General features: G+C 41.4%; 1 protein-coding gene across 2 annotated transcripts; it reads right to left on the bottom strand.

The window, feature by feature from the left end:
- Nucleotides 1-8,932: 8,932 nt before the first annotated feature.
- On the bottom strand, nt 8,933-52,385 carry N4BP1 (NEDD4 binding protein 1). Of its 2 annotated transcripts, XM_075008575.1 has the most exons (7): nt 52,046-52,385; nt 38,033-39,825; nt 19,186-19,316; nt 17,383-17,479; nt 14,507-14,614; nt 12,533-12,640; nt 8,933-9,554 (listed from the first exon to the last, which is right to left on the bottom strand). In XM_075008575.1, exons 1-7 carry the CDS (start codon nt 52,289-52,291, stop codon nt 9,209-9,211), a joined length of 2,829 nt encoding a protein of 942 aa, XP_074864676.1. In that variant the 5' UTR covers nt 52,292-52,385; the 3' UTR covers nt 8,933-9,208. The 2 variants fall into 2 exon arrangements, with proteins under 2 accessions (XP_074864676.1, XP_074864677.1); XM_075008576.1 differs by lacking the exons at nt 17,383-17,479; nt 19,186-19,316.
- Between the last annotated feature and the right edge of the window lie 16,695 nt (nt 52,386-69,080).

Here is a 69,080-nt window from a genome sequence, read left to right as displayed (position 1 = left end):
CACCAAAATGCATGTTATCCGCACACAGCTCAGCTTTAAAATGCTAAACAAATCTGAGTCAATTAGAAATACTCCAAACAATCATGGGATGGAGTGTGGAAGGCTCAGGGCAGTGGGCTGGGGAGAAGGTGGTGCAGGAGTCAGGGCTGGGGTATATGAGGTGCTCAGGGTATAGGACTGGAGTGTGTAGGGGGTGCAGAAGTTAGGATAGGGTGGGGGATGTGGAATCTGAATGGGGTGCATGAGGGGCTTAGGGGAGGGGGTTGGAATGCATAGGGGTGCAGAAGTTACGGTAGGGTGTTTGGGATGTTAGGGGTTGAAGAGTAAGGGTTGGAGGTATAAGGGGCCCAGAGCAAGGCACCAGGACTCATGAGCGGCTCAGGGCAGGGCATTTGGGGGTTAGTGTACAGTGTGTGGAGGGAGAGGTGGACAACCCTGGGGCTGGGTTATCTTACATGGCTGCTATTTTTAGATGAGGGAGGTCTTTTGAAGAATTGAATTTATTTAAAAAACAACAACAAAACAAAAAAAAACCTGTCTGAAGAGCCAAGCATTTAAGGCTGAAGCTGAATACTCCGATCGTGCATCTAAATATCTATGAAAAGAATTTTTAGATGTGATTTTTAGAAGCTTCAGCCACAAACTAATGAAATATTTAAAGCAAATATTAAACAAAGGCCTGTTGACATAATACACAACTGTTTGTCAGTAAATTCACAGTTGGCATATGCCTTTTAAATGCTTTTAGTTACCCCTTAATATCCCTTTCACAGGTTCTATGTTGTGCTAATAGGTCTGGAAGGGATTTCAATTTTCAGTTAACAGAGCCACTTTCAGGGGAAGAGTCTGTCACTGGACCTAACCAGGTTACTCACAGAATCACAGGCACTTTCTCATGCTCCTCTACTAATAGCATATATGCCATCATGTGCCAACAATGCCCAGATGCTTTGTATATTGGACAGACTTCTAACTCTCTTAGACAAAGAATTAATGGGCACAAAACAGACATCAAAACACTCCAGATCCACAAACCAGTTAGTCAACATTTTAATGGAATGGGCCATTCTATTAATGACCTAAAGATATGCGTCAAAACAAAAAGCAGTCAAGTAGCACTTTAAAAACTAGCAAAAAAGTTTATTATGTGAGCTTTCGTGGGACAGACCCACTTCTTCAGACCACAGCCAGACCAGAACAGACTCAATATTTAAGGTGTGTGTGTTACTGAAAAAGAACTTTTGCACCGTTCTTCAAAGAGAAACAGCCGAGCTGGCTTTTATATTCAAATTCAGCACATCAACACGTGGTTTAAACAGGGACGGGAACTTTCTGAGTCACTATAGGGGCTCGTCTGCATACGTGGCTTAATCTAATTCTTGACCTCCCCCGCACCCCTCCACTCTCTGATTTGCTCACCTTGATTATCTTTTTCTGATTTGTTCTCCTTGCTTACTGTTTTTGGTTTTCTGTGCCTTAAATATTGAGTCTAGTCTGATCTGGCTATGGTCTGCAGAAGTGGGTCTGTCCCATGAAAGCTCACCTAATGAACTATTTTGCTAGTCTTTAAAGTGCTACTTGACTGCTTTTTATTAAGCTACGGTTGTGTAAGCCTTCAGGAATGGTCAGAGTAAGGATAGGAAGAGGGATGCACTGGGTCCCATTGCCTCTTATACCTGCTCCCTGTGCCTGTGGAGTGCGTTCATACCCTTCACACTCCCTCGCTGCTGCATATGGGCCTGTTACACAACGTTGTGCTTCGGTAAATATACTGCTTGCTTAGGTGCCATTTAGCAGACTCTGATTAGTTATTTCACACTTACTTGCAAATGTCGTTTGGTCTTTAACTGCAGTACAACACAAACACAAACTTACATATATGTAATGACAGTGCTTACTTCCCCTCTGCTGTTGTTTACTATGCTCATTATCATACATATTACATTGGATACAATAAACAGGACAGCCCCCACTCTGCTGCTAGGCTTCTGCTTGCATTCTCTGTGGATAATTAGATTACATATGGGGTTATTATTTAAAATGCAGTAGTTTGGGATATAGTTTAGTATAAAAGTTCTAAGGAATGTCAGAAGTAACTAGCTCCCTCTCAACTCCCCCTCTAAACTTCCTCCTGTTAGCAATCACGCTGTTCACAAGCTCCCTGGTCACTTACTAGCAGGCTCTGGCCTTCCCGATTAGTAGCCTCGCCCCTGGCTATGGCTTGACCAATAAGCAGAGTTCTAGATTTTAAATCCTAACTGCCTGCCTCAGTACATGGTCTTTCAAACAAAAAACAGCTCTGAACATGGACCTCTAAACACACAAATGACACACATTTCACTGGTGAGGAGCGGCCACCACTTCCCGAGAGCCCTTTGGGGTGGGAGGGAGTCTACAAGGAACTCCTGAGCGCTTGAGGAGCCAGAATCTCCACAGAAAAGGCACACGCTGATCTCCATGCAGTCCCTCTGTCAGAGGGAGAGATTCAGGAGCTGTGGCATCTAACTTTCTCTCTCTTAGCATTCTCTGCCACTCTGGACTTTTTTTGCAGGGAGGAATAGAGTATCTATGACTATCAGGAGAACAGTAATCCTCTCTGACACTATAGGCAGAGATCCTCAAGGCCTAGAAATTTTAAGCCTTTTCTTCTTCACTTTGCTCTGCAGCTGGAGGCAGCTTTTTTCACCCCAGTACTTGTCAGTACTGAATGCCAGCACGTAAGCAGCTTCAGATATGGGATTGTCTAGGGAGGGGACAAAGAGCCAGCTAAGTACCGACTTCTCTTTTTTCACAAAAAAGTCACTGGGTCCATCAATGCTTATTAGCCAGGTTGGGTAGGAATGTTGTCCCTAGCCTCTTTTTGTCACAGGCTGGAAATGGGTGACAGGTGACAGATCACTTGATAATTATTTGTTCTGCTCACACCCTCTGAGGCATCTTGCAGTGGCCACTGTTGGAAGACAAGTTACCAGGCTAGATGGACCTTTCATCTTACCCAGCATGGACGTTCTTATGACCGACAGTTGTGGTCGGCCTCCTAGGTTAGGTAGAAGAGAGCTTCAATATCAAACATTTGTGGGCCTCATTACCAAAAGGGAATGAAATGTGAACTCAACACTGATCTGTTAGGGCTGAGGTTTTACAAGCAACACAGACAAGAATTTCACTATGGTTGCCATAGGAACCACAACATGGCCAAATTGTATGCCCATTAAGTATTAGTTACCACACAAAGCACGAATGCTACATACATTCAAGCAGGAGTTACAGCTCACATGGCAGCCACAATAAGATTTGAGAATTTGAATATAAAAATGTTATTTAATAATGTTGCTTGTTATGCTTCTGAATTTACTCAGTTATAGAAATATTTTTTTTCTGTACTCGCTCAGTAGAGTTTACCTGGAGTTGCTTAGGACTGCGATTTTTATCTATGTATTAATTTTTAAATCTGTATTCTTGGGGTATCTTAGCACCTCAGCTAACTCTGTAGCTGATCTGTTCACATAAGCAAGTGTTCCTTGCATCTTGAATTTATCAAGGTCAGCAAGAAAACCCTGGCTAGGGTCAGGAGGAATGCTTTCTGAATTTTTCTGTTTCACTAAAAATACCACTAACGGTCTGGAAAAGGTGTAAAGGGTTGTACAGTCTCCCAAACCATCCACCACTTTGCTCACACTCTCACAGCACTGCCAGCGTCAAGAGATCAAAAACTGTGAGAATTAGGAGAGAAAGAAAGAGCGGGTGTGCGTGTGCACATGTGGGTAGGTAGAGAGAGAGAGAGAGAGAGAGAGAGAGAGAGAGAGAGAAAAAACAAATCTTTTAAATTTTGAACACTCATGCTCATCCCCCGGTCTGAGACACTTGATGTTACCCTCTCTCCAAAATGTATTGGGTTAGGTCAGGGGTCCACAACCTACAGCTCATTAAGGACTTCTTTGTGGCTCCCAATGCTATTATTGCAAAGTAAAAATAAATAAATAAATAAATATCCTCCTGATTATATTTGATCAGCATTTCCCAAATTTAAAATATTCACATACCTCTTTTGGGACTTGGGCCTTATTGGTGCAACCGCTCTCCCAGTGCTGATCTCCTGATTTTTAGTAATTTATTTTCTGCTGCATACCCCTTGAAATCCTTTCAAGTACCACTGGTTATACATGTACCCTGTTTTGGGAAATACTGTTTCTGATAAACAGTGAATGTCTAAAACCCCAATAATGAAAAACTTGTATTTAAATAAACAATGTGATCTCAACACATTAGATAACTCCCCATTTAACATGTGCAGTGCATTGTGGGATACGATGCTGTATCTGTGTTTTGATCATGTTGCTAATCTTGATTTTGAAAAGGAAAAAGAAAAGGAAGCTTGCAGCATTCCTGCTGTGAAGGGGAACACACATTTTAAAAAAGCAAACAAATTAAACATGAAGTAAAATTGCATAATTAAAGTAGGTTCAGAAGTGAAAGTCAGTATTACATACACACACACACACACACACACGTGTAAAGTGTGAGGAAATAGAATATGTAAAAAGTTTGTGAATGTCCTGCGGTAAACGTGTCACATTACAAATCATTGTGTGAGCACTGTTCTTAAAATAGGGGTTACAAAAAGTATGGTTTGATGTTATTTATTAAGGACTGTCTTGTATTCATATGCATTGAGGCTCTTGAATTAGTGAGGGTTTTTTTTTTTTTTTTAAATGGAATTTGAAAAAAATTGCTCTTCTTGCTCTTTTTGTTGCCAGTTCCTAAGTTAGGTCATTTTCGCCCCTGGTGAATCATCTCTCATCACATCTGTCCATTCCTATGGCAAGGAGTTAATTCTGTTCAGCTTTCCTCAATGTCCGCACTTCTTGGCAAGGCAGATGAAAGTGGCAGGTGACTGAGGTGGAGGTACACCTCCTTTGCCTCTGATTGACAGTGGTTCTGGCACGCCCGCTTCACTTCTGCTCTTCCTGAGATCTTTCATTTTCCTACCACTCCCCGTTCCAGGATGGGGGTGCAGCTCCAGCAGTTCTTCACCCCTTTCTCTGTCTTTTCCAGGTCAGGTGCAGTAGTGAGGGAGAGGATGAGTCATCTTGTCTTACTGCTCCCAGATGGGAGCCAACTCATCTGTAACTCCCCACCACTCTAGCCCTTTCTCCCTCAAGAATGGGGTGAGTTGCTATGGGAAGGCAGAAGAGAGCTCTGCCTGCAGAAAGTATCATTAGATATTTGGGGTCCAGGACACGGGCAAGTATGGAAGGCAACCAGAGGGTGGAGTTTCTCCACATCAATTAAAAAAAAAAAAAAGAAAGACTCATCTACTACACAGGATTTGGTATACTACTCCCACAGGTCCATAGAACATGCCTGGCCCCTTCTAGAGTAGACTACCAAAATGTATAATTTTGCATCTCGACTTGAAAGCCATCCTTCCTTTCAGCATGATCACTTGCTAACTTTAATACATCGGACCATTTTTCCTTGATTTAGTCGATTCCTGCAAATTTTTAAAAGCCGAGGAAAAAAAAGTTATGTAACCAAACTTACTCCTTTTCTTAATCCAAGCTGCTGCTATGGTGAGTGATTTTCGAGCTACTCATTCCAACAGTTCTGTGAGGCTCAGTGTCCCTGCTCTGACACTACCTGGAGCTCCTCCATTTTAATACACTCTACCGCTCCTCAGAGCTGCACATCAATCCATATCAGCCCTCAGGTCCTTGAGGGCCAAGATGTTATGAACAGATGATCTTAGCTGTGAGACATTCTACTCACCACCAACCTGGCAATTAATACAGTTTACAAGAAAAGTCCAAAATGAGTTAAGATGACTGGTGATTCAGTACAGGGCAGAAGACTAGAGCTTCATTTTAAGTGACTAAAGGCTTGGTCTACACTAGGCGATTAGGTCAAATTTAGGTGACAGGTTAAATTTCAGAGGACTCAGCCCACACTACAGGTGTCATTCTGTCAACTTTCAGGGCTCCAAAGGTTGACTTTTGTACTCCTGCTTTCCAAGAGTAACACCAAATTTGAATAGTAACAGAGAGAAAGCTGTGCTAGTCTATAGACCATCAAAACAAAAAAGCAGTCCAGTAGCACTTTAAAGACTAACAAAATAATTTATTAGGTGATGAGCTTTGACTTTGCATGGTCAAACTTAGGCTAGTGCAGATGGAGTGTTGTGAAATTCAACATTTTTGGCCTCTTGCCAGCGTCCCACAGTGCCCCCTCTGACCACCACTTTCAGCTCCACTGCTCTACAGGTGTGCAGGAAGCAGCCTAGGAAAATTTGAATTTCATTTCCTGTTTGGCCAGCATGGCAAGTGGAGCAGGCAGCATACCCAGGCACACATGGTCTTTGTGTTGCACTGGTGGGGAGGGGGGCTCTTTGCAGGCTTTACAGGCAAGCACACATCATTCAGGGGGATCTTGAGAGAAAGACATGACTGTCATGTCACTGTATGGTCATTCATAAAGCTGTTTTTCAATTTCAAAGCCTCACTGATTAGCAGGGCCACTTGCTGTGCTTTACTTACTGCCCTGATGTTCGGCTGTTCATAATTACTGGCCAGGTTATCTGCCTCTGTCCTCCATCCTGGCATGAAATTTTCCTTCTCTCTCTCAAAATTATGAAGCACAGCGCAGGCTGCTACCATGAGGGGAATGCTGTTGCCTTCGCTGAGGTGTAACCGAGTCAGGAGTCTCTGAACCTGGCTTTTAAACAGCCAAATGCACATTTTACTGCCATTCTGGACTTGCTTAGCCTATGATTGAACTGCTCCTTACTGTGGCTCAGGCTGCTTGTTTATGGATTCATGAGCCAAGGGAACGAGGGGTAAGCTGGGTCACCCAAAACCACTTCTGGCATCTCTACATCTCCAACGGTGTTTTTCTGGTCTGGGAAGAAAGTCCTATTCTGCAGCTTTCTGAACAGATGAGAGTGCTGAAAGATGTGATTGTCATGCAACTTCCCTGACCATCCCATATTGATGTCAGTGGAAAGACCGTTGTGATCCACGAATGCCTGCAACACCATAAGATGTACCCCTTGTAGTTTACGTACTCTGTGGCAAGGTGGTCCGGTGGTGCCAAGATAGGGATGCGAGTTCCATCAAACACGCTGCTGCAGTTAGAGAACCCCATCGTGGCAAAACAGTCCACTATGTCTTGCACTTTTCCCCAGAGTCACTCTTTCATAGCAGTAGGGTATTGATTTCCTGGGCTACCTGAAGGACAGCAGCAGCCCACTCCGAATTGATTGCCCACTGACCAGTAGCTAGTTGGCACTGCAAGCTTCCACAGAGTAATTGCCACACGCTTCTGAACAGTCAGAGCAGGTCTTATTTTGGTATCACAGAGCTTCAGGACAGGGGAAAGCAATTTGCAAAGTTCCATGAAAGTGGCCCTAGGCATGCAGAAGTTTTGTAGCCACTGCTGATCATCCCATACTTGGAGAACAATGCAGTTCCACCAGTCTGAGCTTGTTTCTTGGCACCAGAACTGACACTCCACTGTGTGCCAAGCATGGAGTGCAGCCAGGATCTCCATGTTCCTCCTCTCCAGTGTCCAATCTCTCACATTTGTGTATGTCCACATCCTCCTCAAAGTCTTCATCATTCTCAAAGTTTATTAGCCTTTGCACATACCACAGCAGAATGCAAGAGGTGCTCATAATACTTGCCACAACAGTTTTAAGCTGCACACATTCCATTTTATCCTTGCAACGGTGTCTGCACAGATACATAAAAGGGTGCAAACACTTTTTGCCCTTGCTTTCCAAAGGGAGGGGAAGAAGAAAAGTGCACTGTGGGATGCTGACGACACACCTACAACCACTGGTGGCACACTTCTGTCCAATCACACACTGGGACAGAAACCTACAATGAAAGGGGGCAGCAGGAACTGTGGGACAGATACTCTCAGTGCATTGCTGACAAAGTCAAATCTGGCAACGTTAATAGGGACACATTCCATCAACTTTATATATCAATGTGGACATGCACCTTCAACTTTATAAAATTGGGTACTAGAAAATTGACCTTACAAATTTAACCTAAGTTCATAGTGTAGACCTAAGTTGATCACTGTACTAGCAACTAAAACCAAACAGAACTTATGAAGAGCAAGTTTTATATGAAAAGCATTAGATAAAACAGCCATTTTGTTACTTCTGTCAAACTTCTTTTAAAAAAAAATTGGAGTTACTTGGCTTCTTCAAACTGTTGTAGTTCTTTTAAAAGATTTAGGAATATTTTTGTTATAATGGCTTGTGGATGTACATTTATGCTTTAAAAGTCCTTTGTTGAAATACTATAAAGTAGTAACCAATAATCTGAATTAGCAGGGTTAGTCATTTCAGTTGAAAAATCCCACCCATGTATACAGACTAATGTTTACTTCCTGGCCTCATACAACAGCAAAATACTTTCTGTAAGGTTTTTACACGAATCACGTAACATGATTATATTGTTTAAATTTTATTCAAAACATCCCTCTCACTATTTATTCCCTAAATGATGCCGCAATAGCACTGCCTTGGTCATCAGTTTAATTTTTTGCTTGAATGTTCTTTTGCTTAAATTCAGAAATGCCTGTTTATAGACGTTAGAAACCCTTTCCCTGGTCATTACACATTAATGGACACAAGCTGCCACCTGATGGCATTACTTCCACAATACAGGAAAAAGCGTAATATTCCATAACAGTACAAGCAATTCCAACTTACTTGCCAAAAAAAAAATTTACCTAAAGGTATGCATTTAATGCTAAGGAAAGGATGTGCATGTCTCTTGCAATTTCCCAATGGTATAAGGTTTTATAAAAGATGCCATTTTCAGTTTATATTTTAAAATAAGTATTCTATGCTGACTTGCGTCAAGCATCACATTCTTCCCCTCTCAAGTACAATTAAGAAACCAGTGCAAATACACTATTCTAAAGTAAACTGCTACTAGTTTAATAAACAGTTCCAAGGAAGCAGAAGTAAATTTTGTTTCCTTTTGCAGAAATTGTTAATACAAACTTGTATTAGCAGCATAACTTAATTACCAAACAAAAGGCTGTTTGAAAGCCATAGGAATATGCACAAAAATAGTTCACTTCTTTATACAAATAAAAGTATTACATTTTGAATATCCATAAAGTGACGTGACACTGAGCAACATTACTTCACATTGACAAAGTTTAGATCGATCAGTTGCAACATGAAATCTCAGTCAAGCACCATGGCAGACAGCGCATTAAGGTCTCGCATGAATGGATGTTGAGCTAGTATTTGATCAATCTTCTGTCTTTGCTCAAAATCAGGAAATATTTTTATCAATGCTTCCTTTAGCTGTATTGTTTCTGTAGTAGATCTCTGTGGTGGAACTGTAAGTCCAGTTTGTCTGTTTGACAAGTTTGGGTCAAATGGAAGCCAGGAAGATGGAGGACCACCATGTACTTGGTTCATAGGCTGTCTGTTATTACTGCATAACTTGCGTGTTGGCATGAAGTGTGAGGTCTCAGAAGCATGCAGTCCCCCTGTTGGTAGAGTTATTTGCGATGGTGGAAAATCTCTAAAGGACAAAAGTGAAATCTCTGGTAAAATTAAGGAACAAATAGTAATATGGATATAAAAAGTGTAGGCAAAATAAATCTGTACTCCCTCTGAACCTCTATGTTCCAGTATTCTTCAGAGTGTTTTGGATTAAAGATGACGTTCACTTGTTATTTTGTATCACTTGGATGAAATTATGTATGAGTCTACCTTAGGGACTTCAAATCTGTAATCTAAGCCTATGACTACACTAGAGTTCTGTCTACAAAACTGGCATTGTTGACAAAACACATGGAGAATCCACATTCCCAAGGTGTTCTGTTGACAGTATATCAACAGAATGCTGCACTTTTATTGACAGAATGCCAGTCTGGACATTGTCGGGGAGGGGGGCGGGGGTGTTGCTTCTGAGACATTGGGCAGCCCTGTCTGCTGTGGTTCCAGTTGGCTATTTTGTCAAGAGAGTGGCTGGGCAGTCCAGCCACTCTGTCGACAGAGCAGACAGCTCTTTCAATGTGCTTTGCAGTCTGGCCACAATCTGTCGACAGAAGTCTTGTCGGAAGATATAGCCTAAGAGTAACAGGGATCATGATTATATATGAGTGGCTATAAGGCACATTTTTGACAGAGTTCTCAGCATGCAGAAAAACATTCAAGCAATCAGTATAACATTTTTACAAAATGCAGTTTACTAACTTTAGTATTATTTATAGTAGAGACAGAAAAATTGTCACATGTTGGATGAGAATCAGCCAACAACTACTTTTATCTGGATCTGTCTAATGAAAGTTACATTTTTAAAGTGTTACATGTTTTATTAATTATTAATAATAATATAAATACTGTAGTATTTTCATATCAAGATTTAAGGTTAAGTGTCAAGAACCCCCAAGATCAGGGCTCTTTCTACACCAAATGCTGGTAGGACATAATAAGTGGGGTTCCACAGGGGTCTGTTCATCAATGATTTAGATATCAACATACAGAGTATCATCATCATCATCATCGACCGTGGGCTCTGCGCCTCTTGGTGTCTGACGCCTCTCTCACTATTTCCTTCCAGTATGCTTATTAAGTTTGCAAATGATACCAAGCTAGGAGGGGTTGCAACTGCTCTGGAGGATATGGTCATAATTCAAAATGATCTGGACAAACTGGAGAAATGGTCTGAGGTAAACAGGATGAAGTTTAATATGGATAAATGCAAAGTACTCCACTTAGGAAGGAACAATCAGCTTCATACATACAGAATGGAAAGCAACTGTCTGGGAAGAGTACTGCGGAAAGTGACTTCGGAGTCATAGTGGACCACAAGTTAAATATGAGCCAACAGTATGATGCTGTTGCAAAAAAATCAAACATGATTATGGGATGCATTAACACGGGTGTTGAGAGCAAGGCATGAGAAGTCATTCTTCCACTCTACTAAGCACTGATTAAGCCTCATTTGGAGTAATGTGTCCAGTTCTGGGCACTGCATTTCAAGAAAGATGTAGAGAAATTGGAGAAGGTCCAAAGAAGAGCAACAAGAATAATTAAAGGTCTAGAGAACATGAGCTATGAGGGAAGGCTGAAAGAACTGGGCTTGTTGGGAAAAGAGAAGACTTAGAGGGGACATGAAAAGCAGTTTTCAAGTACCTAAGAGGATTACAGGGAGGAGGGAGGAAAAAAAAATGTTCTCCTTAGCCTCTCAGGATAGGACAAGGAGCAATGGGCTTAAACTGCAGCAAGGGAAGTTTAGGTTGGACATTAGGAAAAACTTAACTAACTGTCAGAGTGGTTAAACATTGGAATAAATTGCCTAGGGAGATTGTGGAATCTCCCTCACAGGAGATATTTAGGAGCAAGTTAGAAAGACATTTACTGGATATGGTCTAGATAGAAAGTGCTTGGCCCTGCCATGAGGACAGGAGACTGGACTTGACCTCTTGAGGTTCCTTCCAGATCTAGTGTTCTATGATTCTGTGATAATGCCGCTACTTATCTGTTCAAGCAGCTGCATTCATTTCACTGATTTAGAAAGAATAGGAAGTCATTACCTGATGCACTGGAAAAACCAAAATTCTGAACTCATGTCTCCAAAGGAACATAAAGGAAGATCTGATTTTTAAGTATCTTTCTAAACTATTTCAGTAAATTTAAATCTAGATATTTTAAAAGAATTTAAGATAAAAAAGGAAATAGATTAGAAAAGTCATTTAGTTCCAGAAGTCTTGGCAGATGCTGTTTATGGTATGATGTTACAACCAGAGGGTAGCTTGGAAAATGAAAATAGAAACAGGAAAAAAATGCTGCATATCTCCCATGTGTAAAATATATTATTAATGTGTCTATTTATCTTAGGTTTTTCCATAGTTCTCCTAGTGTCCAAGAACTGATCATTGCCAAGAGATCAAAGATATATCTAAATCAGCGATGGGCAATCTACAGTCCACAGGTGGCACACAGTTCACCAGGGTAAGACGCTGGCAAGCTGCCAGACAGATTGTTTACCTTGCATCCACAGGTATGGCCACCCACAGATCCCACTGGCCATGGTTTGCCATTCCCAGACAATGGGAGCTGTGGGAAGCAGTGGCCAGGAAGCCCCTGTGGCCCACCACAGGCTGCCCACTGATTTAGATGAATTCACTGTATTTTTATGAAATAGAGTCACTAGGTATGCATCAGTAGGTTTGCATAATAGCAACATGCTATGTGGACCACCACATTTATGTGAATACCACTACAATCAAAATGCAGAGAACATTACTTGCCGTGCTTATTATGAGATCTTGGCTAGATGCACGTAATGTCACCACCACTTTTTGAACAGACTAAGGTAACAAAATACCTTATCTTTATTTATAATATCAAAATTTATCTTTGGAGCCCATGCTCTTAATATATTTTTCACTGTGACTGTTTAATCTAAGTCAATTGCTACAGGTTCAGTTAAAACATTTATTGCCCCTCATGAGCCTTGGCATTCAAGGCAGAATGAAGAGACTGCTATACCTATAACAGCCTTCACTCCGAAGGAAGTCCTCTAATCTAGGTCCATTTCTTCCCAAAGGATCATCAGGAACCATGAATATGTCCCCAACAAAAGTGTATTGGAGCAACCTGCAATAGTAAATAGTGATGAAACAACTCTACCAATAAATATTTTTTTCCCAGCCACCCACTCCAACCCAATATGTAAAATTAAACTACCTCACAATACCCACCTAATTCCATAGTCAAAATCATGGAAGTCTGATCAATGAATTTCTATTCTGCTACAGCTAAAAACGATATCCCCTTCTAAAACCATGAATTAATGGGTGATTATATGGAAATGGAAAGCCCCCAACTATTCCTGGGTTCTTAAACTGCAAGGTCTTGGCCACTGCAAAACAAGTTTCTGATACAAGGTAGTTGGTGAGAAAGAAAGGGCTAAAGTAGAGTTTATTATATTATACTTGTTCAAACTCTCTTTCCTTGCTAATATAGTCAAACAATTAGTTCAAGACTCCTACATCATTGCAAGGCACACAACTGATTGGGACCAGTGACCTGAACACAATAAGAAGTCCCGTGGTACCTCACAGACTAACAGGTATTTTGGAGCATAAACTGATGAAGTGGGTCTTTGGCCACGAAAGCTTATGCTCCAAAATATCTGTCAGTCAATAAGGTGCTACAGGACTTCTTGTTGTTTTTGAAGATGTAGACTAACTCAGCCACCTCTCTGATATTGAACACAACAGAGAGTCTCCCAAAGATAAACAATAGACGCTGACTAGTCTTGTGTGAAGATTTCTTTTTTTAATTTAAGTTAGTTTGTTGCAAATCCACAGACATAGCTATGTTTATATATACACAATAAAAACAAACTTGAAATATCATAGTGAATTATGTTATTCCTGCACTATTTTAAGCACCTTCTTCCTATTTACATCCTTTAACAACAAAAAAAGTACTTATTAGTACTTGGTCTTCTGCAGAATATAGGGCCTGCTTCAAAGTTACTGATTTGGGATTACAGCCCGAATAAAATTGGAATGATTTATTTAAATTTAATGAGACAACCATCACTAAAATTTAACTTTAAATTTTAGATATTTTTACATAACTTTAAAAACCTAACAGTAAATTATTGAAGGAGATTGTTTACATGTAAACATACAGATATATTGTAACTACAGTATGGCTTTTTTCCTTCTGTACACATCATTAATTGGGGTATTTTATCAAAACTCAACAATCCAGAAAACCAATGCAGAAAGCTTATGGGAAAAATGATCAATTAAGAGTTGTAATTAACAAATATCCATATGGCATCAGCATTATGGAATTAACAAGTACCCATAGGGCATTTTTTCATTACAATGAGAAAGGTACAATACAGAAGCACCAAAATGGATATCTACAATATGCCTTTGTCATTGCAAGATTAGATTACTACAATGGACCCTAAAAAGGGCTATTCCTTAAAACCACCCATAAACTCAAAATTCTAAAGTATGCAATGACCCAGTTGATAAATGGAGCATCTCACTGCAAAAATTTGCCAGTGCTTTGTCAAAGTCCACATTAAAAAAATCAAGTGATTAGTTTATGACCAGCAAAGCCAAATCTGCCTTGCTCCATATGCCACAATTTTAGAGCTGAGATTAGCAAAGGTTCTCAAGTTTACGTAACCATGCATCTTCAATGAGAGGGACTTTGGCAGGATACTGGGGGATGGTAGGAGAGGTGTGCAACTTTAGATTTTGTTACGATCTCTGTCTAAAACAGCCCAAATAAGGATTACTTTCAGAAGAAATGTTTGCCTTTCAGACATTTCAAAATGGGGATGAGTTGTTGCAGAAGGATGTCAGGAGAGGGATTATGCTGTATGGTACTGCTAAAGTTTACATCACAACACTAGTTTAAAAACTGTATTTAGGGTATATGAAGCACAAGGATAGGAGCACCATTATGGTTTGAATAAGCTCTCATAATTACCTTTTTTGAATAATCTCTCTCCAAGAATGAGATTCCGTCACAAATTCTCTGAAATTATCATTGGTAACAATAATGCCTCCAGTTTTATCAGCAAGATGCAGCAAAAACCTACAACATTGGTTGAGAAAGTCAAAATATTTTTGCAGTTTAGTTCTGGACAAAATCATTTATATCAAATAGAAAAAGCACTACAGTCATGTAAGAGAGCCTTCCTTAGACAGTGTGGTTTTACTAATTAAAACATCTGTTTCAAAGTTTTTATAAAGAGGGACTGGTTGACCTCAACCAATAAAAAAAAAAAAATTAAACCCCAAGTCTCACCTAATTGCAACCAGCACTGCTAACTGAGGCAGGTTTATAAGTTAAATAATAGCTTCTAGTGGTTATCACACAAATGCTAACTAAAACATTGAATTACAGGTTTACAAAACTGTACGTAGAGGTAAATAAAGCCACACATGTAAACTAAACCAGTAAAGTTGAAACTATTACACAATTTAACCCAAGTCCAGTACCATACATGCTCTTTTGGATAATCTGCTGTGTCTCCTTGTGCATCAAGATAATACTTCAGCTCCAATGCACTACTATGACGATACCTGCCTGTTTCATCAGCTATTTTATCAATGAGCAATAGATCCTCTTCATAATTATGAAAATTAATGCAAGAAATACAGGGACAACTTTGAAAGTACACAAATTGTTTATTCCTCTGGACATAAAGGCTTCTACTTTTTGCTACTTAAAACATTGATTATGAACTATTTTGGATGTACATAATTTAAAAAAATTCTGTTTTTTCTTACCTATACCTTGAACATAGATTCAATGTAAATACAAAGAGACACCTGATTGCCACAACAATCAGAATTCTTTCCATTGAAAGTATACATTTTGTTTTATAATAAATGCTGTTCTGTTTTAAGACAAATTTAAAAGCACGTGAGGTAAATATAACACCACAAAAGAACTACAGTGGGAACTACTATGGACTGCTTAGTTTTTGTACCTTTTCATTTTCTGACATAACACTGAATTAATGGAGGGGATTTTGGTTATTTATTTTTAAGAATAACTAAAATGTGCTGTACATATAATTTAATTTGAATGTTTAAAAGTTTAAAAATGAGCAGATGGTGATTAGATGGTATATTCAACAACACCAGACATGCTCAATGTGCAAGAACATACCAACCCCTTAGTCAGTAGAAAATAAAAATGGTTAATTTGCTTACCAGCTGGGAGGGAGGGAGATGCAGCAAAAAAGCTAGCTTCCAGGTGGCTAGCTGAGAGCTGCAGCTGCTTGTGTTTTCCAAATTTTAAAGGATTAGTGGACAAACAAACTTTTCTAGCATGTCAGCTCTTCTAACTAATGGCCAGGGCTTGAGACACTTTAGTAGAAATCCTGCAATGATTAAGAAAGCTAAGTGTGGAAAGAAACTCCCCACTTGTGATGAGTAAGATACATCTGTCTGAAAGAGTCTCCCAGAACTTCAAAGCTGGAAATCGTGTTGAAAATGGTATTTTGTTGGTGGGTTTCTAAATAAAACCAGGACGCAAGTTTGACATTAACTGCCTTTGTGTATTTTTTACCACCATTTCCCTCTCTAAGGCTGTGTTGCCCCTTTCGGAAGGGGCATGTTAATGAGGCATTTCAGAACAGGTTAATGAGGTGCTGACATGCATATTCAGTGCCTCATTAGCATAACGTCAGCCAATCGCGCTTTGAAAGTGCTGCTTTCGAAACGCAGACTGGCTGTATAGACATGGGCACTTCAAAATACACACCACACTCCAAAAGTCCCTTATTCCCAATTCATTTTGGGAATAAGGGAATTTCGAAAAGTGATGCTTATTTGAAGTGCCCACATCTATACAGCCTGTCCGCATTTCGAAAGCAGCACTTTCAAAGCACGATTGGCAGCAATGTGTAAACAGGGCCTAACGCTACAATCACCTTGAATGCCACGAGTTTTACACAATTAACATTTAAACACATGCAACCTGTGTAATTCAAGTACACAGTAGCAATCTGTTGTGCCTTCCACATTATTTTACAGGCTGGAAGGTAGAGAAGAGGTAAAAAAATTCCTGAGTTGTTTCAATGAGCACAGACCCAGACATGTGTATTCAAGTCTCCACAACTCAACTGGCTATAGAAGTTAGTACACCTCAGCGAGTGATTTACACAAAATTTGTCTGACACCTGTCCTCAGCAAGGTCTGAAAGCCATGACAAGTTTTAATGAGAAAAGTTACCAAATTACAGCAAACTTTCCTATCTGGTACTCTATTACCCGGAATGCTCAAATAACTGGCATTTTAACTGTAAGTAAATTTTAGTTACATTTTCCATAAGTACAGTATAGTGAAAGTAAATACAAATAAATACAGCAAATACAGTATAAGTTTACAGTGTACACTACGACTAAAGTACTCAGCATACACTTTTGTTTCTTATATCTAATCTTATTTTTCTTTAGTCTTATGCATTGCTAGGTATGCCTCTCTGTTATCCAGAATATTTGAATATGTGGCAACATCGCGGTGCCGGGGCTGCTGGATATGAAAAAGAGTTTATTGTATTCAGAATACCCAGGTCAAGCAAGGATGAATGATGACAGTTTTAAAATCGCTAAGATTTTGGCTTCACAGAATGCTATTAAAAATGCTGGACTTAATGACATTCTGAAAACAGCATGTCTACAAGGGAGTGAAGCTCATTTAACTATCTGCACACAAAGCTACAGCGCATCTCGTACACATGACATTGGTGTTTGGATCTCCAGGTTAATGGCTACCTTACAATATGAGTCATGAGGAACGACACAGTCATTGTGTATTTATTAAAAAGGGTGTAACTTCTATCTTCCATACCTGTCATCATGAGCAGCAATTCTTGCTCCCAGTACCATTCTTGCGGGAGTTAAAGACAATATTCCAACATCCTGGAGCTGCGTTAAGAAATGCTGCTCTGTTAAAAGGGTAAAAAACAACTTTTAAAAGCAAGGCTTTCCTCTGAAAGGGTTTATTTACAACATTTATATCTAGTCTATGTAACATACAAAACAGCACATCTTCTGAGACCAATACCTACTGGTCTGCATGGATGACATGCTGCATCTCAGAAATGGACTACAAGTTGAACCTCTTTTGTCCAGCATCACTGGGACCTGAACAGTGCTGGGTGAGAGAATTTGCTGGACAATGGGAGGTCAATATTTTCTAGCACATTATCAACATTTCCACTGCTTACTGAGCATTTAGAAGACATTTAGGGGTAAATTACAGCTAAGTAAACACACAGAACACTGACAGCCAGGACTGGTGGCTGTAAACAAACTTTATGGGACCAGGGGAAACTTGGCCACACCCATGATAAGTGGTTATCCAGCCAACTAAAATCATGCTGCATTATGGAGTTTACTGGACAATAGAGCTTCAGAGATTAGAGAGGTTCAACCTGTTAAGTCTGAGGCGGATGGAACAAATGGCCAATAAGTTTCTAAATTCCAACTCACCTCTCAGCATCCAAAATTCCCATTAACCGAATGTTTTAATTTTCCTAATAAAGTGAAGCCATTGCTTCTTTATTTCACAGTTTATAAATAACTTAAAAAAATCTGAAGTTATTGGAAAGGTGAAAATGATTTTAAAAGTTTGAAAATAGTGGAGTAAAAGTGAAGCAGTGAGTCTGAGCCTTGCCTTTACTAGAAAGAAAAATGTGTTCACTCAAGCTAGCTACCATGAGTTAAAATCCTACTGAAGACAAGGAAGTTGGTGGTTTTCACATGAGTTAGGTCAAGCTAGATCCTATGGGAGCATCTAGGGTTTAACCTTAGGTTAGCTAACTCTAGGTAAGAACACATTTTTTTTCTAACCAAGATGCAGCCTCACTGTCTTCATGATACTGAAACAAATCAGATCTTTCAAAAATAATTTGCAACACTATTGAGCAAACCTGGAAATGTTTCTCTAAATACCCAAATTTTAAAATGCTGAACAGTAATAACTTGGGTCTTATGAAATTCATGTCCCATTCTGGTCAACGCAAATCCATAAGTTTTAAAAATGGTAAATTTCCAGGTTTCAAACAACAAAATCTGAAATTTCGTGGTACTGTAAATTAGAGAGATCCTAAGCCAAAAAGGAGTTGAGGGCGGGATTTTGCAAGGCTGTTGTATGGGGGTTATGGTATTGCTTGCTTATTTCAGCACAGCTGCTAGCAGCAACGTTGCTTTCAGAGTTGCAAAGCTGGAGAGTGGTGGAGGCTGGACAGGAATTTAACTCTGTAGGGAAAGCAGCCACCAGCAGCCAGGATAATTAAGGGTAGCATAGTACGGTGTTGCCATCCTTATGTCGGCACTGTTGCCTGCAGTCAGCAGCTGTCACGCTCTGGGCACCCAGCTCTGAAAGCAGCAGTACAGAAATAAGTGACTATAGTATTACTACTCTGGCTCCAGTGGGGTGCTGCTTTCAGAGCTGGGCACATGGCCAGCATTACAATCACCACTCTCCAGTTGCCCAGACCTGAAGGCAGCACAAAAGTAAGGGTGGCAATACCGTGACCCTCCTAATATAACTTATCAATTACATTTCTGTGACTGGTTCCAAATAACTTGGAAAGAGTTAACTAGATTGAATCCAGAAGAAAAGAATGCAGGACATTATTCGCCTGACCTTTGATGTTAGGATCACGCTTTGTTCTCCACTGTGGAACAAATACAGTAATGTTTCTGTGGCCACGTTTCCAGAAGTAATCAACAGCTATTGCAATTCCTCGACAGGAGAAAAACTTCTGTATACCATGACTATAAAAAAAAAAAACCCCAAAACAAAAGAAAAAGTGAGATTGATTACGTAGAGTTGTGAAATAATGAATGTTGAAGAAATTTAAAGTGTTGATGTGACCTCACATCTTGGATTATAACTACAATAGTACTATAAAGATACTACATGTATATACATGACAGAATCTATCAAAAATAGAGGGATGCTTATGATTGTAGTCACATACAAGGTGCTCCATACAAGAAAATGTTTAAGTGCAAAAAAAAAAAAAAAAAAAATAAGGGAGCAGTCTCTCTTCTGCCACATTACCACACTATTCATAACCAATTAATTATAATAAAAGTAAGTATTTTACTCTGAAGCACCAGACGCACATTCTCTCTAGTTGGCACCAAAACATATTTCACAAGGAGGGCCAGATGTGAGGACATGCCGTGTCTGATTCTTTTGAACAGCAGATACTGAGATTGGGAAACAGAAGTCCCTTCACTCCTTTCCCTCCTATCATTTTGGGCCAGTAACGTTTCGACAGATCAATGAATGAGGAAATACCTCTGAGACAAAAGGTATCTGTACTTCAGATAAACAGAAATAAAGTGGTAACACCCTCCCATTTTTGTGACTCAGCCAAGTGGCTCTAATAAAGGAAAACAAACTAAGAAACCATGGCACTAACCTAACACTGAAGATATCAGAGGATAAGAGGTGTTATGCAGCATGAGTTGATATAACTTAAGTAATGACAACAGGAGGATAAGATTCTGACTTCCAAGTCAGTGTGTAAATCCTTCAATTAAAAATGTTCAAAACATTTAATAACTATGATTATCATTCTGAGAAATATTACTTATTACAGACTCTAACAAGTAGTAATGATAATATGCAGCAATTAGCATGAACTACAAAAGTGACTACAATTAAAATACTGAGCCCTGAGAGCGTAATAGCCCAATACTTCATTTTTCAAAGTAATTTTAGTAGGAGATAACGGCTGATTAGACCAAGCTGTTTTTTTTTAAAAAAAAAAAAAAAAAATATCCACGTAGGGATATGACATATGTAGATAGGAAAAATAATACCTTTATGGGCAAAAGAAACTGATGTAGTTCAGCAAAAAGTAGTAATAGTATGCAGTACAAGTAAAATTGGCAAATATGGACCAGAGTTTAGTTTTATTATAGAAACCCTGATTTCAGCATCCAACATCCCAAATGAAAAAGCTACACATGCTAATTAGCACTCCACCCTATGTCAAGAATGGAACTAGGTAAAAGAAGTGGGCAAACAGGAGACGTGAATAGCAAGTGAAGCGAGATCTCTTTATATAACAATTGCATGGAAAGTCTGTGAAACAGATTAAACAACACTAACACCAGTTTAAATTTAAAAAATCACTTTATTTCATATTCTTCTGTAAGTCAGAAGCCAGATTTATAGGAAGAGAGTAATACAGTCTAACCTGCTGCTTCTACTCTCTGTAACAGGTTCAAGAGAATTTAAATTGACAGGCAACTTCATGAAACATCGCTCTGAAGAGAGAGAAAAAAAAGAGCAGGAGGTTTCAGCACCAGTTTCACTTTTTCAAATCAGATAGATACCAAGAAAATGTAAAGTGATCTTCTTTAAGAACGAAACACATTGAAGATTGCACGAATTTCAAATCATGAAGCACACATTAAATAATCAGTACTTTATGACATGCCTACAATGCAATTGGCTTAGATTTAGTTAGTGCACTAAAAGTACAAGCAGAGCCAGGGCAATATATGGGCAACAACATGGACTAGCTGCCAAAGTATACACTGAAAGTCTCAGAGGATCTTCACTCGAGTCACTGTTTTCATTGCTATTGTTAGCAAGCTAGCTAGATCAGAACTGCCTTGGGTATGCCTTAAAATTGTATTCATGCTTCCTTGGTGTATTATGGACATACCCTAAACCAGGGGTACGAAACCTTTTTTGGGTCAGGGACCACTGACCCACAGAAAAAAAAAATCAGTCAGGGGCCACACAAAAGTAAGAGAAAAAAAACCCCAATTCTCACGGATGTGGCCACCGACTGAGATACCTCACACCCCTCACCAGGGGGCAGGAAGGACCGAGGTTCAGGGCCTCCTCCAGGCCTGATTAACTCTTTTGTAGAGCCAGGGCTACAAGGTTTTGTGGGCTATACAGGCTCAGGGGTAGGCCAAAATGAGGGACTGCTGGGGAACAGGATGGGGATGCAGGGTTGGGGTGGGCAGTAGGGTGCAGGAAGAAGCTGGGAGTTAGGAAGTTGAGTTCTGGGAGCGAGATGGGGTGCAGGAATGGATTGGGCGTGCAGGACTTGTTTTACCTAAGTGATCTTTACCAAATATACATAACCCTGAATTACCCACCAGGAGAAATTATAAAAAAAAAAAAAAAAAAGCACAACAATTGACAGGGCCAGAAGATTACCTAGAGACCAGTTACTCCAAGATAGGCCCAAAAAACTCAAGAACAGAACACCACTGGTCATTACTTACAGCCCCCAACTCAAACCATTGCAACGCATTATTAAAGACCTACAACCTATCCTTAATCAGGATGCCACACTCCAGAGGGCCCTAGGTGATAGGTTTGTTCTCTCCTACAGACAACCTCCAAACCTTATGAGGATTCTCACCAACAGCCACAGTCTATACCACAGGAACACCAGTCCTGCGACTTTTCCTTGCAACAAGGCCCATTGCCAACTTTGTCCACATATCTATTCTGGAGATACCATCACTGGACCTAACCAGGTTATTCACAGAATCACAGGCACATTCTCATGTTCCTCAACTAACATCATATACGTCATCATGTGCCAACAATGCCCACATGGTTTGTGTATTGGGCAGACTTCAAACTCTCTTAGACCAAGAATTAATGGGCATAAAACAGACATAAAAGCACTCCTGATTCACAAACCTGTCAGTCAACACTTTAATGGAGTGGGACATTCTGTTAATGATCTGAAAGTCTGCGTTTTACTGAAGAGGAATTTTCACAGCAGTTTGGAAAGAGAGGCTTGTGAACTCTCTTTTATATTCAAATTCAACACATTAACACATGGTTTGAACCGGGATGGGAATTTTTTCGGTCATTATAGGGGCTCTTATGCACACTTGGCTTTATCTAATTCTTGACTCCCTTGCCCCCGCCCCCGCTCTCTGATTTGCTCACCTTGATAATATTTTTCTGATTTGTCAACCTTGATTACTATTTTTGGATCTCTGTGCCTTAAATATCGAGTGTGTTCTGGTATGGCTATGATTTGGGGAAGTGGGTCTGTCCCACGAAAGCTCATCACCTAATAAATTATTTTATTAGTCTTTAAAGTGCTACTGGACTATTTTTTTAAAAGAAATTCCTATCTTCCTGTTATAAAGAAATTAAACATATTCCTGCAGAATTTCAGACTTGGTATAGCAGACAAAATGACAACCTCCTTCTGGGTTTCACGCAAATCAAGAACTAACTCTGGTACATCAGGAAGATTTTTCACACAACTTAATTTTGGGTAACCTGCTAGCATCCACAGTCAAAAGATCAGATTCTTCCTTTGTGCAGCTCTTCTTATTGACAACATGCAGGTTATCACCTTAATACACACAAGTTCAGGGATCATTTCCACACTGTTAGTGGGCAACAGAAAAGTCATCTTGTGCTCTGGTAAGGACATCAAGCTGGTCAGACAAGGTTGTCATATATTTATGCAAACACTCTAGCAACAGGTAAAACAGAAGCACCAAAGTCCTTTGGTTCCTGGGAGCTAGTTGTGAAATTAACTGGATGCAACCTAGCTAAAATGTCATTAAACCTGGCAGACCCAAACTTTATGAACACTAAGAAGTCCCGTGGCACCTTATAGACTAACAGATATGAACACTTCCATCCTGGACCTCAGCCATGTCCAGAAATCTGCTCAAGACATAGACTGACTGGCCTCTTCTCTATGCTTTTCAGATAGAAGTGCAGGAGAACATTGACCCACTTGTCTGTGGAAAATATTGTCTGCTAAAGATCAATGAGCTCTCCCTGAACTTCACCTAATTCATTTCCAAACAGCTCTCTTCCTCAGCTATCACCATACTCTGTAGACACCACGTCAGGATTAATTCTTTCCTGTGATGGGTTTCAGACACTACCTTGACAGAAAAAAATGCTTTAATATAATTCCCAATGGAAATACTTGAAGGAATTGTGTTTTTCACTCCCACAACAGTGGAAGGGATTGGAATCACTTAACCTATGTGTACACTGGGAAATAAAGTCAAATTTGGAGTTATAGTGGATAGTTCTCTGAAGACATCCACGCAGTGTGCAGCAGCAGTTAGTAAGGCAAATAGGATGTTAGGAATTATTAAAAAAGGGATCGATAATAAGACAAAAGATATCATACTTCCTCTATATAAAACTATGGTACGCCCACATCTTGAGTACTGCGTGCAGATGTGGTCTCCTCACCTCAAAAAAAGATATATTGGCATTAGAAAAGGTTCAGAAAAGGGCGACTAAGATGATTAGGGGCTTGGAACGGGTCCCATATGGGGAGAGGCTAGAGAGACTGGGACTTTTCAGTTTGGAAAAGAGGCGATTGAGGGGCGATATGATAGAGGTATATAAAATCATGAATGGTGTGGAGAAAGTGAATATAGAAAAGTTATTTACCTTTTCCCATAATACAAGAACTAGGGGACACCAAATCAAATTGATGGGTAGTAGGTTCAAAACTAATAAAAGGAAATTTTTCTTCACACAGCGCACAGTCAACCTGTGGAACTCCTTGCCCGAGGAGGCTGTGAAGGCCAGGACTCTATTAGGGTTTAAAAAAGAGCTTGATACATTTTTGCAGGTTAGGTCCATAAATGGCTATTAGCCAGGGATAAAGTATGGTGCCCTAGCCTTCAGAACAAGGGCAGGAGATGGATGGCAGGAGATAAATCACTTGATCATTGTCTTCTGTTCTCCTTCTCTGGGGCACCTGGCATTGGCCACCGTCGGCAGATGGGATGCTGGGCTGGATGGACCTTTGGTCTGACCCAGTATGGCCATTCTTATGTTCTTATGTTCTTAAATTGATTGAAGTCAACTTTATACCATCAGATTTTATGAAGTCGATGGTGAGCGTCCACACATTTAGAAAGTCAATGCAATGTCCCCATTACCTTTGCTAAGTCTGACTGTGTCAGCAGTGCATTATGGGTACCTATCCCATAGTTCCTGCATCCCCATTGCATTCTGGGTTTCTGTGCCAGTGTGCTCAGGGAAAAAATGTGCTGCAAGTGGTTGTAGGTATCTGATATCATCCCAGGGTGCCTTGCCCTCACACCCCACTCCCATTGAAAACAAACCGCCAAATACATGTTTGCACCACTTTTCTACAGCCTGCCTCAGCACACACTGTTACAAGGCTAGTGGGCCAGTCCTGAGAAATGCAGAAAAAAAAATTCTGAAAAGTTTCAATTTGGAGCTATTGAAAAGGTGGGGGAGTTTTTTGGTATTGTTGAACTGCTTCATTTTGATAGTATTATTTTGATTCATTTCATTCTGACCTGGCAGCCGTGAGTGTGTGGGGGCAGCCACGTGGCAGTGGTTGTGGGGGTTGACCTGGAGAGCCCAGGCCGATCCCTGCTCACCTGGGCTACGTCTACACGTGAAGCCTACATCGAAGTAGCCTATTTCGATGTGGTGACATTGAAATAGTCTATTTCGATGAATAACGTCTACACATCCTCCAGGGCTGGCAACGTCGATGTTCAACATCAACGTTGAGCAGCACCACATCGAAATAGGCGCAGTGAGGGAACATCTACACGCCACAGTAGCACACATCGAAATAAGGGTGCCAGGCACAGCTGCAGACAGGGTCACAGGGTGGACTCAACAGCCAGCCGCACCCTTAAAGGGCCCCTCCCAGACACACTTGCACTAACCAGCACAAGATACACAGAGCCGACAACGAGTTGCAGACCCTGTGCATGCAGCATGAATCCCCCGCTGCAGCAGCAGCAGCAGCAGCAGCAGCCAGAAGCCCTGGGCTAAGGGCTGATGCACACGGTGACCACAGAGCCCCGCACGGGCTGGAGAGACAGCGTCTCTCAACCCCCCAGCTGATGGCTGCCATGGAGGACCTCACAATTTCGACGTTGCGGGACGCAGATCGTCTACATGGTCCCTACTTCGACGCTGAACGTCGAAGTAGGGCGCTATTCCGATCCCCTCATGAGGTTAGCGACTTCGATGTCTCGCCGCCTAACGTCGAAGTTAACTTCGAAATAGCGCCCGACGCGTGTAGCCGCGACGGGCGCTATTTCGAAGTTAGTGCCGCTACTTCAAAGTAGCGTGCACGTGTAGACACAGCTCTGGAGAGCAGAGGAGGTGAAAGTGATGGTCAGAATGGACACATTGGGGGCATTGTGGGATACTTCTAGAGGACAATAAAATCAAATTAAATAACGCTGTGCCTACACTAGCATTAAGTCAACCTTGTAAATATGAATTTGGTGTTACTCATGGAAAAGCTGGAGTAGAAAATTCAACCTTAGGCCCCCTTAAAATTGACCTCATGATACCTGTAGTGAAGACAGGTACATTATGAAATCAACCTAGCTCCCTTAAAATCGACTTTATGCTCTATTGTAGACATAACCTTAAGGTGGATTTTAGCCAAGGTCACTTCTACAAAATATTCAGATATGGCTAAAAAACTTTAACCTGGCAAATAGTTTCCCTGACAAGACCTGCTTTCACCTATCTTATGCATTATAAGGGCAATTTACCCACCTTTAGTATTCACAGGAATGGGACACAATTTGCTTAATTTGAGTCAACTAGTCCTACTAATAACAGATAAAACCCAACCCTTTCTCTCCCCACTCTTCCACACACTATATAAACCCTGCATTCTATTTTTCCCTACTCCAGTCATCTGAAGATGTAGGACTTATCACCAAAGACTTGTTAGTCTAAATTGAAACAACATTTATTTGAGAAGCTACAGACTAACACAGCTATCCCCCTGAGACTATTTAATCAAAAGTAATATCTGTGCCGATGTCCCTCCATACCATACACCTTCCTCCAATAAGTTCTGCACCACTCTCTGCAGCAGAGCTCAGGCTTTAGCTTTAGCTCCGGGGGCTGTGTAGTGATTTTCCCTGTCAGTAGTGCAATTAAGTTTGAGAATCTCTGTTCTAGAAAAACCCATAAGGTTTTAGTTTTCTATAACTAAGCTAAGAGAAGTCAGCTTGGCTGAGCTTTTCTAAAGAATCCAGATGAAAAAGTTTTTTTTAATACTGCTCCGATTTTTCTTTTATAATAGATCTTGTTTTAAGGGAGCTACTGTTGCATAGATGTTTCACACAGTCCACCCAAAAGACTTACTCTTCAGTAAGGCTGTGCCCACACTATGAGATAATTCGAATTTAAGGCAGTTACCTGGAAATTACCACATGACTGCCTTCACTTTAAATACCATTAACTTGATTTAGGGAGCATTAATACCGAGATAACAATATCATTGCTACCTGATGCATGTAATGTCAAGCTTGAATTCAAAAATTCGATTAAGACTAGTATGGAAGCACCACATCTTAAATTCAAATCTATTAGCCTCCAATATGTAACTCACAATCCCCCCCTCAGTGCTCTGCTCTCCAGGTGCTCCAGAATTAGGAAACAGGAAGACTGGGAATTTCAAAGTGGGAGCAGCAAGCCTGTGACTGTGGGCTGGTTTGTTTGAGAGCCTGAGAAATGTCTGTCCTTCCTTGGTATTAGCACTGTGAGCGCATCTACCCATTACAAATAGCCCTTGCAGGGAGTTTGTGGTTTTGTCTCTAAATTTATTGTTTTTTTCTGCGCTGCCCGGCACCACGTGCTGCCCTGCTGCACCATGGAGCACCAAGGCTGCTGTGGGGGTTATGCTTGCATAAGAGGCCAAGAAACTTCTTCTCAGCAGTTTACATTTGTGCACACCCTCTCCTCTTTCCCCCCCAGGCAGCACACAGTTGGAGTCTTTTCTGTGCTCAGCCACATCATGTGGGTAGGCCCCGACCCAATAAAAGGATGTGCCTTCTGTTCGGTGCTGACCATGCTACCAGGCAGCACCATGTCCTGGCTTGCACATGTTTAGGGTTCCAAGGGCTGGAAAGAATTTGCAACCACCAGGGGACAGTCTCCCCAAGTGACTAAGATATTTGGGGGCTTGCTGCCTCTGGGATGAAGTCTCCCCCGGTGACTAAGATAGTGGGTGGGGACCACTGCAACTGAAACCCCCTGCGCCCCTAGCAAGGGACCCATGGTGCTTGCAGCTGCCAGGGCAAGTTTCCCCCAGTGGCTAAGATAGTCAAGGGGACTACTTCAGCTAATTCAACATTGCAACCTGCTCTGCACCCACACATCATAGCAACACACCCTGCCAAAAATATTTTCAGGGGCTTGATGTCCATTGCAGACACCTGCTGGATTGATGTTTCTGTTATGAAGTCTTTCTGCTAACACTTCCTAGGTGTCTTCATGCTTTGACCCCCTCAGAATCATGGCCGGGGTGGCTAGTTGAGATTCCTGTTTTCATTGTAAGTTCAGCATATGATATTTCACTGCCATCACCTGTGTTCACAATGTCTGCGTTGCAAAGAGGGAAGTCAAAAAATCTTTTTTCCTAGACTTTTCTACCTTCTTTCTAACCTTGAGAATACAGCCTGGATCCCTGTATTATTTTCAGGCATCTCACGGGAGGGGGGACACTCAGTGGATGGCCAGTTGAGAACACAGCCTGTGCACAGAACCCTTATAGTGCACCAGAAGGCCAAAGACTTTCCCCTCAGCAATTTTCCTTTTTGAAACACTTTCCTATCTTCTCTTTCTTCAAGCATTTCAGGGTCCCTGTATTATTTTCAAGGATCAGATGCAATCACGGGAGGGGGGACACTCAGTGGATGGCCAGTTGAGAATTCAGCTACAGAAGAAAGACATTTCTGCAAACTTTTTTGCCATCTCTGTGGATGCCCAATTTTAACTTCCTTCCAACAGGAAAAATGGATGTTTGCTTACCACAGGAGGGGAATAAGGAAAATGCAATGTGGGAAGATGATCTCAAAGAGTAGCAAGCATACACAGAATGCTACAGGAATGAGAGAACTGCGGGATAGTTTCCCACAACGCACAGCTGCAACAGTCGATGTTTGCCAATTGAGTGTGGCAACAATAAGTCGACTTTGGGAAGAGCATGTGAGGAGTTGAGGATGGTCAAATTCAAACTTATAAGTTGCAGAATTATAAAAGCTGTATTAAATGAATTCAAATTTATCTTATAGTACAGATGCAGCCTAAGATAAGAAAAAAACAGGAGTGTTTTAAAAAACACATTAGATAGTTCAGGTAAACTCTACCCAAGTGGTTCCCAACCTTTCCTTTTATGGGGACCACTAAATCATCATTGAAAGTTCTTGTGGACCACCATGCAAGCAAGCTGTTTTACAAATTTAACACAGCCTATGGCTAAAGAGAGTCAAACATGTATATCAAAAGATACTTAAAATGTATCTATTTCAAAAAATTTATTATGCTCATTCAAACGTACTGCACTTGTCATGGTACATTTACCTGAAGCAGGCTTACCAGTGGGGAAAAAAGATACTGCTTTTCTAACGAGAAGGCTGATGTTATTTCGCTGACATCAAATGCTTGATGTATGGTTCAAGCAATGACAATTTCAATCGGAGATCTGCTTCAAATTGAAGTTTATTCTGGTATTTGGTGGTCAGTGTGACAAGCACCGAAAATCCAGTTTTACAAAAGGTACGTTGTGGGGAAAAAGCAATGGAAACACTACTGTCTTGTTGGGCAGTGCTGCATATTCCGAAGCAACTTTAAGCCAAAGGTCAGTCAGGTATTGCAGAGAAAAATGCTGATTTCAAGTACTATCACAAGACAGTTCCACAAGGCTGTCTTGCTCTGTTGAGGTCAGGCTTGCAAGGATGACATCATCAAGGCTCATACAGGTATTTTGTATCCAGCTGAATTTTGTGTCAGGCACAGGGAAGTACTCACATAGGCTTGTTTTCAGACTTTGGAGGTGATTTTTGATGACGTGTTTCACACTGTTTGTAAGCCGCGAATTTGCTGTGACACAAAAAAAGAAAAAAAAAACACGCACAACTGACAGATTTGCAAACAAGTTATAACTAGACGGCTCAAGTCATTTGGCCCACATATCTTATTTTCTTGATCATTGCCTCTATTTTGTTCAGCATGTGAAATAAATGTCACTGATTTTCCCTGAAGTTGCAGATTGAGATCTTTCACGTGATAGAAAATATCTGCCACACATGCTAACTTGGAAAGACACTGAAAGTCACCCAAGCAATGTGAAAATTCAAATTTTAAGTAAAAATTTCTCACCTCATCATGCAACTCAAAAAGACAAGTGAGTGCCATCCTTCGGGGACAGCCAATGGACCTCAGCGTGCACAAGTAGTTGATGGTGATCACTACCCATCTCATCACAGAAAACTGCAAAATTCACAAATTCAGTGAACAGGCCTTGATGTAATTAACCATTTTAACTGCTTCCTCCAAAATGGTCTTGAGGTCAGCAGGCATTTTCTTTGTAGCTAATGCCTCCCTATGAAGCTCCAGTGAACGGACGTTGCTTGCAGAGCCATTGAACTTACATGTGTAACAACCCCACTCTATTGGCCTAACAGCGCACAGGCCCATCTGTGCTAAGTTCAACATATTTTGATCGACCAATCCCATTTTCAATGATGAAGCTGTTCAACATGTCAAAAATAGCTTCTGCAGTTGAGCATGTCGGCAAACGATTTGCAAAAGAGAAAGTCCTCCTGTATTTCTCCATTATGTTCATACCTTGCACAGATCAGCAGGTCAGAAAGGTTTTCAATGTGTGTTGACTCATCCAGATAGAGTACATAAAATCCATCGGTTCATATTCTTGCTAGTAGCGGATAACAGACGTTGAGGGTCATCTCATTGATTCTGCCTTGAACTGTGTTATCCGACACTGAAATCATGTTGATTTGCTTACAGACCCTCTCTCCCCCAGCACACTCACCATCTCCTTAGCTGCTGGCAATATCAACTCTTCCCTCATTCTGTATGGCTTACCTTTGCTACGAGCCTAGCTATACAGTACAAGGCCTCCACTGCCTTAGAATTATCACTGCCTTGAGATGTACCTTCCATAATTTTTTGCTGCTTTGAAATTCTTTGAGCTTGTTTTCAAAAAATTCAATTGGCTTGGACGGTATTTCTCATATTTAGTCTCAAGATGATGGCAGAGACTAATGGTTGTAAGTTTTCATTCGACAGCACAGGGCATATACTGGTAACAGTTCATTCTCAGTTCCAGTGGAAGTAAACCCCAGATATAAGTATTCACTACTGTATGTTCTCCACACTCTCCGCTTACTTTTGCTGTTACCTCACTGCCATTTTGACCATCTGTGTCTTCTTTTGAGCATGCCAGATAAAAGCCACTGATCCATTTTTGGGGTCCCATGTTCTAACTGCCAAATGTGCAAAGGGGGGCACATTCCTCCAATGTGCATGTACTCATTGGGTCGCACTGGCACCCCACCCCCGCATGTGCACACTTCTATGCCCCTCACATGCACACTCTGCGATCATAAACCTGTCACAGTCACACATACAGAAACAGGGAATGCACCCTACCACCCCAAGATGGGGATACTCTAAGCTCCCTCATACATCCACACCATAGACACATTCAGCTCCCACACTCCTCCCCCCCACACTTTCCACGTGGGCACACGAAGAAATCTCTTCAGGCCCTCCCCCCCACCTACACACCCTCATGCTAGCACACTCCCAGCTCTCCCCAGCACACATCCTATGGGCGCATCCTCAGTTCCCCACCCAGGCACACTCCCAGCTATCCCTAACACCCCACCACCCAGCATGGCCAGGCCTCCCCCCCACGTTGGGGAATAGAGGGGGGCTTGGAACTTAGTGCAGCCAGGCCTGGCCTTCCTCCTCTCCCGCTCCCCAGTAAAACCCCTCCTGGCCACCCTCCCGAACAAAGCTCTCTCCCCGGGCCTCCTCCTTACCTCAACAAAGTCCCTGCATATGCTGCAGGCCTGCTAGACATTGGAAAGGGGACTTAATGAGCTTTTCCCCCATGGGTCACCTGCCATACCCTGGCTGACCACCAGTGGTTTGTGGACCACAGGCTGGGAACCACTGCTCTAGACTGACTAAAGTACCATTCCCCCAGGACTCATCCAAACTAGTAAAAAGTGGTAAAACTACAATGTGCCTAAACTAGGAATTTTGGAAAATAATATGTTTGGGACACATCTTTTCTCCCCTTATATCAAATAACAAATCTCCAATGAGGGATACAAAATGTGTCTGGAGCCGGATGTGCACTCCACTTTCTAATAAACAGGAATGGACATATTTTCCCTCCCAAGATGTGTGTTGCACGTGGACAGTGGCATTTTCTACCTCAGAGTAGAACCGAAAAGGACACATGGAAGCAGAAAGATTTGGTGGAGAAGCAAACTGACAGTCTCAAAATCCACACTTTAAAATACACAGAAAGATGTGAACTGAAACAAAATTTCTTGTTTTGTAATCAAAGCTTTCAGCTGATCGAATGGAATGAGGCAGGTGTCACTGTGAGCAGTTAGGGAGCACACAGGGCTCCCAACTTGGATCTACAGCTTTGCATGTGTTGGTTTGACTCAGCCTTCAGAGCCTGAGCCATAAGGTCTACAACAGCTATTTTGAGCACGCTACACTAGCACAAGCCCTGTCTCCAGAAAAACTGTCCACCATGGTTGGAAGAGTTGCTCCCACATACAGTGTAGATACACTGTAGAGGGTTGTTTTCACTGCAGCGGTTATCTTCGTACTCTACTTGAGCTAGTCTAGCTCTATTGAGGGCAACCATACTGCAAAGCACTCAAAACAAAAAACAAAAGCTGCCTAAAGCAATTAGATAAGCAGCACAGAATAATCTGATTAATAGCTGATGAGTTGTACATCCAGATGCTGCACCCCCAGAACATGACTAAGGCCATGTCTATGCTACCACTTCAGTTAGCAAAACTTTTATCACTTACAGGTGTGAAAAAACAACCCCTAAGGGCCCTAAGTTTTGCTAGCATAAGTGGTATACTGTACACAGTGCTGTGTTGGTGAGAGAGCTTCTCCCACAGACTTACCTAACTCTGCTCCTCGAGAGTGGTTTAATTAGATTAAGTATAGAGCATTCTTCCTTTGGCAACAGCAGCTATATGAGAGATCTTAAAACAATGCAGTTGCATCCATACAGCTGAGCTGCTGTAAGCGCTCAGCATTGAAGTAGTCAGACATAGGCATCAGAAAGCACGCAGGCTTCAATTCATACCCCTCCCCTGACCAGACACATAACTTGAGCTCAAAGGAATAATCTCAAGCTAGAAAGCAGTATGCACAGATGGGAACTGGGTTAGAGGCAAAAGAAGCTATACCTTGAGCTAACAATGCAACAAAAACAACCCTTCTGAGTAAGGGCTCGTATGGAAGTGAAACTTTGGACAATGACTGAAGAATGCTTTAACATATTTTCTTTCATTCACTATCCGCTAAGTGGTCATTTCAGAGTTTATACACCAAAAAACTCTTTTACGTTCAGACATTTATTTTACGAAGTGTCCAATAACTTCATGAGTACTAAGAAGAACAATGAATTCCATCTGATAGAATTCTGAGCTCATACTATGAAACAAAACCCTATTCACTCTCTTTTGTCAGAAAAAAAGCGTCCTTGTCTAAAAGTCTAGGAGGATGTGGTGGATTTGTTACTTTCTACATAACCCCAGCAATTTGCATTTCTTTTCCATTATACAAGTTTGGGAAATCAGTCTAAAAAAGGTTGAGATAAATTATGACTCAGTTATGACTATTTGCATGACTATTTTCTAAATAACAAAATCTGAACAATGAGGAAATGGTTCAGTCGTAAAGCTACTTACTGTAACAACACTGTACTTTTTTTTATTCAAGTACTGTCATACAGTTGTGGGTCATATAGAATTTCCCCGTAAGACTTGCCAGGGCTACACCAGTCAAGTGACAGGAAGTGTTAATCAAGTATTTCAGTTAACCCTTATAATGCTGGCACTTCAAGACTGGTACCCAAATTAATTCTTCAGAGACAGTATCTATGTATCGGATTTAAACTGAAGTTAGAACAATAGTTACCAAATTATCATCATCTCCTTTACTCAATAACCACCATACTTTAAGGATGGTGCTTTTGAAAGACTCCCACATCATCTAACAAGTGACAGAACAAATCATTTTCAAACAAGTCTTCAAAACTCACCTGGTTGACCATTCATGATATACCACAAGCAAACCAAGATTTTTTCCCTCAGACATATTCATTTACTCAGAAAAGCAAGTTTTGACTCCTTCTCCCTTTTTGAACAGATTATAAAGAGGTCCATGAAAACATTATTAGATATTTTCCCTTCAAAATTTATTAGTTGTATTTGGCCAGTGAAAGTAAGATTTGGTCTCTGACTGCAAGAGTGTGTATCTACTTTCATCATGAATATTTTGTACCTGTGAATTCAAAGCCTGTCAGTGAAGTAGTTGTTGAGGCACTACAGTGCTGGAAGCCACAAATGCAGATAAGGTATAATAAGAAACACTAAGAATACTCAAAAGATATGCCAGAAAGCACCCTGGCCCCTGGTAGGGTTCCAAGAGATTAGGTATGAGGATAGAAGCCAGTTCTGGCAACACTACCATGCCTGCTAAAATATCACCAAATATAAAAAATGGCCTGAAACAGAAGTCATCGGGGAGATAGGACTAGGGGAAAAAGAAAAGTAAAAAACTGTTACAAAGTAGATACAATAGAACATCTAGTTTTTGTAATGCACTCAATACTGTAACATCTGAGAAAATTTGAAAGAACCTATGCTTTTGGGAACATACCTGTATTTTATTGTTCTTTATCACTAGTGTAGACCATTTTAAACTAATTATTAAATACTGGATAATAGACTAATAGGATGTTCTTAGTAGAAAACATTGCACCCCACAAAGTAACATCTGTCAGACTCCAAACAAGCCTAATATTTATGCTGGTAATGTGTTTTAATCCTCCTGAGGGCTAAAGACTCAAATCACACTTTATTAATGTTTTGTATTCTAGATTTCAGTCCAAATACAGTCTGAAGATATGACTAGAAGTGGAGATGATACCCAGACTTGGATTGTCCAGTTTTACACTAGAAGAAACCATAGAAACAGCCATGATCTGCACGTGAACAGCAGAAAATGAGGTGACAATTTGTGTAAGTGAAAATATCTAACACTAAAATTATATCCAGTTTATTATAAACTACAACAAATTTTGAGTTATAAGTCAGCATAAAGGGAAACAGAAGAAGATTTCAAAACCAGAAGCATAAGGCACTATGAAATAATCCCCACGTGAGAATCCCATAAGTCTTAAGTACAGCTCCATGTCTGTCATGGAGCCTGTGGAAGTCACAGATTCCACCACCTGTGTCATTTATGCAGGCCAGAGGCAGCTGCTCAGTTGGCTTATGGTACAGCCACACCAGCTGCTGCTTTGGTAACTCTCAGCTCAGTCCCTGGGTGACCAGAGCAGCCGCAGTCCACAGCTCAGAACAGCTAGTACCACTGGCCGCTAACACCCACTACCATCACTCTTCCAGATTCCCCCTCCCCAGCACCAGCAGCCTCCCCTCCATACAAGATTTAACAACAAGTATTTTTAGTACAAGCCATGGACAGTTAACTGGTCGTGCATGTTTGTTTATTGCCCGTAGCCAGTCCTTGGTTTGTACTAAAAAACCCCGACTAAATCAAAGCCTTTGTCATAGGTACTTTAGTAAAACAAAGATTAGTATTTTGCACAAAACTTTTTGTTGTATATAAACACTACATACTCTGCATGCTCATGTTTTCTGAGACTGAGGAAGCCTCATTTCAAGTCCTTCATCCTTTTCACTGGATCCAGATGTTGCTATATAATCAACTCCTTTTAGGTGTCTGAAGGAACTGGGGCTTGGAAAGTGAAGATATTTGGTGAAGTAAGGAGAAAGAGGAATTTGTGGAAGTTGTATCCCTTTTACCAATAAGGGAATCTGTCCACAGTTTGTTAACAAGATGCACAGTTTAGGGATTAGGTGGTTAAATCCATGGCTGTTTCTAGCTGCACAAGGTATAGTAATTAAGAGTGCATTTTCCCATCTTTATCTAGACAAAGGTTTGTAAACTTTCTTTAAATAAGTCACATACAAATGTAAACACAAACACAAATATTTACAAATACTGCTGGGAAACTATATTCCAGATGCTTAATAGCATAAAGACACACTAAACATTTAGGGCAGGAAATAATGATTTAAATTAATATTGTGGGAAATTTACATGTTCTGAAAAATACTAAACTTTATTTGTTTAGGACACAGATTTTAAATCATTCTTTTCAGCAACATCTTGGATTTACTGGCTATAAGAGATAAGACCTGCTGTACATCCCATCCAGCTGAAAGCATTTCCTGCAGCATAGGGGTCCATTCTTAAATCTTTCTTACAGACAACATTCTGGCCTACTTTCTGAAGCGTCCCACTCAAACACTAACTTCAATAAGAAAGTAAAGGGAACATTGGAGGTTATGTCCATCTGCAGCCCCTAAAGCCCCTTTCTTGATCTGGCCTTACTGCTGGGGCTGGAGGAGTGTCTCTCAGGTAGCTGTGGCAACTGTGCAGGGCAGCCCTGAGTCCCTGCATGGTGATTTTTACACAGCTGGATGGCCAAAGCCCTGAGCTACTGAGTGGTGCTTTTTCGACAGCTGAATGGCCACACACCTTGGAGGGAACCCTGATCACCACCTGAAGTTTTATAGCTATCATCAGGGCCTTCTTATCACCTTGATTAGTGTTCCTTGTTAACTCTTTCTCTAGCTTATCAAGAGTAAATTAGTTCAGAGAGGGGATTTTTTCTCTATTGTTTTGGTTTGTTGTTTATTTTTACATTTTGTGGTGAGTTCTAAGATGAGAAACATTTTCTTAGCAGACAATATCTCTGTTCTCATTGCAGAAATACTACAAGACTACAAAAGCTTATTTCTTATGTTAGTATTAGCCAGTAGAGAAGCAGGAAGCTCAATTAGTCTATTATTGAGGAAGAGCTGTTTTCCAGGAAAGAAATGACACACTCCTAGATTATCACAATTTCACATTACAGTGTTGAAGAATTCTAAAGGAAGTACTCACTCTACCACACATTTGCTTGGCAACGCCATAATTTGAGGTGCATGAGATCAACTAGGGATGTAAAAATCTCAGGTAATTGGTTAAACAATTAACTGTTTAACCAACTGGGGAAGCGGCTGGGGAGGCTGCTACAGCTCAGCCAGGCTGGACCAGCTTCTCCAAATGCCACCCACAGTATGCCAGGAACCCTGGCTGCTCTGGCTCAGCCAATGCTTCCTGTGCCGCTACAGATGGGGGCTGCTCCAGTCCATACTGATTAACCAGAATCTGTAAGCCATTAACATCCCTAAGAACAACTATACAAGAGGTCAATTTTGAAGTTATATCTCAGGACTTGTCTATACTTGAGTAAATCAGCACTGCCCTGATCACTGGAACAGTGTTGATTTCGCAGGTCTAGTGAAGACAGGCCAAGTCATTGGCCAAGAGAGCTCTCCTGTTGCCATCTTTACTCCACTGCCCTGTGAGTAAAAACTAAGTTGGCAGGGGTGTATCTGTCAACACAGTGTAGTGCAACCAGCTCCATTTAACATATGGTCAAAGTTTCCCGCACCCCACCCCCAAACAAAGACTCAGCTTCACTCATGGCAGAAATGGGACTGCTATTCTTATACCACCTACATCAGCGCAATATTTGAGTATCATTTGTGAGGTATGTAAAGAACTAAGTGGAACATGGCAACTATTAAACAGAAGTACCATACATATTTATAACAGAACAAGGAGAATACAGATATTAAACTGCAATTCTCTCTACAGTTTAAATAGATAATTAAATGAGGTTCATCATACTTATTTAGTTTGGGGTAGACAGAATTCACCCAATAAAACTTAATACTTTAGCCCCCTACTACAAGATTAGAGGGGAATTAAGGCTGTGTCTACACTAGCCCTCTTCTTTGAAGGGGGCATGGTACTCAGCCCGAGCAGAGAATACCAATGAAGTGCTGTGGTGAATATGAAGCACCTCATTAGGCTAATTCTCCCCTGTGGCAACTTCGAAGTTGCAAACTCTGAAGCACCAGCATGCCATGTAGCCATGGGCACTTCAAAGAACCTGCGCAACTTCAAAGTACCCTGGCTCCCAAGTTGTGTGGGTACTTCAAAGTGCCCGTAGCTACACAGCATGCCAATGCTTCAAGGTTTGCAATGCTGAAGTTGCTGCAGGGGAGAATTAGCCTAATGAGATGCTGCATATTCACTGCAGCACTCCATTAGTACGCTCCACTCAGACTGATTACCATGCCCCCTTCAAAGAAGGGGGCTGGTGTAGACACAGATTAAGAGTAGTAAATAAATATCTGGTCACACGCAGGCTAGTTAGCAAGAATTTTTGACAAGAAAAACTTTTATACCCAAGCTGTGCTATGCTCCTCCAACTTTCACTTGGAAATTCACTGACATATAATAAGTAATGCAAACTAGTAATACTTACGAAATTGCAACATTGCTTCCATCTATAATGATGTATTTTAAAGATGCTCTCCCAGGTTCATTTTTCAACTCCAGTTTGTACGGCTTTTTCAGAGAATCCATAAACCTTTGAACTCCAGTAACTGAGGCTTCTGTATGATGACTGTATGGTCCCACTGTCTTCCTCTCTAGATTTGGAGCATGCAGTTGGAGTGGAAATTCAGAGGCTGGACGAAGGTCTTCAGCAGGTTTGGGGATATCAAAAGGGGGTTGGTGGAGGAGTCTAGATTGGGAAGGATTGCGATGTTGTGGTCTTTCCTGATGAACAGCTTGAATATTTGGTTTATCTGAGATCCCTGCAGATTTTTGGTGAATTACCATTTCAGTCTGAACTGAGGAGTGCTCTTGGTCTGAGCTCCCTCTTGCTACAAAGTCAACATCCTTTAGTGTTCCATTTTTCATTACATTTTGTGAAGAGTTAAAAGGTACCAGACCATCAGTTTCTATATCATTTGTCCAGGAAATGTGACTCTGATCAGAGGAATTCAAGGGCACTTCTTTACTATGTCCTATTGAATTGTTACATGAAGGAAGAACAACTTTATTTTTATAGTCTGTTACACGCATTTTGTCTTCTGCCCAGAGCCGTGCACAAGGTGAATTTGCTCTTTTTTGTTGCACATTTTTTGTCTCCTTTAAAGTAGGACTGGATTTAAGTTGTTTTTTACTGACAGAATCTCTATCTTGCAGAGTCTGCGGAAGAGCTGCATTATCACCTGAATGCACATTTACAGTTCTAGATATTTGTTGTGACAGTTCCTTTTCCTTCTGAGACTTTGTACTTTCCTTCTCTATTGCTTCCAAGAGCGTTAATGGTTCCATCACTTGTCCCAATTCATTAATAACTTTCTCTACAATTTTTTGAGAATATCCCATGGTCCTGAAAAAGTTTACAAGAATCTTGTATTCCATTTCCTCACTAGCATCCTCACAATCTTTAATGGAGAAACCTGGATCATCAGACTCAGTGCAGTTATCAGAAATGAGATCAACAACTGCACGACCATCTAGATCTTCACTACATGGCATAGGCCTGCCCTCCTGATCTCTTTCTAATGAGAACTGTTTCTTAGGCAGCCTTTCCTCAGCATCGGAACACCTCCTTTTACATGACTGCCTCTCTTTGGAAACAGATGCCTCAAGTGGAGTCACACCATTTATAGGAACAAAACAACTTCCTGGTGTACTGGAAAACACTGTGTCCATTTGTTTTGTAAGCTCCGTAACAGGAGTTCCAGCTTTATTTCTTGCTTCCTCCCCAACTGTTCTTTCATCTCCATTCATTACAGTTAGTTTTGTGGTTTTGTTCTGTGAAAGCTCAGGTGCACTTTCAGACTCTGTAGTAAGATCTATAATATTGCCATCTGCTTCACAACAATCACTTTGCGTAAGATTCAGAAGCTCTCTTTTTAATGAGCTAGGCAAGATCAACAAGTCCATTGTATATTTATCTGCATGTGCCTCCACAAATTGTTTAAATTGCTTTTTTATGTTTGATTCCTTGTCACCTAATAAGCCTTCATTGTTTTCAAAGAGTTTCACAAACTGCTGAATGTGACTTCTAGCCATCACAACAGCTTCTGCACTACCCTTGATACTAAGCAATCCTATTTCCTGCACTGTTATATCAGCATAGGTATCCTGAATCAGACAGTTAAGAAATTGGCTCTGTGCGCCAACAAAAATGCAGTGCATGTCCTTTGGATAATATTCTTGTTCTTCTAATTCAGGTTCACAGAGACCCTTAATATATTCCTACAAAGGAGTGGAGAGAGAGAGAGAGAATAATGAACAACTCTTTACAAATCACAAGTGTCTGTCTATATAATGTCAGTATTATGTTTAGGTCAACGATAAGCCACAATATTAGATAGTAAAACTAGAGTCTAAGGCAGAAGTCCAAACTCTGAGGTGCACTCTGTGGAGGGAGGAATGGAGAGAGAGCACTACCCAGACACTTCCTGTGCCCAGCTCTGCTGTGGTTCAATCATCAGCTGCAGCCCCAGCTCCCAGCACTGTCCCCAACCTTGGCATGACACTGCTCCTGCCCCAAACTTCTGCTCTGTTCCTGGTCTAGAGCAGATACTGGGGGAAGGAGTAGAGCTGCATCTAATGTTTTATTTTTTTCCTTCAGAGGGTAATTTATTGAACAAATTTATCTAACATTATATTTCTCCCTTTTTTTAAAAAAGAAAAAATAGAGTATAATTACTTCACTGGGACGATCTAATTCCTCCATGTTTTGAAATAGGGATTGCTTTGATACCAGGGATGTAACTTTCACGAAAGTTCACCCAAATCTGGCCAAGCTCAGAACTTGACCCAACTTCAGAACAAACTGACAACACGATTTGCACATGCTCAGTAGAAACCTATTAGCAGTGAAGTTCTCTCAAATCAATGTGCACTCAGCAGGTTTGATTCTCATTTCCTACATCCAGATCTGAATTTGTTGCTGCCCTGCTGTGGTGCTATCTGATTGCAATATGACCATAAAAGCCATTACTGATGTACAGGGTATATGAAGTGGGGTCAGAATACTTGAAGGTGCAATGCACAGCTGCTTGCCTCTCTCTCACGCCCCTGCCTCCTCCCCTCCAATTGTGTCTGTATCTTACACATACACCTCTTGGCACTGTGCACCCATGTATGTGCCATACAGAGGAGAGTAGTGCACTCCAGTGGGTTCATCATCATGTTCAGTTTCCACAGGGAATAGAGAGAAAGCCGTGCTAGTCTATATGCTATCAAAACGAAAAAGCAGTGAGCTTTTGTGGGACAGACCCACTTCTTCAGACCAAGTAGATCTGTCCCACGAAAGCTCACCTAATAAATTATTTTGTTAGTCTTTAAAGTGCTACTTTACTGCTTTTTTGTTTCCACAGGGAAGTATTTACAGCCACTGCTGTGTGTCTGTTGTGTTTCCTCCCTCATCTCTTGGGCCATCTGGTCTTGCAGAGGGCTCAGTCAAATGCTAGTTTATCATTTAGTAGCAAGACATTTTGCCACAAAATATTCCTCTCTGACTCCACCCTCAAGGAAGCTTCACAATAATCACTGCTGTGTATAGTACTAAAATGTTTAAAACATAGGGTATATGCATATACTGTTTTGTCTGTTGAAAAAAGTTTACCTGGACCCTAATTATCCTATGTACATTCATTGTTATGGGGAAAATAGGATTGGCTTAATATCATCTTGTTTAAAGTAACAATTTACCAGGAACATAAGTACACACTAAGCAAGAAATTAGTGCATGTATATTGAACTTTTAACCAATACACTCTTTTCCTTTTTAATAAATTTTCATTGATTTAATAAGAATTGGCTACAGGTATGTATTTGGAATATGGTCTGAAATATTTATTGACCTGGAAGGTAATGTGCCTGATCCTTTGAGATTGGTAGAACTTTATTTGACTGAGGTGTTTGGGTGATGGCCTGAGGCTGGGTACATAAGGAACTTTATTGTCTGGACTTCTGATTGATCAATAGGCAATACAGATGTCTTATGCCAGCAATTGAGTGTTCTGCTTCAAGGCTGCAAAGGCTAAACAGGATTTTCTCCTGTAAATGCTCCTCCAGGGGCAGCTCTCACCACTGCAATGACAGGCAACGGAACTGTGGGAGGGATAGTTCAGTGGTTTGAGCATTGGCCTGCTAAAGCCAGCGTTGTGAGCTCAATCCTTGAGAAAGCCATTTAAGAAACTGGAGCAATATAGTAAAAACAATGAGAAGTCCTGTGGCAATTTATACACTAACAGATTTTTTTTTTTGGAGCATAAGCTTTTGTGGGCAAAGACGTGACATGCATCTGACAAAGAGGGCCTTTATACACAAAAGTTTATAGTCCAAATAATCTGTTAGTCTATAAAGTGCCACAGGACTACTACTTGTTTTTGCAGATATAGGCCAACACAGCTACCCTTCTAATACATTCAGTAGTAAATGTTTGGGACTCTCATTGGACAATAAGGGCATAAGCAGTGACCTGTCTAATTCTCTATTTTCTGCACAGGAGTTTCAACATTCTTTTGATGCAAATCAGACATGCATTTGTTTCTTCTGAACTTTTTGTCAGCCACTGCACAGCCCTGGCCTCTATTATATTGATCTGGGCCTTTCTAGATCCTTACTTAGTCCTGAACTGCATATTATGCTGACAATTAGCACTCAAGAAAGACAGCTGTGGTTCTCTAGACACAGTGTTTCTTCAACTTTTTGAGACCACAGAACACCAAACAATTTTTTTTATGCAGAACACCTATGAAAATTCTCCCCCCCAAAAAAATTAAATAAAAATAAAAACCCAAACAGCAGCATATACAGCAAAAGCAAAATGAAGTAATTTAATCAGGTATTATAACAACGAGGAAGCTACATTCTACAGTAAGGTCTCAGAGCATGCAAGGGTTTCGTTCCATGCTCCCTCACGTCAACCTGGATTTCGCATAAGTGGGGGTCCAGCTTCTTCCCCGGCAGGCCACAGGCTCTGCAGCTGTGGAAGCAGCAGAAAGGTAAGCCCTGGGCTGGGGGTGGCAGCTGGGGAGGGTTAAGCCTCGCAGTGGGTTGGGGCCATGGGAGGCAGGTGGGGTGGGAGGTGGGCTAAGCCTGGGGTGGGTTAGGGCTGCAGGGGGGTGAGGGATAGAGTTAAGCCGGAGCTGTGCACAGGTGGTGAGCTGGGCCACGGGGGGCAGGGTCTGAGCTGGAACCAGAGCTGTGCATGGGTGGGAAGGGGGCAGGGGTGTCGTACCGGAGCTGTACGAGTCAGGCGGCTTAAATGAGAGCCGCACGTGGGTTGTGAGCTGGCGGGGGGGTGCACCAGAGCCGCTGGAGGGGGAGCAGCTTGAACAAGAGCTGTGCATGGGCAGTTTAAACCAGGGTGGGGGGTGAGCTGGAGCTGGGTGCGAGTGGTGGTAAGCCAGAGCCAGGAGTGGGCTTGCAGGGTGAGCTGGTGCTGTGCACGGGTGGTGAGCCGGCAGCAGGTTTGAACTAGGGCCGGGCAGGTTGAGCCTGAGCCCACCTAACGGGTGGTGAGCTAGAGACAGAGACGGGTGTGTGGGTGGGCGAACAGGAGCTATGCCCGGGTGGTGAGCAGAGCTGGGGGGCTGAGCTGGAGCTGGGCGGAGGGAGCAAGTTAAACACAACTGGAAATTGCGGTACAGTGTTTACTACAGGAATCGGGGTCGCGTACTCTGAGACCTTACTGTATCTGGTTTTAACAGAAAGTATATATCACCAGTGTATGATATAGAAAAGCATCAGACCATTTAATAAGAAATTAATTATCCTCTCTTTTTCCACAGACCATCTCTGTTAACCTCCCAAGCCACAATTACCTGATTTTTCAAAATATCTAATAATGCAGACCAAAGAGTATGTCTACACTTACTGGGTTGATCTTCCAAGGTTCGATTTCATGTGCCTAATGGGGATGCACAAAATTGAACTCTGGAGTTCAACAGCAGACCCTGGAAGACATCCTCTTTATTGCAAGGAGTAAGGGAGGTCGATGGAAGAGTTTCTCCTGTCAACCTCCCTCTGTGAGGATGGCCACGTAAATCAATCCAAAATACATTGATTCCAGCTATATAATTGTCCTCGCTGGAATTGCATATCTAGGATTGACTTTCAGGTCTAGTGTAGACCTGGTCTAGGAAAAGTTTCATAGCCTTCAGCCTGAGCATCAGCTTTAGAGAACTGGTGTCCAAGCTGCTTTCTTGAACTTCCTTAATAAAAAAAAAAAAAATATATATATATATATATATATATGGTGATAGAGTTCATTGGCATGTTCAGAAAAATAGGTCTAATTTTCATTTCCCAAATTATCATAGTTTTCAAAATAAAAGCGCAACTGCTCATGTACGAAATTGATTGGGTTTAATGCAACTACCTGGATAGTGAACTATACAGTTGCATCTATTGCTAGAGATAAATGATTTTTGGCATCTCTTCTACCTTGTCAGCTGAATTTAGTTCACAATTCCTGCATGATTTGGAAGTCAACAAGCTCCAAATTCTTGGCTTGAAGCAACAGCACATCAAGAGTTTGGAGAATTTGTAAAAGCCACCCAGGAAAACATATTGTTTCTACAGTTAGCATTCTATCATGCCATGAAACTAGTTTCTAAACTATTGAAGATAGCATAATGTGGGCACTGAAACATCATGTATTACTCATAAATTAACAGAACTAATGGTATTCCACCAAGATTCAAACCAATTACCTCCATTTTCAAATCTAGATCATGTAATTGAAAAAAAATATATACTGGTAATGAAGTCTGCAGCACTGGCAGCACAGGTGATTCTAATGGCCATTTGTGAGTTATTTGTTTGCAACAACGAAAATTAAATAAAAAGAGCAAACATCCAACCAATTTGGTTCTCTACTTCCCTTTTGGAAAGGACTGAAAATAAATATTATGAGACAGCATAACTGCCTTATTTCATTTTGATTCTAATCAATACAGTTTTAAGGATTGAATGTTGCAAGACTACACAGTACTGGTTAAACCTCTCTCATCCAGCACCCTCCAGACCTGACAGGTGAGGGACGAGAGAACTTCCTGGACCATGAAAGATCAATGCTGTCCAGCAGTATTACCAACAATTTCATTGCTCACTGGACTTCTAGAATACATTTATGGATACATTACAACTAAATAACAGCACAGAACACAGAGCCATGACTGGGGGGTTGTAAACAAATTTTATGGGACCACAGGAAACTCGGCCACATCCATGATACATGATCATCCAGGTAGCTAAAATCATGAGGATAACATATGTTGCCGGACAAGAGAGTTCCAGATTAGAGAGGTTCAACCTGTAGTACAAACTGCTGCTGTAAACGTAAGCTGAACAAGACAAGTAGTTTTTCTGGCCCACACAAAAGATTCCATAAAATAGCAATAAAATGGTAGTGAGACATTTGGAATCTGGAAAGTTTTTTAAAGTCATATACATTAGTGAAAATGCTTTCCAAAGTTAACTTATGGCTTGTATTTGACAGACCTGGAGTCTGAAGATCTTCATTTTCATAAGGCAACAGCAATGCACAGTTGTGCACACTGCACAGCCAATATCCTTTCAAAACTTGACCTGGACGGATGTATAAGGCTCACACAGAGTCCTGGTTTCTCTTTTGAGATTGCCAACATCTGTGTCAATGGATGAACGGACATAACCCAACATCAGGAACTGGAGTACACACACCTATGGGTTAACACTTTAACCTCCTTGGACATTCAATAAAGGATTTGGAAGTAGCCATTCTTCTACAAAAGGATTTTACCGCAAGATTACAGAGGGAGACATCTGAATTGGAATTGATTTACAAGTTTGACACTTTTAACCTTGGGCTTAACAGAGATCTCAATCATCTTATGCATTACAAGGGCAATTTCCCCACCTTTGATATTTGCAGGACGGGCACCCATCCTACTCCTACTCAATTTACTTCTTCCACTGGACCTATTAGTAACAGAGACTCTCCTCCCTCTTCCCCCCGCCCCACTGCCTCTCTCTTCCACTGTTTTAATGCTGGATTCTAATTGTCTACTCCAGTATGAAAATATGAAACGGGTCATACCCACCAAAGCTCATTACCTAATACATTTGTTAGTCTTTAAGGTATTACAGGGCTGCTTGCTTTTGTGACACTACAGACTAACACTGCTACCTTTCTGTGACTATTTGCCCCCATCTGTGTTGATTATAACTAACTAACTTATTCTGCACAGGCCAGCAAACTTTTGCTATTACCCACATGCGCCTTGTTCTAGTCTCTACTTTTAATTTATAAATCATAGATCAAATAGATAATAGCAATTTTCAGGTCAATTCTTTAATAGATACCATAAACATTATCTTCTGCAAAATGGAAGGCATTTCTGTTTATACGCGCCATCTGCAATCAAACACTTGAGACTGTAGACCCATTGTTTTATTCTACATTATTATTCTATCCAATGCAGGAGCAATTTTTCAAATTGTTGCAGGAAACTGTCATAGTGGAACTAGAAAATGTTTTACCAAGAACCTAAAATGAGCAGACAAATTCACAGCAGCATTACATGGCAGTGAGGCAGTATATCACGACTAAAACCCAGCATTACTCTGTGCATGTTCACTATGTGTGCACAGTTATTTGTGTAAAGTCTACTCATATGGTTCAAAAATCAATGAGTAAATTCAGCTTTTAGGCTGAAGAGAGTCAACTCCTCTATTATTTCTGTAATATCTTTTACTCGGAATTGACCAAAACACTTAATGGGTTTCTACTGCAGCTCAACTTCTCTTAACTGTTTCAACATATGGTGTGCAAACCAGCCCCAGCAGTCCTGCTGAGGCCAGTGCTGCAACAGCCCAGCCTGGTGGGATACCACTGCAGTTCACCAGCAAGGGTTGGCTAACCAGTAAGTATACCAGTACACCTCATGCTTACCAGTTAACCATTTAACTCCTCAAATTATGTTGTTAGCTATAAATCTTAGCAACCAATTAGTCATGACCACAGTTCTCAATGCCAGATACTTCCACCTATAACTAGCTTGTCAAATTCTTCCAAAACAAGTGGCAGAGTCTCTTACATTGACCCCATTAACTAGGAGGTACACGTTAATTTTCAATAGCTACAGCTAATAATAATTGAAATTGAAAACCATGCCTATACAAATATGTCTCAAATTTTTCCAAGGAAGTACTACCACCACCATCTTCCAGCTGACAGCTTTCACCACTGTGTCATATAACCCTGCCTAGGTCTAGGCAACTTCGTGGTTATTCCTTCAATTAAAATAAGAATTAAAAGGGGACCTCCCAAATAATACCCTTACCAAAACCGGCAATTTTTTTGTAGTTTGCACAGAGAAACCAAGGATTTCTTCGGAAACTGAAACTGGAAACTCAAACAGATGCTCTTTAATCTGTCTCCTGTGGTTCTGTGCACCACATATTAAAACAATGATTTAATTATCCACCAATTCAAGCTATTAATCAATCAAGATGCTTTTGCTATGTTATTAACAAAATTGTAACTGATAGAATTATACTTGGTCAGTCATTTTGCTATGAAAATAATAAACTAAATACTACAATACAGTAAACCCCCAAGATGTTCACAACTCAGTTACGAACAACAAGAAGTCTTGTGGCACCTTATAGACTAACAGACATTTTGGAGCATAAGCTTTTGTGCGCAAAGACCCGCTTCATCAGATGAATGAAGACGTATCCGATGAAGCGGGCCTCTGCCCATGAAAGTTTATGCTCCAAAATATCTGTTAGTCTATAAGGTGCCACAAGACTTCTTGTTGTTCTCGAAGCTACAGACTAACACGGCTACCTTTCTGATACAACCGAGCTGTGCATGTCTCAAGTTAATGCAACTGCTGCCCCTGAGAGGAGCGAGGAAACTGTCTCTGCAGTGGCAGCAGCTGAAAGTGAACTGCTGCCCCAGACAGGAGAGGTTTCCCCACTCCTGTCAGGGCAGCAGCTACTCTTGTCATTGGTGGCAGCAGAGAGTCAGACCCTCAACTGCTGCCACTGACAGGAGTGGGGAAACTGATTAGGGCACCAGCTCCAGTCAGTTCCCCGGCTCTGCAAGCAAGCTGTGCACGAAATTTGATTTTTGTGGGGCTCTACTGCATAAGAAACAATGAATATGCACTACGGTGGCTCTTTTGGCCTGAGCATCACTAACTGAGAGCTATAAAGTAGCTAAACAGTTAACTGGTTAAGCCTCAGTGGTTTGAGCACTGGCCTGATAAACCCTGAGTTGTGAGTTTAATCAATGAGGAGGCCATTAAGTGGTCTGGGGCAAATAGATTAAAAAAAATTGTGAGGGATCCGTGGTCCTGCCAAGATGATATGTAAATAGGTAAGGCTTACTGGTTATGATGAACCAGTGGGGGCTGGATAGCAACCCACTGCCTCCCACAAGCAGTAAGCTGCTCAAACCCCACAGGCTCAACTGTGAGTGGATGGCACTCAAGTTCAGCCAGAGCAGCCCTTGTCTGCAGTGAGCTTTGATCTAAACAAGTAGGTCTGTCCCACGAAAGCTATCACTGAATAAATCATTTTGTTAGTCTTTAAAGTGCTACTTTTCTGCTGCTTTGTTTTACTTTAAAATGCTTTTTCAGAAAAGTTGAATTTTCTTTGAACATTGTGGACAAGCTAGTCATTCTTTAAAAATGGCTTTCCAGAAAAAATACTTTGTGATTGTAAATGTTCTAATCATATCACTAGAAATCAGCTGCTCTAATAACTTGCAGAGTTGATCTGAAGAAGTGGGTCCGTCCCACGAAAGCTCATCACCGAATAAATCATTTTGTCAGTCGTTAAAATGCTACACTTCTGCTTCTTTGTTTTGTTGGAGTACAGACTAACACAGCTACCTCTCTGTTACATTTTAAAGTGTTCTGCTATTTTCAACAGACCTTGCTGTTAGAAAAGAAACACTTAGTTGTAACGGGAGCTGTTTGGATGGTGGAAACGTCTTTGTGTGTGTTTGCATGTGTGATGGGACAATTAAATTCAGATCTTGTTATATAACTTTTTTTAGTATTATTTAAGTTTCTGAGGGCCGTTGGTTTTCAGTCTAGAAATCATTCATAGATTTAACTGTAATAAATTATTCTGCTGTTCCACAGGTACAGAATTAAACTGCAAGAACTGAAATGTAAAGCCAAAATTAATATTGAGTTAGACTTAAAAATACGTCCTAAGAATCTCTATTAATATGGGGAGAAGACAGACAATAGGAATTATATTTTGTAGACTGGTTCAAAAAAATTACGATGCTCCATCTGCTATTCTCTCCACAGTTGCCATGTTTATGCCATTAACTATTATAGTCACCCCCCCAAAAAAAGTTAACTAAAGAAATGTGATTACCAAACCACTGTTTGGGAGACTGTTCACATCAGATAGTGTCACAGCTCCTAACTCTCTAAAATATCAGAAGACGTAAGAACAGAAACGACTAGCTAGACTTTTCCTGGTTTAGCATACTCTTTTAATTGGATAAATGGCCACCTACTCTAAGAACTAAAGTGGTGAAACCACTCATGCTTGGTCAGCTCTAATGGTGAAGACGTAATAGCAACGTTAAGCTGTTAGCATTCTTTTAGGAAGAACCATGTTAACGACATTGAGTGAAATGATAAACAGAGCCTTAGGCTACAAAAATGCCATGAAATTGAGCATGCTTAAAATAATGGTGACAGAGAGGTAGCTGTGTCCGTGCTCCAACAAAACAAATCAGCAGAAATGTAGCATTTTAAAAAGACTAACAAGATAATGTATTCAGTGATGAGCTTTTGTGGGACAGACCCACTTCTTCAGATCAATTGCACGTCCAATACAGACTGACATTTGTAAGTATAGAGGACAAAAAAAAAAATTGCAATAAAAACTGACAAATCAAATAGGATTAAAGGAAGGGGTTGAGAGGTGGGGGGATGTTAATTGTCCTGTCTGAGATAATTGCAGGCATCAAAGGAAGGGAAGCAGTCCTTCCTCACACATTAAAAGGACTGCTTCCCTTCCTTTGGCGCCTGCAATTATTTCAGACAGGACAATTAACATCGCCCCCACCTCTCACCCTGTTTAAAATAATAGTATAACATGGCTGGGAAATAACCAATTCATAATAGATTTTTCTAGACTGTGTAGGCATGAAAAACAAAGCAAGAACTACATTCTAGTCACATTAAGAAAGCATATTATAGTCAGAATCATAGCACTATCCATACGGCCCTCCAGAAGAAACCAAATTATTATGATTGCAGCCTGACTGTTAGATAACTCTTAAGGAGAAATCAAGTTGTGTAAAAACCATGTTGACTAAAACATCATTTCACAATGTGATTAGACTATGGTTATTCCTGCCTGGCAGTCTAGAAAAAAAATGTAATAAACGGCTTAGGACACAGCCATGTTTCACAATTGTGAGACAGCAGGGTTACACTTTAGTGTTGACTTGTCTTATTTTTGGTTCCTTATTTCTCACGCTTATAAACAGTGCCATAAAAAAGCAGTAAGTTGGCAATCTGAACACACCAATTTGTTAGGACATGTTAGTGTCTGAGTTGGAGTTCTTTTTATACCAATGTATTTTACTTCCATCTCTTCCTCCTCCTCCCTTCACACACAAACAATCTACAACTAGTGGAGGTAGGGTGTAGGGCTGATACCTATCTTTTTGCGTGTTAAGTCAAAACAAACACACACTAAGGCCACGTCCATATTCTGGGGACTATAGCTACTATATGCTAGCCTACCATAACTCCACAGTTAACCTCATTTTCAATTTTTATTGAAAAGTGTCTAGGTTTTTCACAAGCTATTAATTTTTTAACTGACTTCCATCTGAATTTTGGACAACAGATGTACGTAAAAATACTGATTATGTTAACAAAATCCAATACATTGCATCGGGTAGATGTGTTTATGTCAATAAATTAGTCCAGATGAAAACATGAGGCTGTTGGTTAAAGTAACACAACATGCCTGCACACACATGTATGTACTGTTAACATAAACTTGTTTCAAATACTCATACTGTTAATTTTTTCTGTCCTGTTAACCCCCAATATTTAACCCAGCAAATTAAGTTTTTATTCTGAATCTCAAAAAAAGATATTTTGGCATTAGAAAAGGTTCAGAAAAGGGCAACTACAACGATTACGGGGTTTGGAACGGGTTCCATATGAGAAGAGGTTAAAGAGAGTGGGACTTTCCAGTTTAGAAAAGAGGAGACAGAGGGGGGACTACGACAGAGGTATATAAAATCATGAGTGGTGTGGAGAGAGTGAATTAATAAAAGTTATTTACTTGTTCCCATAATATAAGAACTAAAGGACACCAAATGAAATTAATGGGCAGCAGGTTTAAAACTACTAAAAGAACATTCTTTTTCACACAGCGCACAGTCAACCTGTGGAACTCCTTGCCAGAGGAGGCTGTGAAGGCCAGGACTATAAGAGAGTTCAAAGAAAGGCTAGATAAATTCATGGAGGTTAGGTCCATAAAAGGCTATCAGCCGGGGGTAGGAATGGTGTCCCTGGCCTCTGTTTGTCCGATGCTGGAGATGGATGGCAGGAGACAAATTGCTTGATCACAGTCTTCGGTCCATCCCCTCTGGGGCATCTGGCACTGGTCACTGTCAGCAGACAGGATGCTAAGCTAGATGGACCTTTGGTCTGACCCAGTAATGGACATTCTTATGCTCTTATATTCTGAATTACACCCCTTTTAAAATGCCCATGAAACCTTAAACTAAAATAAAAATGAAAACGAGGGCCTTTCCTATAGTTTAGGCCCAGCTCACAGTGATATAAGGACCTTTATGATCACTACCTACCTGAGCAGTGGTAGGTGCATTGATAGAAACATCCTACCTTGCTACTACTCTGGGATCAGGTTAACATGACTATAGCTTTCAGGATGTGGATTTTTTTCACACCCCTGGAACACACAGCTGACTGAACCTACATTTTAAATGTAGGCCAGATTCAGTTTTATTCCCCATCAGAGTGGCAGAGGTTCTCAACAAGACATATAACACGCTATCTACACCTACATCCCACTCCCTGCATCTAGACCTCATTACACTTCAGCTACCACCTTACTTCGAGGCCCACTTCAAAAATAGCCAAGCTTAGACAACAGTTGGGTAAAACACAACTGGTGCTGAAGCCCCCACCCCCACCCCCACCGTGTGGCCATCAGAGACTCAACACATAAGCAGCAGCGCTGCCAACGTGCTCAGAGCTTCACAGGGCTTCTCCCCGCCACCCTGGGTCCAGCACGACGGAGGGCGGGAGGGGCTGTCAGGAGCCGCGGCAGCGGAAGAGGAACGGAACGGAAAACCCGGGGGGCCGCACACGGGAAGGACGGTTGCCGGCGGGCGGGCGCGCAGACCCCCCGGCTGAGACCTCCCAAGGGGCGCCCCGCCCCTGCTTACCTTGGCACTGCGCACGGGCCCCTCGCGCCCGGCGAGCCGCAGCCAGATCCTGTCAGTGGCCGGGTCCGAGGCGGGGGGCTGCCCCGGGGGGCACCAGCCTGCCGGCGCCCCCAGCACGGCGAGCCGCACCCCGAAAAGACTCTGAATGCGGCCGCGGCTCCGCTCCAAAAAGCGGCTCTTCTCCGCTGGAGCCGTGAACTCGTCCAGCACCGGCACGGGGCCGCCGGCCGCTCCGGGGTCCGCCATCAGAGCCAGCTGGGGAACCCTGCGCTATTGCCGCCCATAGTTCCGGACCCCAGGGACAACAACACCGCTAGCGGGGAAAACCCAGCCACCCTCATCAGCGCGCGACAGCGTCGTCATCTGCCTGCGTCGCGAGCTCAGTTCGGGCCCCGAACCCCGCCCTACTCTCAACCGTTTTGGCTAGGCCCCGCCCACCAATTAAAAAAAGGCTAGTGGCAGCCATCTTTGTTACGGGCAAGGCGGGTGCCCGCTATCTTTAGTAAAGGCAAAATAAGAGTCCCTGCCCGATACTGCGTCGATATGAGCCATGTATAGGGAGGGTGACTTGATGTGGTAACGTCGCCAGCCACGTTCCTATGTCTTTGCCTGCTCTTTCAGGCTTTGACCCTTGGTGACAAAACAGAACCTACCCACTGCAGTGCGACTTTGGTTGGGAAAAATGCCCACAAGCTTCTACCCACAGGTCCTTTTTTATTGTTCATCAAGTGCCAGCAGTGACCGGGCCGTGTGTCTGGTGGAGAGATTGCTCTTCTGCCAGTGTCCCACAAGGCCGTCCTGAGGACTCAGCTCAGTGTTGTGATCTGTGCTGCCCTGCAGGCATGCCCTAAATTATTTTGTTAGTCTTTAAAGTGCTACTGGACTGCTCTTTTGTTTTGATAGTATATAGACTAACACGGCTATCTCTCTGTTACTATGACTCTGGGGAGTATCTGAGAGCTGAATGTGCTGCTCCCTTTAGGGCACAACCAAAGACCAAATCATGGAATCCCAGGGCTGGAAGGCACCTCAGGAGGTCATCGAGTCGAGCCCCCTGTCTGAAGCTGGATCAACCCCAACCAAATCATTCCAGCCAGGCCTTTGTCAAGCTGGGACTTATCAACCTCCACGGATGGAGATTCCACCACCTCTTTCGGTAAATCACTGGTCTGCTCTTGGTTTGCCTGCAGTACAAACACAGGCAGGCAGACAGCTGCTGCTGGGGGTGAGGGACAAGCTGTTGTGCTGCTTGGGCCTTTCCTATTCCTCATCAGAGAGAGCTCACAGCACCACTCAGATGCTGCTGCTCCCAGCAGCTGAGGATGCTGTGGGAGAACTTCGGGGAAATTCCAAGCTGTGATCAGCTCTGCTTCCCCTCAACACTGCACTGTGGGATACATACCCACAACGCCCTGCTCACACTGTGGGTGGTGCCTGCACTATGGACATGATCTATCGACTGAGGGAGCAAGGGCATCCTTTGGCAATTTTTGTTATGTCAACTTTTGGGTCTAGACAAATGTTGACACAATTTGGTGGTATAGACATAGCTTTATTTTATCTCAAAAGTTCCCCTGCCGTTTCAATAGATGGTCAGCCACACCCCTGATTTTTCCTTGATCAGCACCTGCTCAGAGTGACCTGGGAAGAAGCACCTTCTTGGGTCAGATGCCAAAACCCCTCTGCAGGCATCCACCTTGCATTGCTCCAGGGCAGGCTGGTGAGAGGGCAATGGACACTGTCCTGTGAAGGAGAATGATTAAGCAGCATTGGAAGTGTGTGCACAAAGAGGACACTTTTCTGGAAAAGTAACCAGTGTCATAAACTCGCAGAGTTTACTCATATTTGGTGGATTTCCTCCTCCCCCTCTTAAAGTCTCAGTTCATGGAGTCTTGTTTTCACATCCAAATCAACGTTCATTTAAGAGAAGAATATGTTTCTGCCCTTCATAGTCACAGAGAAAAGTTTGGAATTTTTAAATCAGTGCTTAAGATTTTTGAGACTTGGTAGGTGAGGTAACGTTCTTCAGAAGAGCACCCTGTAAGCTCCTCTCACTGACCAACAGCCTGTGATTTGGCAAAAAGGCATAAACAATTTTTTAAAAAATTAAAAGGTGTGACACCAGGTATAGAGATGAGCACTTTTTGTCAGACTCGAACAGTAAATATAACTCCTATCAAAGACAGACCCTGCAAAGTATGACATTCTAGTCTCCTAAACACAGACTATTTCCAGGGAGACCTTCCTTTAGTTTTCCCATTGGAACTGCCCAGACCTGAAACTGGGACCTCTGGAGCTTAGTGCAGGTTCCTCAACAGTTTGAGCCAAAAGCCAGCTAGTCCTCAGCTTAGGCTATAGAGGACACTTATTCTTCACTGTGAAGCAGTCTAGGTGCAACTACATTGGAGAGAGACCCACACATAGGCATGTGGGTTACACCATCATGATGTTTTTTTTTTTTTATAACTAGCTTACAGTGAACCTCAGATATCTCCAGCTGATTTCCTGAGACGATTGGTGCCATCTTCTGTTCAAATGCAGCTAGTGCAAAGGGAAAGGAGGACACTTTTATTAAGGATACAAATTTATGAGCAGCTGTAATTGGGAGTATCATTACATATTCAAAAGTAAATGTTTTGGCATCTAGTTGTTCTGTTTGCTGCACATTTTGTAGATAATTCAACACAAAGGCTTACAGTTTTCATAAGCAAACTGGCCCCTTCTTGCAACTTTATTAATTAATTTATTTCCTTGTGGTATGTTCTGTGGTTCTCACTACTTTGCTTTTATAAGTCTTGGTTGAACGTACAATACATAGCACACTAAAACAGTCAATATTATGTAAAATGTGGCTTGCAGCACACAGTGGTCTGAGCTTTCTTACTGAAGTCAATGCAAGGGTGTAATAAAGTTCTCATTGTTCTGCTCATTACAAATTAAATAGCACATGAGTGCTCAGGAGAAGAAGAAATGTAATTTTTGTTTGTTTTAGTTTGTAGTCTGAGATAGCATATGAGGAGCTTACAGGGTGCTCTTCTGAAGAACGTTACCTCACCTACCAAGTCTCAGAAATCTTCCCACAACCACTTAGCAACAGATGGAGTCTCCAGGTACAGTGGGATACATACAATGTGTTGCTCACACTGTTGATGAGGGAGCTCCCAATGTGGGCAATCCGCCAACAGAGGAAACAAATGTAAACACCCTTTGAGGACTTTTCCTTTGTCAGTTTTTTTGTGTCAATGTTAGTTTCCCCAATAAAAACTTGTACGGTAGACATTCCTGGAGGTGAATGCTTGGTTGCGTAGATAGTGTCGCCAGGAGGGCTTTGGTTTCTTTGACCACGGGATCCTTTTCCGGGAAGGACTGCTAGGCAGAGATGGCGTTCACCTTTTGAGGAGGGGGAAGACCATATTTGGACACAGGCTGGCTAACCTAGTGAGGAGGGCTTTAAACTAGGTTCGACGGGGGCAGGGGAGCCAAGCCTGCAGGTAAGTGGAGAGCATGGATACCTGGGAGATGAACTTGAAATGGGAGGGAGTATGGGCAACACTGGGAGAGTAAAAAGAGGGCCAGGGCAAAACTGGGAGGCAAGACCAAATCAATGTCTGAGATGCCTATATACAAATGCAAGAAGTATGGGAAATAAACAAGAAGAATTGGAAGTACTAATAAATGAATATAACTATGATATCGTTGGCATCACAGAAACTTGGTGGGATAATACTCATGATTTGAATGTTGGTATTGAGGGGTACAGCCTGCTTAGGAAGGACAGACAGGAAAAGAAGGGAGGAGGTGTTGCCTTGTATATTAAAAATGTACACACTTGGACAGAGGTGGAGATGGACATAGGAGATGGACGGGTTGAAAGTCTCTGGGTTAGACTCAGAGGAGTAAAAAACAAGGATGAGGTCCTACTAGGCGTCTACTACAGGCCCCCTAGCCAGGTGGAAGAGGTGGATGAGCCTTTCTTTAAACAGCTAACAAAATCATCCAGGGCCCAGAATTTGGTGGTGATGGGGGACTTCAACTATCCAGGTATACGTTGGGAAACTAATACAGCAGGGGACAGACTGTCCAATAAATTCTTGGATTGCATTGCAGACAACTTTTTATTCCAAAAGGTTGAAAAAGCTACCAGGGGGGAAGCTGTTCTAGATTTAATTTTAACAAATAGGGAGGAAATTATTGAGAATTTGAAAGTGGAAGGATGCTTGGGTGAAAGTGATCATGAAATCATAGAGTTCACAATTCTAAGGAAGGGTAGAAGGGAAAACAGTACAATAGAGATAATGGATTTCAGGAAGGCAGATTTTGGTAAACTCAGCTGGTAGGTAAGGTCCCATGGGAAGCTAAACTGAGGGGAAAAACGGCTGAGGAGAGTTGGCAGTTTTTCAAAGGGACATTGTTAAGGGCCCAAAAGCAAGCTATCCCGCTGCGTAGGAAAGATAGAAAACATGGCAAAAGACTGCCTTGGCTTAACCAGGAGATCATGCATGATCTCAAACTAAAAAAGGAATCGTATAAGAAATGGAAACTAGGACAAATTACAAAGGATGAATATAGGCAAACAACACGAGCATGCAGGAGCAAGATTAGAAAGGCTAAGGCACAAAATGAGCTCAAGCTAGCTACAAGCATAAAGGGAAACAAGAAGGCTTTTTACAAATACATTGGTAACAAGAGGAAGACCAAGGAGAGGGTAGGGCCATTGGTCAGTGAGGAGGGAGAAACAGTAACAGGGAAATTGGAAATGGCAGAGATGTTTAATGATTTCTTTGTTTCGGTCTTCACTGAGAAATCTGAAGGAATGCCTGACATAGAGAATGCTAGTGAAAAAGGGGTAGGTTTAGAAGTTGAAATAAGAAAAGAACAAATTAAAATTTACTTAGAAAAATTAGATGTCTGCAAATCACCAGGGCCTGATGAAATGCATCCTAGAATCCTCAAGGAGCTGATAGAAGAGGTATCTGAACCTTTAGCAATCATTTTTGGAAAATCGTGGGAGATGGGAGAGATTCCAGAAGACTGGAAAAGGGCAAATATAGAACCCATTTATAAAAAGGGGAACAAGAATAACCCGGGAAACTACAGGCCAGTCAGCTTAACTTCTGTGCCAGGAAAGATAATGGAGCAGGTAATTAAAGAAATCATCTGCAAACAATTGGAAGGTGGTAAGGTGATAGGGAACAGCCAGCATGGTTTTGTTAAAAACAGATCATGTCAAACCAATCTAATATCTTTCTTTGATAGAATAACGAGCCTTGTGGATAAGGGAGAAGCGGTGGATGTGATATACCTAGACTTCAGTAAAGCATTTGACACGGTCTCACATAATATAATCAATAAACTACTCAAATACAACTTAGATGGGGCTACTATAAGGTGGGTGAACAACTGGCTGGACAACTGTACCCAGAGAGTCGTTATTAATGGTTTTCAATCCTGCTGGAAAAGTATAACTAGTGGGGTTCCGCAGTGATCTGTTTTAGGACCGGTTCTGTTCAATATCTTCATTAAAGATTTAGATATTGACATAGAAAGTACACTTATTAAGTTTGCAGATGATACCAAGCTGGGAGGGGTTGCAACTGCTTTGGAGGATAGGGTCATAATTCACAAGGATCTGGATAAATTGGAGAAATGGGCTGAGGTAAACAGGATGAAGTTTAATAAGGACAAATGCAAAGTGCTCCACTTAGGAAGGAACAATCAGTGTCACACATACAGAATGGGAAAGGACTGCCTAGGAATGAGTACAGCAGAAAGGGATCTAGGGGTTATAGTGGACCACAAGCTAAATATGAGTCAACAGTGTGATGCTGTTGCAAAAAAAGCAAACATGATTCTACGATGCTTTAACAGGTGTGTTGTGAACAAGACACGAGAAGTCATTCTTCCGCTCTACTCTGTGCTGGTTAGGCCTCAGCTGGAGTATTGTGTCCAGTTCTGGGCACCGCAGTTCAGGAAGGATGTGGAGAAATTGGAGAGGGTCCAGAGGAGAGCAACGAGAATGATCAAAGGTCTAGAGAACATGACCTATGAAGAAAGGCTGAAAGAATTGGGCTTGTTTAGTTTGGAAAAGAGAAGATTGAGAGGGGACATGATAGCAGTTTTCAGGTATCTAAAAGGGTGTCATAAGGTAGAGGGGCGGAACTTGTTCTTCCTTGCCTCTGAGGATAGAACAAGAGGCAATGGACTTAAATTGCAGCAGGGGAGGTTCAGGTTGGACATTAGGAAAAAGTTCCTAACTGTCAGGGTGATCAAACACTGGAACGAATTGCCAAGGGAGGTGGTAGAATCTCCATCACTGGAGATATTTAAGAAGAGGTTAGATAGATGGCTTTCAGGGATGGTCTAGAAAGTGCTTGGTCCTGCCGTGAGGGCAGGGGGCTGGACTCGATGGCCTCTCAAGGTCCCTTCCAGTTCTATTCTTCTATGATTCTATGAAACTTCCAATGGCTCTGTCAAGTACTCCCCAGCAGGTTCTCAGGACTTGCATTCTTTGAAGATCTCTATAGAAATAAATAAAGCTAAATGCAAAAATAGTTTACAAAGAAAATAAAGAGTGAGGTGGGTTCCCAGAGCTGCATGGAGGAGCCCACATTGTTCAAGTTTCCAGCCACATCACCAGAGACCTGCATGCTCATATGGACCCGGGGGGGCGCGGTTGGAAGGAAGGAGATAATGCTTTCATGGAGCTTATTGACAGAATTAGACTGTGGTGACCCTAGCGTATGATATGCTTTGCATGTGGCAGTGATATTACTTGATTCCAAGAGCACAAATTTATGTAAATAATTCAACATGAAGATTTAGTAATTGGGATAGTTATTTTGGCTAAGATGAGTTCATCCCTTCCATTTCAAAAGCAGCTGATTTGTTACTCCCTCACACAGGAGCTGCAAAAAAAAAATCACTGAATTTTTAAAAAGGGAGAAGAGAAGCAATTTTTCCAATTATATTCTCAGTGATTGCTGAAGCCGGGTGTTAGGTTTTTTGGGTTTTTTTTTTTGGTAATTAATGGAATCAGCATCTGTTTTTGAGGCATTTTTGAATGTGTTTACTAGAGTTCCTTAATGAGTTACAGAAAGCTGCAGGTGTACTGGCAAAGACTATTAGTGAGACTGGGAAGTGTTCCAGAAGAGAATTTTTAATGTAAATATTTAGCTGTATGATTATGAGTCATATTAAAGTTTTCAATTATATGCACAGTGGTGTTTTAAAATAGCCTGGCTTCATTTGAATGGTTGACAAATAAATGGTAATGGAAGAATATAATCTTCATTATGAAGAATTATACACTATTAAATTACTTGCAAGAATGACAAGTCATGTTCTTGAGTTATCACCGTAACACAAATCTCTTGTCTTTTAAGAGTAGCTGCTCCAAACTTGGCTGAAATGTTGCACAAAAGTTCTATGAATTGAATCATTATACCATAAATGAGTTTAAAAGGACAACACTTTGGTGCAGTTTCAGAAACTGTAAGAGAAGGAAATATTCATGCCAAGGTTGTAATGTGGGAATTTCAAAACTCTTGAGACTAGGGCTACACTGTAGCCATATCCTGAAATAATTTACACAATTTGAGTTGCAAAAATTTCATGTTATTTTGAAGGAGCTTATTTTGAACTTGGTGCCATCTACATGGCACCGAAGTTTGAAATAAGCACCTATTTTGAAATTCCCACTACCCTTCTCATGATGAGGGGTACCAGGAATGAAATACCATGGTTGAAAAAGCAGGGCTATAAGTGCAGTGTGCAGCTGTGGAATTTCTATTTTGGGATACAATTGTATCCCAAAATAGAAACCACAGTGTAACCATAGCCTTAGATATTATTGAGCTTCTAATTTATTCAAATTTAGAATAATAAACACTGTTGTTTTTTCCATTTTCACAGCTCAGATGATTTTTTTTCCTCAGTGAGGGCGAGGTCAGGGATTAATTCCTGTTTAGAAAGCCTGGATTGCAAATATTGGACCAGATACTTAGATTCACTGGGGCCTCTTTGTGGTGTATTGTTGATGGAATCTGACCTAACGTCCACAGTATCTTGTCCTAGGAGGATCATTTCAGCATAGGCAAGCTGGTTCTGGGGCTTGCTTGGAGGAAACAGGGCTCTGTCCCAGAAGCTAAACTGATCTCTGGCTGTGATTTTGGCACTTTGGGGCCAGGAGAAGCAATTATTGTCTATGGTCTGGCCCAACATGCAGCAACTCCAGGGTCTGAGGAGTCCAAAGATTAACCTGACACTGCTTTTTCATCTGCTTACCCTTAGTCAGAAGTGTGTGCTATTCAGCTGGACTGTATCATCATTACGTGGAAGGACTGTGTTGAGACAATATGCACCATTGATTAAAAACTGAGCTGAGGCAATACGCAAACTCCTCCTATTCAACCACATTTTTATTTGGAGTGCTGTGCTTCCTCCCTAGCTACTGTCTTGGAAATAGGGCTCATTCAGCCCTCTTTCCCTTCTTGGGCACCATGTTTAATTCATAACAATGATAACATTCCTTCAGCTGGAAAGGCCTTGAGCAGGAAAACACTGACAATTGACAGGATTGTTAGCCAGGGGTGACACATGGGGGAGTATGGAGGATCATGTGCCCCCCAAATATCCTGACAGGGAGGGGCAAGCAGCCAGCAGACCCATCCTATGCAGGAGCAGTCACCCCAAGTCCCATACTTTGGGGGGTTAGTAGGGAGCCTAGTGCTGGAAACAGGGGTCAGGCCCGGCCCCGCACTCACCAGAAGTGGGAAGCAGAGTGAATCAGCCACAGCCCACTCTGCTCCCCCTCAGCTGCCAGCCATGTCACTCTGGGAAGGGGGCTGTGGTGAAGAGTGGAACTGCCCCCTGTACTCAATGGGGGCGGGAAGCAGGGTGACATGTCTGGGAGCCAGGGGAGCAGAGAGGTGTGGGGTGGGTTGCTCTGCTTCCTGCCGCCACCAGTAAGTATGGGGTAGGGCCTGATCCCTGGTAGCAGCACCAGAAGCTCCACTATTCCCATGGGCCACAGTGCTTGGGAGCAAGGGGCTTGAGGAAAGGGGTGGAGCAGGAGCAGAAGGAGACAAGGCCTGGGACAGAGGGGTAGTTTGTTGGAAGGGGAGATTGTCTTGGGCCCCACACCCTGCTAGGGAGGGCTCTCCCCTAGGCTAGGTGTGGTTTGGGAAGGAGTCAAATGGGGGATAGTCACATGGCTGATGCCCCCTTTTTGTCTCTCCCCAGCAGTCTCTCCAGCAGTCACCACCATCTTAGGTGGTATTAAAAATGGTAATAATTGTCCTTTTCAGGAAAAGTGAAGAAGGTAGCAGTGATGGGCTGAAACTGTTAAAGCTGTTGCTCAAGTCTCATTGCATTTCCAAGAAGCAGAATAAAACAAACACACACACCAAATAAAAACAAAGGGAAAAAAATGCAGCTTCTGTCTCTGGTGTTAATTCTCACTTGCAGCCTTGCTGCTGAAAAATAGAGGCCTAGCACACAGTCACCTCAAGGTTTAGAAATCCCTACTAGCTGCGAGGCTGTAGGAGTGAAACATGACCATTTATACCATTCATATTGGCACTGTTAGAGAACTGCAACAAACCTTGTACAAGTATGTCATGTAAGATGTTATGATTGGCTAAGTATGACTAGTTTGTTTATTTGCAAGTATAATTTTTGTATCTGAATTTTTAATACAGACACATATTTTACCTATATGCTGCACTCCTGGGCAACACTCAGAGGGTGGCACGTGTTCAATCTAACCAGCCATTGTGAATGTATAACTGACCACAGGTGGAACTGAACCTGGGACCCCCGAAGCTTAGTGCATGAGGCTCTACAGTTTAAGCTTAAAGCCAGCTGGTTTTCAGCTAACATCTTAGAGGAGACTCATCCTTTCTCACTGTAACTGGGCTACGTGCCACTACATGGGACAGTGCATGGGTTACAAATGGACTATTTAGTCTGATGATCCATTGAAGGCAATTCAATCTAATAATGGGCCATAAAATAAATTCATCATGCTCATTGAGCCTTCCTGTGGGTAACATAGCCAGAATACGGGTAATGACATGTAACATGTGACTTGCTCATGTGACCCAGGACTCCAGCATGTACCTGTAATTTTCCACAGACAAAGACTGAGGCTAAGGTGACACTCTGGTTTCTATTTCGGGATACATTTGTATCCTGAAATAGAAACCCCAGCACCAAACACTGTGCTCAAAATAGCAGGGCTATTTTGAGCATGGTATTTCATTAGTGCAAACCCTTGTATAAGCACTTATTTCAAAACTCAGTGCAGTGTGGACATCAACGGGTTTGAAATAAGAGGCCTCAAAATAACTTACAAAATCTGTGGTGCACAATTTGTGTAAATTATTTTGAGCTAGGATAGCCTGAGAGCATTCCATCCAAATTGAAGATAGTACAAAGGACCCCGGAAGAATCTCCATTTTGCTTGCTTCCTGCTCTGATTTCTGAACTTAAACTAAAAGGAACATTTCCAATCAATGGACTTGTGTTATTCCAATCTTTTGGAAGTTATCAGAGACTTTTCAGGCCAGCAGTCCATAAACATCACTGCCACAGACCTTACCTAAAAAAACTTTTGCAGTGATTGAATGTATATGATTTCTTTGATCTTTTAATGCTCTCTTTTTCCTTTTGTTGTGTGAGTTGCCTGTTAGATATTAAATATCAAAGGATTGGCAATAGCATAATTACTGGGTAAGATATGAGTCATGTATTGATCTGGCTATGTAGCTGATCTCTTGGGATTAGAAGGACCCTTTGTTTGATGAAATTGAATGTCTAGGGCTTGGGTGGTAAAGTGAATGCTAAGGAGACTACTTTTTTGATTTCTTGTTAACTAGTGTAGTGAGATTGAAGTTTACGGTTGCTACTGGCTTGCTATATCCAATGATAGAATAACCACCTGTTCAGGGGTGAGTCTGCCCTATTTCCCAGCATTTTGTCCAGAATCTGATATTCTCAGCTTTGACCCACTAAGACATAACAAGAAGTCCTGTGGCACCTTATAGACTAACAGATATTTTGGAGCATAAGATTTGTGGGCAAAGACCTGCTTCATCAGATGCATCTGATGAAGCAGGTCTTTGCCGATGAAAGCTTATGTTCTAAAATATCTGTTAGTCTATAAGGTGCCACAGGACTTCGTGTTGTTCTCGAAGATACAGACTAACACGGCTACCTCTCTGATACTTGCCACTGAGACATAGTGACACCAAATGCCTCTTTCTAATTAAATACGCTTATAGCAGTGTTGGCGGGGGGCGGGGGGGAAGCAGTTTTGGCAGGCAGAGCCAGATTCTTATTAAACAGAAAGAGGAAGGAGAAGTTTAGGAAATGGAAGGCAAAAATGTTGAGAAGGGAAAGAACACATAGGGATAGAGAAGAATAAAGTCTCATAGGACAAATGGTGGTAAGGACTAAGCTAGAGGTGACACTGTCATTTGCATCCCTACCTCTGGCCCAGTCTGGTTAAGACATCTTTCACGATCAAGATGACAAAGGCCATGTGTCCTCAGAGATGGTGAAGGTAGCAGCTATAACAGTGGAGTTCACTCTAGTTGCAAGTTTTTCTCCCAAAGTGGTTTTTTTTTTTCATTTTTTTAAGGACCTCATAAGGGGTTGATGTGCAGAATAGCCCATGTCCACATCACTCTATCCACCAATTAGGCCTAAGATCTGACATACCAATTTTGATTTATTGATTTTTTTGTTTTACACTGTTCTTGTTTACTAAGCCTCAATGTAACACAGTACTTGAATTATATCATTAAACCCTTTTTTTTCAGTTTTTCTGTATCCCTTTGGTACCTTTTTTCCTAGCAAATTTAGTTATTAAAGGTTACTGTGACCTTTCATAAACTTTAACTCACTTTCTACTGTTGAGCTCATAATTAGGGTAAATTTAGAGGCCCAATTATCACAGCAGGTCTTTTGCATCCTTCTTCCATGGGGTGAAAGTCGAAGATCATCCTTACAGAGAAGTTGATAGGCATTCTGAGCAGATGACCATACCATTTTAGAGAGCACTGGGCCATCTCTTATTCAACTTGAATTCATACCATCTGATAGCTTCAATCAGTCAGAGATGGTTCATCTGAATGGCATACAACTGCTTTTCAACCTTGGCAGTGGGGAGCCATGTCTCAGTTCTATAGGTCACAATATTGACAAAACATTGTATAGCCTCAGTTTTGTCTCTCTACTCATCAGGTGCTTTAGGACTGACAATAATTTTGCAGGGCAGGGTTCAAGCTCTTTCATGATGTTGCCCATGATGGAGTAGAGTAAGTGTTGCCCATCATGGACTGATGTTCAAAATCACTGACTTGAAGAATTATAGTTTCACCCCTAATTAGTTTTCAGGCCAACCTTTGCCACTTCACTTTCCAGAACTTTAATTGACACAATAAGTTCATGCATTGATTCACCTGCTAGTTCCATATTATTAGGGGAATTGACATTAGTGAGATTCTTATCACCAAGGCATATACCTAAAATTTATTTGCCTAGGCCACGTGCCTACTATGGGCACTACAATGGCACTGCTATAGTTTTGCTGCTATGCCACAGCATAGATGCTTGCTTGCTACTGTAATGGAAGGGGTTTTTCCATCAACATACCTAATTCACCCTTCTGAGCAGCAGGAGACAGGTCAGTAGAAGACTTCTTTTGTTGACTTACACACACTTGTGCTGGGGTGAAGTTATCTTAACTATGGTGATCAGGAATGTGAATTTCACACTGAGTAATGTAGCTATGTCAGCCTAATTTTAAGTGTAGACAAATCTGTATGTCTATCAAGCATATAGTCTATGATCACATTGAATTGTTCTGGAGTGGCAAGGTATCCTTGACTTAATTCAGAAGAAAGCATTTTTTTCTTGTTTACAAGAACTTGGTCTGAGGAGGCATCAAGTAGGAGATGGAAAATTCTACAGAGCTTGCAAGAGAGGCCTGCAAGTTTCATGATCAGCAAAAGTGATTCCCTATCAGAGTCAAATGTGCCTGTAGTATCTGTAAATACAATGTGAGCAGAGCATGTGAATTCTTGTGCATTCTTAATAAGCTGTCACACCATGAAGATTTACTGTATCATAGAATGATTGAAAATGAAGTCAGTTTGTTGTTCTCTTGTGCCTTAAGATAGCAGCTCAGGTCAGCAAGACAAAAAAGCAACAACTTCTCTTGAATGGAGAAATGAGCAATGCTGCAATAGTTTCAAAAGTCTTGTTTGCTGTCTTCTGTTTCCAAAGAGGTAATATAGTGCCTTTTTCGGTCAAGCAGAACCAGCTCTGTTCTCCACATGATATTGAGCTGCATCTGCAGTCACCAAACAGTAGCTGGTTTAGCACTTTAACAGCTCCTCAGAGCTTCCTGCTGCCTTATTTCCAGTAAGCTTCTTTACATCTCTGTGGATTTTGTTAGTAAACTTATCAGGATTATTTTGTGTAGCATAGGTGAATTTGGCAGTAGTCCTAATGCCCAGGTCCAGAGAGAGGGTGCAATAAGCAACTGGATGAAATGTTCATTTCATTCTGTATTGGTTAGTTAATCAGAACTTGAGTAGAACTCATGGAGTGAATGATTTCTCACCAGTGAGGTTATTCAACTATTTATACAAGGAGGTGATGTTGTTTCTGGCAGAAGCTTCCTCAAACATGGTGATTTTAGCTTCCATAAAAGATTTGTGGCCAATGTGTGTTGCTTTATAATGGTGTTACCCACACAAATTTCTTAATCCCTTCTGCACCTCAGGGACACACACACACACACACACACACACACACTTTTACCCAATCCTGAGGGCTCAAGGCATGACCCTGTTAAATTCCCACCTTTACCCAATTCTTAGGGCTCGGGGCGTAATTCCCTGTGGGTATGTAGGATCTGTGCCTCTGAAAAAGCCTTACACAGTAATATTCTTATTCTCTATTTATTTACAGTTACCAAGAAAACAGAATACACGCTAAGCACACAGTATGATGCTCACCATTCCTGTTAAAGGCAAGCAGACTTCCCCTGTTGGAACAGACAAAGTCAGTCTCTGGATGCTGGTTGCTGCCCTTCGGATCTGGCAGTTCTGGGCTTGGGGGTGAGTCCTCTCAGGTTTTTCCGTTAAGGTGTCCCTTCTTCCATCCTTCCTTCTTCCTGCTGTTTTCTTTCTTGGACTCCAGGTTAAGTAGCGAAACTTGAGTCCTGCTTAACTCTACCTTGACCAATTATTTTACTATAATTTTACTGACCGATCGTAACCTACTGTAACAGAACTAGCAAACCAGCGATAACCCACCACTTTAATTGATTTACACCTAGCAAAATTAATTATACAGCTGATGGGAACAATTAGAAATCAGACAGAGATCATACAGAAAACAGTAGAAAAGTGAAGACAAACATCATAGAATGGGGATTCTACAAACTCAGTTATTGATAAGTAGTTTCTTGGCAGATGAAATGCTGTTAACTGAGTTTTCTTTGCCCCTCTTGAGATCTGGTTTATTCATCTGGTGATAATGGGTGGCGTTAAGATGTGGTCTCCCTCTTAACAACCTGGTATGACACTATTGTAAGGAGTATCAGAGAGGTAGCCGAGTTAGTCGTTACCTTCAAAAACAACAAGAAGTCCTGTGGCACCTTACAGACTACTCCAAAATATCTGTTAGCATTTTATAGACATGCTCCAAAATATCTGTTAGTCTATAAGGTGCCACAGGACTTCTTGTTATTGTAAGGAGATTTAGATGGAATGGAGAAGGTGACTTGTAGCTCCACAGTTAATGGCTGCTGCTCCTCATTCTGGCTGTAGAAGAAGGCCATTTCAATAAGGCTATAGAGAAACCATATTGGTTATACTGTTTCCATGAGTGTTCTTTAGTCTGTGATACATGACAATATCAGCTCTCAAACAAGTCATGTGATGCTCTCCACAGATGATTAGGGTGTTAACGAAGATCCAGAGCTTCTTGGTTCTTTATTTAGGAGAAGTGATGGTCATAGCAGCATTGGTTATTTGGGATCTGAAGTTTGTCCAGTGGGATTCACTTTGTATAGTGGGTCTGTATTGGAAATGAAATTGATCTAAAGAAGTGGGTCTGTCCCATGAAAGCTCATCACTGAATAAATCGTTTTGTTAGTCTTTAAAGTGCAACATTTCTGCCATTTTTTTTGAGTGGGATTCAGTATACTCTGGCAAGCTCTTAAACTTGTTCAAAACTTCAACTGCATAGCAGTTTCAAATGCTGTTGATTTGTAACATAATTCACATTTTGTTAACCCAATTGCTACTCTGCTTGTGCATTTTAATATAAGATGGAATTTGGCAGCGAGTAATTTGTGTTCAGTGTTACCAAGCTCAGTGGTAACCAATAAGTTCTACAATTGCTAATAGATGATTTCCAATGACAAGAAATTATAATGGAGTCAATCAAGTTCTTTGTTCAGCCATTGTTACTCAGCCAAGTAAGTTAAGAAATTTGCTTACTATGAAACCACAGGGTTGTAATGGTGAGCTCATGAAAAATACTCAACAGTAAAAGGGGTTTGCCTTTGCCATTTAAAAATATGGGTAAACTAATCTAATGGTGTTTTTCTATGCTCTCCTCAAACTATTGATGATGGCTTTAAAGTTGCTGAGGAGAGTGAGGATGGGTTTTGAGATCGCTGAAAGAAGAGAGCTGAGGTGATTGTAGAACTCTGTCCCTATCTTTGTTAGATGCGTCACTGGTTGCACCATCACCAGGAATAGTTATCTATCTTCCATCTTCTGCTGGCGCTGGAATTATGTACGTAGGCAACTGGAAATTGATGCAAATGATATATCACTATATTGATGTAAAGTTTAAAGAAAAGTGCCCCCCCCTTCTCAAATCCCAAGCCTAGACTAAATAAAATGGTAGTGGCTTGTTCTCTCCTCTTAGCTGTTTTTCAGATAGTTTGGAAGGTGGACATTCCAATTCTTTTGAAAATGTCCGATTCAAAAAAGTCTCTGACCAGATTTTACATAATGAATGATTGACAAGACTAGGATCAAAGGCATGATTACCCTTTATTCGATCTTTCTCAATATTCTGTAACCCTGACATTGACCCTGATTTTCTGCTGCTTTTATCTTGTGCTGTCTTTAACACTTGTGCAAAATGAGTACAAAATGGGTATAAACACTACCAAATCAGAATTGTAGCAGTTTGTCTTCATTTCAAGAGCAAACTACTACACAAGGTTAGGGAAGAGAAGATTTAGTCTCACAGAATATAGTTTACTCTTAAAAGTAGTGTCACTGGATTCAATCAGATTGCTGACATGAGTAAATAAATAATACTCTGAATGAATAAAGTTTGGCAGAATTTGTCCACATGTTCTGGGGCCATAGGTGAACACTGATGTTAACAAGCATTAAGCATGCTCTAAGGAGCCAGATAAATAATTCTGCTGTAATTAAATACGGAAATAAAGTGAGACAAAAAAGTGACTGACTCATTTCAAGTTTTTAGGACATCTATTAATATAAAAATATAAACGAAATAATTATGCAGCCATGCACAGTCATTCTTATGAATAAAGCTGCCAGTGCAACTGTAAGTAGGAATATGGATTACTTTCAGGAAAAAAGATTGTGAGGCATCTGGCTCTAAATTTGCATTAATTTTAGCTTCTAAAGGAGAGCGATACTTATTCCATTTATATTCTTTAGTTCTGAAACAGGTACAATTTTTTTAAATTAATGAAGATCGTTTCTATCTGAGTATGCTGTGTTCATTATCTTCCTTTGTTCCCCTGAAGAGTTGTGTATACTTTATTTTAGTGACAGACAGTCCCCTGCATTTCACCTTGTATAGTCATGTACACTTGCACAAAGTGAGTACAAAATGCTTTCATTCTGAATTAGTGGTGGTTTACACCCACTTTGCACAGGTGTATATGATAACACATGGACCAAGGCAGTGGAGAATAAGGCCCAGGCTTTCAGTCAAATAAGCAAAGATCTTGATTAGTCTACTG

The sequence above is a fragment of the Carettochelys insculpta genome, chromosome 14 (genome assembly GCF_033958435.1).
Source record: "Carettochelys insculpta isolate YL-2023 chromosome 14, ASM3395843v1, whole genome shotgun sequence".
Taxonomy (NCBI): Eukaryota; Metazoa; Chordata; order Testudines; family Carettochelyidae; genus Carettochelys; species Carettochelys insculpta.
The sequence above is the reverse complement of the archived record's forward strand: the minus strand, read 5'-3'. Positions and strand labels throughout refer to the sequence as shown.

Bases quoted from the DNA above. Each gene is read 5' to 3' on its own strand.
- N4BP1 (XM_075008575.1), bottom strand. From the start codon at position 52,291: ATGGCGGACCCCGGAGCGGCCGGCGGCCCCGTGCCGGTGCTGGACGAG. The intron at 17,480-19,185 runs GTCAGGCGAATA...CCCTTTTAACAG, and splicing joins GCGTGATCCTAACATCAAAG to AGCAGCATTTCTTAACGCAG. The intron at 9,555-12,532 runs GTATAGCAGTCT...TTTGTCCTTTAG, and splicing joins CGGAGTGAAGGCTGTTATAG to AGATTTTCCACCATCGCAAA.